Source organism: Chlorocebus sabaeus, chromosome 22 (assembly GCF_047675955.1).
Source record: "Chlorocebus sabaeus isolate Y175 chromosome 22, mChlSab1.0.hap1, whole genome shotgun sequence".
Taxonomy (NCBI): Eukaryota; Metazoa; Chordata; class Mammalia; order Primates; family Cercopithecidae; genus Chlorocebus; species Chlorocebus sabaeus.
Window position 1 is genome coordinate 50,540,528 of NC_132925.1, and position 72,089 is coordinate 50,612,616.

At 41.8% G+C, this 72,089-nt stretch overlaps 1 protein-coding gene across 1 annotated transcript; it reads right to left on the reverse strand.

Annotated features, from left to right (window-relative positions):
* Positions 1-16,534: 16,534 nt before the first annotated feature.
* Positions 16,535-59,813, reverse strand: LOC103228656 (FYVE, RhoGEF and PH domain-containing protein 5-like). Its single transcript, XM_038003505.2, is given in 12 exon segments — positions 16,535-16,668; positions 21,027-21,160; positions 23,222-23,284; positions 56,454-56,595; positions 56,598-56,971; positions 57,270-57,639; positions 57,642-57,689; positions 57,692-57,927; positions 58,069-58,142; positions 58,344-58,585; positions 58,588-58,878; positions 58,881-59,813. Coding segments are annotated over 12 exon segments (2,823 nt in total). The 5' UTR covers positions 59,596-59,813.
* Between the last annotated feature and the right edge of the window lie 12,276 nt (positions 59,814-72,089).

Sequence of the window (72,089 nt, forward strand, 5' to 3'; positions counted from 1 at the left end):
GAAGCAGTGCGGAAAGCCCTGTGGGTTCTCTGGGTCCCTAGGAAAGCCACTTCTGACTTATCTCATAGGGGTCCTTGAGGAGGGCTGCCAGAGGAACTGGGAAAAGGCCACAGGGAGAAAGAAACCTCCAGCTGAACTCTGTAACAATTCCAACTGAATGCAAAGTCTCCTGGCCAGAACACAGGGGAGGGTGTGAAACCCGTGTGCAGACTCGACAGGCAGGGAGGCATGAAAGCCCTGCTTGCTTTCTCAGCTGGGAGGCTGGTAGCCTGGGGCAAGGTCTCGGTTCTGTTCATATATAGCATGGAAACAAACTCACTGCTATTGGAGAGGGCACAGTGGGACTGAGACTAGCCTTTTGGGTTGTGCAGGAACTGGGTGAGGCCTTAACTGCTGGCTTTCCCCAACTTCCCTGATAACCTGCATGACACAGTAGAGGCAACTATATTCCTCCTGGGAACATAACTCCATTGATCTGAGAACCACACCTCCATCCCCTACAGCAACCACAGCAAGCCATGCCCAAGGAGAGTTTGAGCTCAGACATGCCTAACTCCACCACCACCTCATGGTCCTTCCCTACCCAGCCTGGTAGCTGAAGACAAAGGGCATATTATCTTGGGAACTCTAGGGCCCCACCCACCACCTAACCTTCCAGGTACTACCACAGCTGATGCTCTCCTGAAAGTGCCACCTCCTGGCCGGCAGCCAATCAGCACAAAATAGTGCATTAAACAACCAAAACCAAGGACCCTCACAGAGTCCATTCCACTTCCCTGCCACCTCCACCACAGCAGGTGCTGTATCCATGACTGAGAGACCTGAAGATGGTTCACATCTCAGGACACTGTAGACAAACCCCAGTACCAGCCTGGAGCCTGGAAGCCCTGCTGGGTAGCTAAGTTCAGAAAAGAAATAACAATCACTACAGTTAGGCTCTCAGAAAGCCACACCCCTAGGAAAAGGGGGACAGTGCTACATCAAGGGAACTCCCTGTGGGACAAAAGAATCTGAATAGCAGCCTTGAGCCCCAGATCTTCCCTCTGACATAGCCTACCCAAATGAGAAGGAATGAGAAAAAAAAATTCTGGTAATATGACAAAACAAGGTTCTTTAACATCCACCCAAAATCACACTAGCTCACCAGGAATGGATCCAAACCAAGAAGAAATCCCTGATTTACCTGAAAAAGAATTCAGAAGGTGGATTATTAAGGTAATCAAGGAGGCATCAGAGAAAGGTGGAGTCCAATTTAAGGAAGTAAAAAAAGTGACACAAGATATGAGGGAAGAAAACTTCAGTGAAATGGATAGCATAAATAAAAAACAATCACAACTTCAGAAAATACAGGATGCACGTAGAGAAATGCAAAATGTTCTCGAAAGTGTCAGCAATAGCATCAAGCAAGCAGAAGAAAGAACTTCAGAGCTCAAAGACAAGGTTTTCAAATTAACCCAATCCAACAAAGACAAAGGAAAAAATACAAAAAAAAGAACAAAGCCTCCAAGAAGTTTGGAATTATGTTAAATGACCAAACCTAAGAAATTTAATTGGCATTCCTAGGAAGAGAAATCTAGAAGTTTGGAAAACATACTTGGGAGAATAATCAAGGAAAACTTCCCTGGCCTTGCTAGAGACCTAGACATCCAAATACAAGAAACTCAAAGAACACCTGGGCAATTCATCACAAAAAGATAATCGCCTAAGCATGTTGTCGTCAGGTTATCTAAAGTCAAGATGAAGAAAATAATCTTAACAGCTGTGAGGCAAAAACACCAGGTAATCTATAAAGGAAAACCTATCAGGTTAACAGCAGATTTCTCAGCAGAAACCCTAGAATCCAAAGATGGAATTCAGGCTCTATCTTCAGCCTCCTCAAACAAAACAATTCACAGCCAGGACTTTTGTATCCAGTGAAATTAAACGTTATAAGTGAAAGAAAGATACAGGCTTCTTCAGACAAATGAATGCTGAGAGAATTCACCAGTACAAAGCCAGCGCTACAAGAACTGCTGGGAAAAAAAAAAAAAAAAAAAAGAAAGAAAATAAGAAAAAAAGAAAAAAAAAACCTCTCAATCTTGAAACAAGTCCTGGAAACACATCAAAACAGAATCTCTTCAAAGCATAAATCTCACAGGATCTATAAAACAAAAATACAACTTAAAAAACCAAGTTATACAGGCAATGAAGAGCATGATGAATGGAACAGTAGCTCACATCTCAATACTAACATTGAATGTAAATGGCCTAAATGCTCCACTTAAAAGATACAGAATTGCAGAATGGATAAAAATTCACCAACTATCTGTTGCCTTCAAGAGACTCACCTAACACATAAGGACTCACATAAACTTAAGGTAAAGGGGTGGGAAAAGACATTCCATGCAAATGAACAGCAAGCAGGAGTAGCTATCAGAAAACAAGCTTAAAGCAAAAGCAATTAAAGACAAAAAGGGACATTATATAATAAGAGGCCTTGTCCAACAGGAAAATATCACAATTCTAAATATATATGCACCTAATACTGAGCTCCCAAATTTATAAAGCAATTACTAACAGACTTAAGAAATGAGATAGAAAGTAACACAATAATGCTAGGGACTTCAATATTCCACTGACAGCACTAGACAGGTCATCAAGACAGAAAGTCAACAAAGAAACAATGGATTTAAACTATACTTTAGAACAAATGGACTTAACAGATATTTACAGATCATTCTACCCCAAAACTGCAGAATATACACTCTATTCATCAGTGCATGGAACTTTCCCCGAGATAGGCCATATGATAGGCCACAAAACAAAACAAGTCTTAATAGATTTAAGAAAATTGAAATTATATCAAGTACTGTCTCAGACCACAGAATATAATTGGAAATCAATTCCAAAAGGAACCTTCAAAACCATACAAATACATGGAAATTCAATAACCTGCTCTTGAATGATCATTGGGCCAACAATGAAATCAAGATGGAAATTTAAAAATTCTTTGAACTGAATAGTGAGCAGCGAGATTTCTTTCTGTGATGATGAAATGTTCTAGAAATACATGGTGAGTGATGGTAGCCTGTGAATATACTAAATACTACTGAAATGTATACTTTAAGAGGTGAATCTTATGGAATGTGAATTATATCTCAAATTTTAAAAAGTTGCTAGGGAGACATGACTGTTATCCTTAGTAAGTCAAATGAAGGAGTCTGGCTACTAAAGTTAGCACAAGAAACAGAGACAATGACTCATGAAATACAATACAACACAGGAGCTGCACTAGCAATTGAGATTTGTCCTAGAGGTATTTTTTGAATATATGTGAGGCAGTTGGGGACCCCTTATGCCAAGAGAAGAGGTATTAGGAAGTTTGATATGAAATGTATCTGTTAATTTGATTGCAGTATCAATATGACATGTGAAAAAATAGGTGCAGTAAGCTGAGATCATGTCAATGCACTCCAGCTTGGGTAACAGAGTGAGAATGTCTCTCTCTCTCTCTCTATACACACACACACACACACACACACACACACACACACACACACACACACACACATATATAGTTTCTATGAATGAAATGATTTATGTTCTTGCTATATTTATTCATAAGGTATAAAGTTGAGCTACTGATATTTTATTTAAAGTATGTTTTTTTCTTAGTATACTTTGAGATATTTAAATTTAAGACTTCTGACTTCTGGCATGTAAAGAACTTGGAAGTTGTCACTCTGTTCTCACAAGTAAAAAGGTAAATGAACTGAAAATAAACAACTCTTCTTAGACCCATCAGGGAATTGTGGTCAAAGGGCAAACCACTACCTCAAAAACTGAAAAGACAGAAAGGAGAATATAGAGAATCACATCTGAGGGGCGCAAAAACCCATGAGAAGAAACACGTGTGAGAACCAGTACTGGAGTAGGAATACCTAAGTGATAATTGATAAATTGCTGGCAGCTCAGTGTAAATAAGTCCAAGAGCTAAAAATTCCAGCAGGGCTCAATCTCAGGGGGACCCCTACAATTCTGAGACTTTTACCTCCAGGAGCTCCACCAGGTCTCAGGATGAATATATAGAAAAATGCCCTTGTGGTTCTGGCAGGGGAGGGAAAAAGCAGCCATTGTAAAACATGACTAGCACATTTTATTATCTTAACAAAGGCTGCCCTCAAGAGAAACTATTTTATCAGAGAAACTATTCTAACATGCCAGAGTTGTGAGAGCATAACCAACCTCGGGAAGGGAAATACTCAACTCCAGTCACCTGCAGCCTTTCTGTCCCACCTAAAGGGGGGACAGAGAAGCACATGTGAAGGTCACAGCCCATGGGCTCAGGCTTACCACCATGTTATCAAAGGCCTATTTACTGAAGCTTGTTATATGCATCATGCCTTGCTTTCAAAAACAAAACAATGCAACAACACAAGGCATAAAACACAGTTTGAAGGGACAGAGCAAGCAAGAATCAGACTCAGATATAGTAGGAATATTGGAATTATCAGACAGTGAATTTAAAATAATTATAATATTCTAAGGGTTCTAATAGAAAAAGCAAGAATATATGGGCAATATAAGAAGATAAATGGAAATTCTAAGAAGGAAATGCTAGAGATAAGAAACATTATATCAGAATTGGAGAACATCATGGAGAACACAGATAAAAAAGCAAATATTATCACAGCTAAAGAGAAAGACAGACCCCAATACAAAATAATAGCAGTTCAAGACTTCAACACCCCACTTTCAGCATTGGACAGATCATCCAGACAATAAAGAAACACTGGACTTAATCTACATATAGACCAAATGGACTTAATAGATATTTACAGAACATTTCATCCAATGGCTACAGAATACCGCTTCTTTTCCTCAGTACATGGCTCATTCTGAGAGACAATATGTTAGCTCACAAACAAGTCTTAAAACATTGCAAAAAATTGAAATCATATCAAGCATCTTCTGTGGCCACAATGGAATAAAACTAGAAATCATTAACAAGAGGAATTTTGGAAACTATACAAAGACATGGAAATTAAACAATATCCTTCTGAATGACCAGTGGGTCAATGAAGAAGTTAAGAAGGAAATTGCAAAATTTATTAAAACAAATGATAATGAAACAAAGCATACCAAAACCAATTGGAAACAGCAAAAGCAGTACTAAGAGGGAAGTGTATAGCTATAAGAGCCTACACCAAAAAACAAGAAAAAGTTCAAATGAAACACCTGATGATGCATCTTAAAGAATTAGAAAGGTGGCTGGGTGTGGTGGTTCACGCCCGTAATCTCAGCTCTTTGGGAGGCTGAGGTGGGCAGATCACCTGAGGTTGGGAGTTCAAGAGCAGCCTGACCAACATGGAGAAAGCACATCTCTACTAGAAATACAAAATTAGCCGAGCATGGTGGTGCATGCCTGTAATCTCAGCTACTTGGGAGGCTGAGGCAGAAGACTCTCCTGAATCCGGGAGGCAGAGGTTGCAGTGAGTCAAGATCACACCATTGCACTCCAACCTGGGCAACAAGGGTGAAACTCCGAAACGCTGTCTCAAGGAAAAAAAAAAAAAAAAAAAAAAGATAGCTGGCAAGATGATCGAATAGGAACAACTTGAGTCTGCAGCTCCCAGGGAGACCAACGCAGAAGGTGGGTGATTTCTGCATTTCCAGCTGAGGTACCTGGTTCATCCAATTGGGACTGGTTAGACAGTGGGTGCAGCCCATGAAGGATGAGCTAAAGCAGGGCGGTGCATGGCCCCACCCAGGAAGCACAAGGGGTTGGGGAACTCCCTCCCCTACCCAAGGGAAGCTGGGAGGGACTGTGCCATGAGGAACAGTGCACTTCAGGCCAGATACTACGCGTTTCTCATGGTCTTCGCAACTTGCACACAAGGAGATATCCTCCAGTGCCTATGCCACCAGGGCTCTGGGTTTCAAGCACAAAACTGGGTGGCACTTTGGGTAGACACTGAGCTATATGAAGGAGTTTTTTTGGTTTTTTGTTTTTTTCATACCCCAGTGGCACCTGGAATGCCAGCAACAGAACCGTTCACTCCCCTGGAAAGGCAGCTGAAGCCAGGGAGCCAAGTAGTCTAGTCCAGTGGATCCCACCCCCGGGGAGCCCAGCAAGCTAAGATCCACTGACTTGAAAGTCTCACTGCCAGCACAGCAGTCTGAAGTCGACCTGGGATGTTCGAACCTGGTGGAAGGAGGGATATCCACTATTACTGAGACTTGAGTAGGTGGTTTTCCCCTCACAGTGTAAACAAAGCCACCAGGAAGTTTGAACTGGGCAGAGCCCAGTGCAGCTCAGCAAAGCCACTGTAGCCACACTGCCTCTCTAGATACCTCCTCTCTGGGCAGAGCATCACTGAAAGAAAGGCAGTAGCTCCAGTCAGGGGCTTATAGAAAAAACTCCCATCTCCCTGGGAGACAGTACCTGGGGAAAGGGGTGGCTGTGGGCGCAGCTTCAGCAGACTTAAACGTCCCTGCCTGATGGCTCTGAAGAGAATGGCAGCTCTCCCAGCACAGTGTTGGAGCTCTGCTAAGGGTTGGACTGCCTCCTCAACTGCCTCCCTGACCCCTGTGCCACCTGAATGGGAGCCACCTCCCAGGTGGGGCTGACAAACACCTCATACAAGAGAGCTCCAGCTGGCATCTGGCGGGTGCCCCTCTGGGATGAAGCTTCCACAGGAAGGAACAGGCAGCAATCTTTGCTGTTCTGCAGCCTCTGCTGATGATACCCAGGAAAACAGGATCTGGAGTGGACCTCCAGAAAACTCCATCAGACCTGGAGCAGAGGGGCCTGATTGTTAGAAGGAAAACTAACAAACAGAAAGAAATAGCATCAACATCAACAAAAAGGACATCCAGACACAGAAACCCCATCCAAAGGCCACCAACATCAAAAACCAAAGTTAGATAAATACACGAAAATGGGGAGAAACCAGTGCAAAAAGGCTGAAAATTCTGAAAACTGGAATGCCTCTCTTCCTCCAAAGGATCACAACTCCTCACCATCAAGGGAACAAAACTAGGTGGAGAATGAGTTTGACTAATTGACAAAAGTAGGCTTCAAAAGGTGGGCAATAACAAACTCCTCCAAGCTAAAGGAACATGTTCTAACCCAATGCAAGGAAGCTAAGAACCTTGAAAAAAGATTAGTCAAATTGCTAACTAGAATAATCAGTTTAGAGAAGAACATAAATGACCTGATGGAGCTGAAAAACACAGCACAAGAACTTGGTGAAGCACACACAAGTATCAATAGCTGAATCGATCAAGCAGAAGAAAGGATATCAGAGACTGAAGATCAACTTAATGAAATAAAGTGAGAAGACAAGATTAGAGAACAAAGAATGAAAAGGAATGAACAAACCCTCCAAGAAATATGGAACTATGTGAAAAGACCAAATCTACATCTGATTGCTGTACCTGAAAGTGACAAGGAGAATGGAACCAAGTTAGAAAACAATCTTCAGGATATTATAAAGGAGAACTTCCCCAACCTAGCAAGACAGGCCAACATTCAAGTTCAGGAAATACAGAGACCACCACAAAGATACTCCCCCAGAAGAGCAACCCCAAGACACATAATTGTCAGATTCACCAAGATTGAAATGAAGGAAAAAATGTTAAGGGCAGCCAGAGAGAAAGGTTGGGTTACCCACAAAGGGAAACCCATCAGACTAACAGTGGATCTGTCTGCAGAAACCCTACAAGCCAGAAGAGAGTGAGGGCCTATCTTCAACATTCTTAAAGAATTTTCAACCCAGAATTTCATATTCAGCCAAACTAAGCTACATAAGCAAAGGAGAAATAAAATCCATTACAGACAACCAAATGCTAGGAGATTTTGTTACCACCAGGCCTTCCTTACAAGAGCTCCTAAAGGAAGCACTAAACATGGTATCGGGATGATGCTGGCCTCAAAATGAGTTAGGGAGGATTTCCTCTTTTTCTATTGCTTGGAATAGTTTCAGAAGGAATGGTACCAGCTCCTCTTTGTACCTCTGGTAGAATTTGGCTGTGAATCCATCTAGTCCTGGACTTTTTTTGATTGGTAGGCTATTAATTACTGCTTCAATTTCAGAACTTGTTATTGGTGTATTCATGGATTTGACTTCTTCCTGGTTTAGACTTGGTAGGGTATATGTGTCCAGGAATTTATCCATTTCTTCTAGATTTTCCAGTTTACTTGTGTAGAGGTGTTTATAGTATTCTCTGATAGTAGTTTGTATTTCTGTGGGATCAGTGGTGATACCCCTTTATCATTTTTTATTGCATCTATTTGATTCTTCTCTCTTATTAGTCTGGCTAACGGTCTATTTATTGATCTTTTCCAAAAAACCAGCTCCTGGATTCATTGATTATTTTTTAAGGGTTTTTTGTGTCTCTGTCTCCTTCAGTTCTGCTCTGATCTTAGGTATTTCATATCTTCCACTAGCTTTTGATTTGTTTGCTCTTCTCTGGTTCTTTTAATTGTGATGTTAAGGTGTTGATTTTAGATCTTTCCTGCTTTCTCTACATTTAGTGCTATGAATTTCTCCCTACACACTGCTTTAGCTGTGTCCCAGAGATTCTGGTATGTTGTATCTTTGTTCTCATTGGCTTCAAAAGACTTATTTATTTTTACCTTAAGTTTCGTTATTTACCCAGTAGTCATTCAGGAGCAGGTTGTTTCCGTGTAGTTGTGCGGTTTTGAATAAGTTTCTTAATCTTGAGTTCTAATTTGATTGTACTGTGGTCTGAGAGACTGTTCGTTATGATTTCTGTTTTTTGCATTTGCTGAGGAGTGTTTTACTTCCAATTATGTGGTCAATTTTAAAATAAGTGCAGTGTGGTGCTGAGAAGAATGTATGTTCTGTTGATTTGTAGGGGAGAATTCTGTAGCTGTCTATTAGGTCTGCTTGGTCCAGAACTGAGTGGCATGCACCTGTAACCCCAGCTACTTGGGAGACTGAGGCATGAGAATCACTCAAATTCAGGAGGCAGAGGTTGCAGTGAACCAAGATCATACCACTGCATTCCAGCCTGGGTGACAGAGTGAGGCTCTGCCTAAAGAAAAGAAAATAAATAAAATATTATTCATCATAACCAAGTGGGATTTATCCCTGGGAACCAAGGATGGTTCAAGATATGCAAATCAATCAGTGTGATCTATCATATCAACAGAATGAAGGACAAAAACCATATGATCATTTCAATTGATGCTGAAAAAGCACTTGATAAAATTCAACATCCCTTCCTGATAAAAACCCTAAAAAAACTAGATATAGACGGAACATACCTCAACATAATAAAAGTCATATATGACAGACTGATGTATCATAGTGAATGGGGAAAAACCAAAAGCCTTTCCTCTAAGGTCTGGAACACAACAAAGATGCCCACTGTCACCACTGTTATTCAACATATAGTACTGGAAATCCTAGCTAGAACAATCAGACAAGAGAAAGAATTAAAAGGCATACAAAAAGGAAGAAGTCAAATTATCTGTGTTTGCAGATGATATAATCTTATATTTGGAAAAACCTAAACAACTCCATAAAAAAATCTATTAGAACTCAAATTCAGTAAACTTGTAGGATATAAAATCAACCTACAGAAGTCAGTAGTGTTTCTATATGCCAACAGTAAACAATCTGAAAAAGAAATTATAAAGTAACCCCATCTACAATGGCCACAAATACAATTAAATACCTAGGAATTAAAGAAAGTAAAAGTTCTCTATAATGAAAACTATAAAATGCTAATGATAGAAATTGAAGAGGACCCACAAAAATATGAAATGATATTCCATATTCACAGATGGAAGAGTTAATATGGTTAAAATGTCCATACTACCCAAAGCAATCCACAGGTTCAATGCAATTCCCATTGCAATGTCAATTGCATTATTCACAGTAATAGAATAAACAATCCTAAAATTTACTTGGAATCACAAAATACCCAGAATAGCCAAAGCTATCCTGAGCAAAAAGAACAAAACTGCACATCATCTGACTTCAAGTTATACTACAGAGCTATAGTAAACAAAACAGCAAGGTACTGACCTAGAAACAGACACATAGACTATTAGAACAGATTAGAGAACTGTTAAACAAATTCATATGCCTACAGTAAATCCATTTTTGATAAAGGTGCCAAGAACAAACATTGGGGAAAAGAGTCCCTTCTATAAATGGTGCTGGAAAAACTGGATATCCATATGCAGATGAATGAAACTACACCACTATCTCTTACAAAAATCTAATCAAAATGGATTAAAGACTTAAATCTAAGACCTCAAACTAGAAAACTACTGCAAAAAAAAAAAATTGCAGAGACTCTCCAGGACATTGGTCTGGGCAAAAATTTCTTGAGTAGTACCCCACAAGCATAGGCAACCAAAGTAAAAATGGACAAATGAGATCACATCAGGTAAAAAAAGCTTCAGCACAGGAAAGGAAACAATCAACAAAGTAAAGAGACAACTCATGGAATGGGATAAAATACTTGCAAACTATCCATTTGACAAGGAATTAATAATCAGAATATGTAAGAAGCTCAAACAACTCTATATAGAAAAAAATCAAATAATCTGATTTAAAAACAGAGAAGAGATTTGAATAGGCATTTCTCAAAAGAAGAAATACAAATGGCAAACTTGCATACAAAAAAATGCTTGACATCAGTGATCAGCAAAGAAATGCAAATCAAAACTACACTGGTATATCATCTTTTATGGCTTATATGCAAAAGACAGGCAATAACAAATGCTGGCAAGGATGTGAAGAAAAGGGAACCCTTGTATGCGGTTGGTGAGAATGTAAATTAGTGGAACCACTATGGAGAACAGTTTGGAGGTTCCTCAAAAAACTAAAAATAGAGCTACCAAATGATCCAGCAATCCCACTGCTGAGTATACACTCAAAAGAAAGGAAACCAGTATACTGAAGGGATATCTGCACTTCCATGTTTGTTGCAGCACTGTTTACAGTAGACAAAATTTGGAAGCAAGCTAAATGTCCATCAACAGATCAATGGATAAAGTAAACTGTAGTACTTATACACAATCGAGTATTATTCAGCCATAAACAAGAATGATATCCTGTCAGGTCACTATGTTAAGTGAAATAAGCTAGTCATAGAAAGATGAACATCACATGTTCTCACCTATTTATGGGATCTAAAAATCAAAACAATTGAACTCATGGAGAGAGAGTTCTTAGAATGATGGTTACTAGAGGCTGAGAAGGGTAATGGGTGCATGAGAAGATGTGGATGGTTAATTGGTACAAAAAAGTTATTAACAGAAAGAGTGAATAAGGCCCAAAATTTGATTGCATAACAGGGTGACTACTGTTAATAATAATTTAATTGTACATTTAAAAATAAATAAAAGAGGCCAGGCAGGGGGGCTCACATTTGTAATCTCTGCACTTTGGGAGGCCAAGGCAGGCAGATCACTTGAGGTCAAGAGTTCAAGACCAGCCTGGCCAACATGGTGAAACCCTGTCTCTACAAAAATACAAAAATTAGCCAGGTGTGGTGGCAGGCACTTGTAATCCCAACTACTCAGGAGGCTGAGGCAGGAGAATTGCTTGAAGCTGGGAGGCGGAGGCTACAGTAAGCCAAGATCGCACCACTGCACTCTAGCCTGAGCAACAAAGTGAGACTCTATCTCAAAAATAAAGCCAGGTGTGGTGGCTTATGTTGTAATCCCAACACTTTGGGAAGCAGAGGTAGGCGGATCACCTGAGGTCAGGAATTCGAGACCAGCCTGACCAACATGGAGAAACCCTGTTTCCACTAAAAATACAAAATCAGCCGGGTGTGGTGGGCACATGCCTGTAACCCCAGCTATTCGAGAGGCTGAGGCAGGAGAATCATTTGAACTTAAGAGGTGGAGGTTGTAGTGAGCCAAGATAGTGCCACTACAGTCCAGCCTGGGCAACAAGAGCAAAACTCCGTCTCAATCAATGTAAAATAAAATAAAAATAACTAAAAGAGTATGATTGGATTGCTTATAACACAAAGGATAAATGCTTGAGGGGATAGGTACCCCATTTTCCATGATGTGATTATTATGCATGCATATCTGCATCAAAACATCTCATGTACCTATAAATATATACTATGTACCCACAATATTTAAAAATACAAAATTTTTAAAAGAGATGAAGAATATCTTTGATACTCAGTAGAATGGACACGACAAAGGAAAGAATTAGTGAGTCTCAGTTTATGTCAATAGAAACTTCTAAAGTAAAAACCAATGATGGGCCAGGAATGGTGGCTCACACTTGTAATTCCTGCACTTTGGGAGGCCAAAGTGGGAGGATCACTTGAGGCCAAGAGTTCAATACCAGCCTGGGCAATAGAGTGAGACCCCTATCTCTACCAAAAAAGAATTTGGCTGGGCATGGTGGCTCATGCCTGTAATCCCAGCACTTTGGGAAGCCAAGGTGGGCGGGTTACTTGAGGTCAGGAGTTTGAATCCAGCCTGGGCAACATGGCGAAACCTCATCTCTACTAAAAATGCAAAAAATTAGCCAGGCATGGTGGCACATGCCTGTAATCCCAGCTACTTTGGAGGCTGAGGCAGGAGAATTGCTTGAACCTGGGACAGGGAGGTTGTAGTGAGCCAAGATTAGGCCACCGCACTCCAGACTGGGTGACAGAGCATAACTCTATCTCAAAACAAACAAACAAACAAAAAACAGTAACAACAACTAAAGACAAAAAGATTAAAAACCCCCAGAATATCCAAGAATGGTGAAACAACTACAAAAGATGTAACATACACTTAATGAGAAAACCAGAAAGAGAAGAATAACAGAAAGGATCAAAGAAACATTTGAAGCAATAATGACTGAGAATTTCCCAAAATTGATGTCTGAAACCAAACCACAGACCCAAGAATTTTAAAAAACAACATGCAGGGTAAATACCAACAAATCTATACATAGGCATATATAGATTATAATAAAATGTATGTCTTCCCAGGTAAATAAATTTGATTTGGTGAATCATACTGTAAATTACACTATAAACAGAAAGACGTAGTATAAACAAAACCATAAGACCAATGCTAGAGTTGCAAAAAGTTATCTGTAATGTAGGTAGTGAATAAAATATCTAAAATATACAAAGAGCTCCTACAAAGTGAGATGATAATTTAGTGGGCAGATGATATCACCACTGACAATAAACGTTTTTATCTTAGTGTGTTTGTACTTTATAAAAATAACAATGGGCCGGGCATGGTGGCTCACACCTGTAATCCCAGCACTTTGGGAAGCCAAGTGAGGTGGATCAACTGAGGTCAGGAGTTCAAGACCAGCCTGACCAATATGGTGATACCCTGTCTCTACTAAAAAATACAAAAAATTAGCTGCGTGTGGTGGCAGGTGGCTATAATCCCAGCTACTTGGGAGGCTGAGGCAGGAGAATCGCTTGAACCAGGGAGGCGGAGGTTGCAGTGAGCTGAGATCGCACCACTTCACTCCAGCCTGGGCCAAAGAGCAAAACTCTGTCTCTCTCTCTCTCTCTCTCTCTCTCTCTCTCTCTCACACACACACACACACACACACACAAAAGAAAAACAATTTTTAAAAATTCTTTAAAACTGACATATAGGTAACAAACTGAAGCTTCATTTCCAAGCGGCTTTAATTGTCCTGGGCATTATTTTTCTTACTGAGAAGCTAGCTGCCAAAATCAGGTGAACTGTGTAGCTGTGTAGATTCGACTTGGAAGATTTGCCCCAGGTTATGCAGCTGGGCAGTAGCAAGAGTGTGTGCTGTACTTCTGGTTCCCATCCCAGGGTTCTTTTATATCTTCCATGAAAAAAATGGCTCCCCCCAACCTCCTACAAAGTATAAGGATATTTTAGTAAAAATATACATGCCTATACACGAGACCCAGAAGAGCTCACGTGTGTCTCATGAAAACTGAAGCAAACCTGGAAAGCATGAAACACCTGGCAGCCAGTTCCAGGGGAAGCTTAATTTTGCCTACCTTTGTTTTATCATCTTTTTCTTTTTTACAGAGGGTCTCTAAAGCAAACAGTGTTGTGAGTTTAACCTAGCAATCCATGGAGCAGAAGCAGGAAGCAGGCTCAGCGTCCAGCCGGTGGATAAGGGGGACCTGTACAATTGTGCAGTTATGAGAATTTGGAAGGCTCAGCTCCCATATAGCGTATCATTTCTTCCATCCAAGTAACATTTAATGATTTGCGGATAGTGATCTCCTGACCTTGCTCCACTTCTCAGAATGAGAGGGATTCAACTGAGCACAGCATCTGTTAGTCACACTTCATAAATTAATTTGGTGCTTTGGGGTCTGTCTACAACGCTGTGTAGCAGGGAAAAATAATGGCGAGATGATAAGCAGAGCCACTGCATCCCACAGGCAAAACAACTGTGAAGAGACTTTCCATTTTTAAAAAAACAGTTATGGTGTTGTTGTCTAGATAGTCATAATGTCATCTGTATGGTTGAAAATGTAACCAGGCTGGGCGAGGTGGCTTATGCCTGTAATCCCAGCACTTTGGGAGGCTGAGGTGGGCGGATCACCTGAGGTCGGGAGTTTGAGACCAGCCTGACCAACATGGAGAAACCCCATCTCTACTAAAAATACAAAATTAGCCGGGCATGGTGGCACACGCCTGTAATTCCAGCTACTTGGAAAGGCTGAGGCAGGAGAATTGCTTGAACCTGGGAGGCAGAGGTTGCGGTGAGCCGAGGTCGCGCCACTGCACTCTGGCCTGGGCAACAAGAGCGAAACTCCATCTCAAAAAAAAAAAAAAAAAAAAAGGAAAAAAAGAAAATGTAACCAGGACATAAGGACATATCACTGCCAGTCCCTAGAATAAGAAAAAGTTTTCTCTCAGTATGAAAGGAAAAAAGAAGCATAGAGTTCAGGCTAATAACCCTCAGAAAAACTCCACTGAAAAAGAATCACTGATCTGTGCTTTCAGCCTGAAAATTCTGATTGTTGTTCTCATCTGTTCTTATTTTTGGCTGTAGTAATGCCACCAAATGATTACTTTCTAACAAAACCACAAAAAGTTTTGTACATAAAAATTAGTGGGACTTTTAGCTGGCAGTCATCTGACAATGTCTAAGCTGAGAATAATTACAAAGCTCTGGTGTCTCTCATCTTCTGCCTCCAATAAATACCTCCAAGATATTTGTTACTTTTGCCTTTAATTGGAATGGTAGTGTACACACACACACACACACACACACACACACACACACACACACACATTTAATGTAAGCATTTGTTGGGGGAATGGCAGCCCTCATTCAATCTTCACAAAGTTGCTTTCAGGCTTACATCTCTCTAGATACGCTACATTTCTGATAGATGTTTCCAAGATAGTAGATGGCAAATTTAGTTCATATATATCTCAAAAACTATATTATACAAGTAAATGGTAGGTAATGGCAGGGATTCTTATCCCTGGTATCCATCGTTTGGTATCTAAGACTATCCAAGATTGATAGTCTTAGACAGTGGGGAATGTGATTAATCTGTAGCTGCTTATCCAGCAGATTGGCTGGATGGCAGATCTGCCAAATGGGCAGTGTGAGTTCCTACAAAAGAAAAAGAAAATGTAACCAGAAGAATTCTACCATGGAGGATTTAAAAAATGATATTGTTGATTTTAAAATGTAAAATTTTGTTAACTTCTACAGTTCAAATTAATTTAATTAATTAAATTTAGAGGTTCTTTAGAAGATAATTTTAAAAATATTTTCTTTAATATTTTAGCTACACAGATATATTTCAGAATACAGATACATTTCAGAAGGCCACTGGAAAACTTTAACAACTTTTCTAGAAGGTTGGTCTGGGCACCTCTTACATAACCCCATGCCCAGTGATGCTGCCATTCTGATCTGTAGATATGGGGCCAGCTCCCTGCCTACCAGACCTGGCTTTGATGTGCTGCTTATCCGAGCCACAGACCGTCCACCCCCAGCGGACACTATTCCTCTGGCTATATCCAAACACCTGCAGAGGCCTCAATGTATTTTCTGTCTAGGCTAATTTGTAAAGGGTTTTCCAGTGTACCCAGAGTTACCAAATTTTGTTCAATTCAGTGCCCTTGAGGACGTACTAATGTACCACGCAGGGCCTGGGTTTTACTTTGGCTTTTACAGTTTGTTTCCATTTTCCCATTTCATTTCTTAAAAATCTGTAGCTAGGCTCTGTGATGGCATTTGGTTTACATTACTTAGTAGCTATACAACAATTTAAGTATTAGAATATGGTAGGTGTGCCTTGAATCTAACGACAGGGTCAGAGGTGCCAGGACATGAAAGGAGAGTAGGCCTCTGAGGTGGTCCGACAGCTGGACCCAAAGGACTGAGAGAACTGACTTCAGATCAGAACAGTGCTGAAAACACAGGGCCAGATGATTTGCTACAAAACTCTTCAGGGGCCAAAGTAGCAGTGAACAGGTGCAATCCCAGATTGGCTCTGTCTAAAGCCCTGTCTATGACGAGGAACATTTTAAAAGTGTCTCAATACCTGTGTGCCTGCAGCTCTCATGTTAATAGACAAATGACAGTTTGTCCTTCCCAATGTCAATGGCATTAAAATGAACTTTTTTTTCTTTCAGAACAAGTTTGCCCTCTCCCTTGTTTTCCAGATACTCCGGTATCTGGAGCATCCTCAGAAAATAGACTGGAATGGTAAATGAGCAGTTTTATCACATAGCATTAAGCAGATATGTTTAATTCCATATTATTTAGAAAGGAATCTAGGAGTTGCATAAAAGTGATGCACAACATAACCCAGAATGCGGAATAATGCCCAACAATGTTGATGGAAACCTATGAGAATTGTTAACTCGTGAAAAGTCTTTGATTAGGTTTTTTCTGGTAGAATCTGAGCCACTCTTTCTGCCATTTATTATGGTTTTAATGTGTCATTTCAGTGTAAGAAAACAGGAACAGAAAATGTTCTTTTTCTGTTATCACAGCACATTTGTATTGCTCCATATACTTACCCAGAAACTCCCTCAGAAAGAACAGACCCCCACAGTGGATAATATAATTTTACTTACACTTCTATGCATAGAGCAAGTTTCTGTACTTCTAATTTGTAAGTGTGGTATATTAAATATTTGGAATATGTCTCTGCTTAAGTTATCTGTGCAAGTGGATCTGATCTGGGGGAAGTAAGGAAGATGGCAACATTTCCTATTATATAAATCCTTGAATGTCCTTTAAGGTAGCAGTCAACCTTGATTCAGTCAGGCTAGGATTCTGAGTAAAGTTATCTTAACTCTTCCTGGTATGACCTTTGACCACCAAGAATGACGAACATTTTAAAACATGTGAGTCCTGTGGTACAAAATAATCTGCCTGGACACTACCTCTTAACATTTTGTATTTGAGTGTGCAACCTGGGAGCACTCCCAGAACCTGCCCTGTGCTGGGAAGGATAATCACCTTCTACACATTTCATTCTGGGGTTTGAAATCCTGTTAACTGTGGATGTGCCCACTTTGGCATTTTTCTAATGTCTCCTCTGAGTGAGTAATGTAAGCTGAAACTTCCTAAGTGTAATTTCCAAGGAACTAATCCAAAAACATTAATCAAAAAATATTTAAACAAATATTTTTTGAATCCTGCATAGAGAGTAGTTTAGCTAAACTCTGTAGCCTGATCATGTGGAGCACTGGGACAGGAGTGTGTGTGAAAGGTGGATCACTTGCCTGCTGACCTGGCAGGATAACTGAGGTGGCTCCAACCCCTTCCCCTGATAAGACCTCAGTGCAACTCACTGACAGCTCCTCCAGCCACCTCTGCCAAGGCTGGGACTTCTGCCCACCATTGGGTATTGCACTTACCCACCTGCTTTAGCCACAGTGGGTTCTTTACCCAGGGATACTTCCCCTACTGGCCTGAAGCCTGACCATCAAACCAGTAAATACAATAATGGAGGAAAATAAATTAAAAAGTACATGCCAGAGGGGAATGAGATAAACTTTAAGAGACCTCTACCATTCCAACTCCATAGAACACAATGAACTTGCTCACACATGGAGCACACTGCTACTACAACCAGCATATGAGAAAGTCATCATGCAAAGAATCTCTATAACCAAGGCACTCTTACAGAGTCTTCACCCCTGAAAGTACCAATAACCGAATTAGGCTATAATTAGCTATAAGCATTAAAGTCACATCCTTAAGAGGAAAAATTTAAAAAACAGTCAAATCAAACATAAATTCAGGAATAATTGGAAGAAATAGGCTACCCCAATGAAAAGGAACCAGAAAAGTAACTCTGGTAACATGACAAAACAGGGTTCTATAACACCCCCAAAAGATCACACTAGCTTTCCAGCAATGAATCCAAACCAAGATGAAATCTTTGAAATACCAGATAAAGAATTCCAAGGTTGATTTTTTTTTCTTTTTCTTTTTCTTTCTTTCTTTTTTGTTTTTTGTTTTGAGACAGAGTCTCACTCTGTTGCCCAGCCTGGAGTGCAGCGGTGCAATCTCGGCTCACTGCAAGCTCTGCCTCCTAGGTTCACACCATTCTCCTGCCTCAGCCTCCTGAGTAGCTGGGACTACAGGCACCTGCCACCATGCCCAACTAATTTTTTTGTATTTTTAGTAGAGACGGGGTTTCACTATGTTAGTCAGTATGGTCTTGATCTCCTGACCTCGTGATCTGCCTGCCTCGGCCTCCCAAAGTGCTGGGATTACAGGTGTGAGCCACCGTGCCAGGCCAGAAGGTTGATTATTAAGCTATTCAAGGAGGTACCAGAGAAAGGTGGAAACTATCAAAGAAATTTTAAAAGCAGTTCAAGATATGAATGAAAAATTTTCTAGAGAAATAGATATTATAAAGAAAAAGCAATCACAACTTCTAGAGATGAAAGACACATTTAGGGAATTACAAAATGTCATGGGAAGTTTTAACAATAGACTGCAAAAAGTGGACGAAAGAATTTCAGTGTGTGAAGATATACTTTTGAATTAATCCAATCAGATAAAAATAAAGAAAAAAGAATCAAAAGAAATAAACAAAGTCTCCAAGAAATATGGGATTATGTAAAAAAAAAAAAAAAAAAGCCAAACCTAAGAATAATTAGTGTTACTGAGGGAGAGGAGAAAACAAAAAGTCTGGAAAACTTACTTGAGGGAACAATTAAGGAAAACTTCCCTGACTTGGCTAGAGATTTAGATACCCACATCCAAGAAGCTCAAAGAACTCCTCAGAAATTCTCTGCAAAAAGATCTTCACCAAGGAATATAGTAATCAAGCTATTTAAAGCCAAAATGAAGGAAAGAATTGTAAGAGCAGTAAGATAAAAGCATCAGCTACCCTATAAAGGAAAACCCGTCAGACTAAGAACAGACTTGACAGCAGAAACCTTACAAGCCAGAAGGGATTAGGGTCTGATCTTCAGCCTTCTTAAACAGGATAACTGTCAGCCAAGAATTTTGAATCCAGCAAAACTAAGTTTTATAAATGAAAGAGAAAACAAGTCATTTTCAGACAAATGCTGAGGGAATTTGTCACTACCAAACTAGCACTATAAAAAACTCTAAAAAGAGTTCTAAACCTTGAAACAAAAGCTCAAAATGCACCAGAATAGAACTTTCTGAAAGCATAAAACTCACAGAGTCTAAAAACAATAACACAATGAAAAAAAATCTGGATAACAATTAACATGATGAACAGTATCTCACATCTCAATATTAATGTTGAATGTAAATGGCCTAAATGCTCCACTTAAAAGATACAGAATGGATTTTAAAAAATTACAAACCAAATATCTACTGTCTTCCAGAAACTCACCTCACACAGAAGGATTCATATAAACTCAAGGTAAAGGGAGCAAAAAGATATTCCACACAAATAAAAACCAAAAGCAAGCAGGCATAGCTATTCTTATATCAGACAACAGACTTCAAAGCAACAACAGTTAAAAAAAAAAAAAAAAAAGGACAAAGAAAGTCATGATATGATAAAAAGATCACACTAAGAAGAAGATATTACAGTCCTAAATTTATATGCACCTAACACTGGAACTCCCAGATTCGTAAGACAATTACTACTAGACCTAAAAAACGAGATAGACAGCAACACAATAATAGTGGAAGACTTCAATGCACCATCAATAGCACTAGACAAATCAGAGACAGAAAGTCAACAAGGAAACAATGGACTTAAATGATGCACTAGAATAAATGGACTTAGATATTTACAGAACATTCTACCAAAGAACTGTAGAATATACATTCTTCTCATCAGCAGGTGGAACATTCTCCAAGATAGTGTTACATACGGTGAGTTCTGTATATTCAGTTCTTTGTTCTCCATTTTAAAGTTGAACTTCCTCATTCTCGTCTCCTTGACCCTAGTTTCAGTAAACAACATTTTTCACCAGTTCTAATCAGTAGTTCACATCTGTTCCCCTGGTCACCTGCTCGATGCTGAGTCACCCCTGGTTACCTGCTCTAACCTGAGTCACCCCTGGTCACCTGCTGAGTCACCTTTAGTCACCTGTTCCATAACTGTCCTTCCCACTGAAACTGCTCACCCCACCATTCTGGTTCATACCCCTGCTCTCTTTAAAATAGCCAGTCAGAATTAGCTTAAACCATGTGGTCCAACCCTGGCCAATAGGGGAATGACAGACACAGTAGTAGGGGTTACCTGTATCAGACATAAGAACCCTTCCCCCTCCCTTGTTCAGGTGTGCTCTTGCAATTCCTCCATCTGAGAGATGCACCCTTCTATAGAAGTAAAATTGCCTTGCTGAGAAAATTCGTGTTTGAGTGCTATTTCTTTTACGGCACCAAAAATTTATTTCTAGCAAATTTGGGGGCCCATCTGGGATTCCCATTCTCCTCTGAGGAGGGTCTAGACCTCTCCCATGAGGAGACATGGCCCGCTGCCACATTGCAGCGGCCTTGGGGTAAGGAATTGAGACCCACCCGGTGTGATGAATAAACCCGGACTCTCAGCAATGCAGAAAGAAACCGGCTGGCAACCTGGGGGAAAGGATCCTCACATACCATGGCGACCAGGAAATTCTGTGCACAGACCAAGGTAAGAAACATCACAGAGGCGGCAAAGTATTTCCTTGGCGATCAGGATATTCTGGGGGATGAAAGTGTTTGTGAATGCAAAGAGCTTCCAGCAGGTGGGGCTAAAGGATAGGCGAGACAGCTCTAATATGAGAGATTGAGTCTAATAGCCCTAGCAAGCCCCCAGAGAAGGATGGGTAAGACATCTGTAACACCAGAGATTGAGCCTAACCAGGACCCAATGTGGGAAATACCCCAAGTAAGGTAAGAGATAAAAAGGATAAAGTTAACAACAATAATATTCCCCCTAATAGTCCCCTAGGCCTAATGTTAAAATATTAGAAGAAGAAAAAAACCTTAGAGAAATGATAATTGAAAGAATTCGAGAGTCTGTAGCTCACATCCAAAGCATTACAAAAGCTTTCAATATACAACAAGGAAAAGATGAAAGACCTATAAAATTCCTAGGAAGACTCAAAGAGCAAATGAGGAAATATGTAGGTCTAGAATTAGAAGACTCCCCTCAAATAAGGGATGTTAAAGCTTTATTTTGTAACTAATAGTTGGCCAGATATTAACAAGAAATTACAAGAGATAGAGAACTGGAAAGATAGACCTATAGAAGAGCTTCTAAGAGAAGTCCAAAAAGTATATGTAAAAAGCGATGAAGGAAAAACAAAAGCAGAAAGCAAAAATTGTGCTCTCCACCACATAATAAAGTACCCGGGGGCCAGAACCTATAAAGAACCTAAACCTCCACTCTCCAGGCAATATAGAGGGTACGAAATAGTAAAGCCAGAAGACTCAAAGGTAGAAAAAAAAAGGGATAGAACGAATGTTTCGGATGTGGAAAATTAGGTCACTTTAAAAGACGATGTCCTGAAAGAAAAGAAAGAAAAAGTCATCCCACTTAAAGCTTTTGAAGAAGACTATGGAAGTCAGGGGCTCTATCTTTTTTTATCTTAAGTCCCATCAAAAGCCCTTAATAAATTTAGAAGTGGGACCTAAACTTAAGCTTATTACCTTTTTAATCAACTCAGAAGCAGCTCACTCCTCAGTTTGTTATCTTCCATCCAGTGTAACTTGTTCACAATAATTTTTTATCTCAGGAGTAAAAGGAGAAGCGTTTAAAACAAGAATCTTAGAGGAGACAGGAGTAAAATCCAAAAACCGATCAGCTAGTATCAAATATCTGTCAATTCTGGACACAGAGACAAATCTATTAGGAAGAGATTTAATGCTAGAATTAGGCTTAGGCCTCCAAATCAATCATGGAAAATTCCTCCCCTCCCCTCCCTAATCTTGCTCACCACCGCAGATGAAGAACACATTCATCCTGAGATATGGTCAAAAGACCGGAATTGAGGAAAGTTAGATTCCTCTGATTCATGTTAAATTAAAAACCCCTAGGGAAGTAGTAAAGCGAATGCAATACCCTATTCTTTTAGAAGCCAGGGTAAATTTAAAACCTATAAATTGAAGATCTTCTTTGTGATGGGCTTCTTAAACCCTGTATGTCTCCCTATAACACTCCAGTACTGCCTGTGAAGAAGCCAGATGGGTTAGTGCAAGACCTTAGAGCTATTAATCAAATAGTCCAAACTACACAGCCTGTTGTTCCCAATCCTTATACTATTATCAGTAGGATCTCATACAGTCACCAGTGGTTTACACTAATAGATTTAAAAGATGCCTCTGGGCTTGTCCATCAGTAGAGAGCAGCCGGGACCTATTTATCTTTGAGTGAGAAGACCCTCACTCTGGTTGAAAACAGCAGTACCAATGGACAGTCTCACCCCCAAGGGTTTACGGAGTCTCCAAATTTAGTCAAATACTAGAACAAGTCATTTAATTAACAAAGGTAAACAGAAAATTGAGCTTGAATGAATTAAAGGCATCATATCCTTGCCTCTGCCAGAGACTAAACAAAAACTTAGAAAATTTTAGGGTTAGTCAGATACTGTCATCTATGGACAGACTCTTATGCCCTAAAAACAAAACCCTTAGACAAAAAGCTCATGCAAGATGGGCCAAACCCCTCATTTGGCAATTACCAGAAATACAACAGGTGGAAAGGTTAAAACATCTATTAGTAACTGCCCCTGTCCTAGCTTTACCCTCCTTAAGCAGCCATTCCATCTTTTTGTCAGTGTAAACAAGGGTATAACCTTAGAGGTACTTACCAAAGAGTATGGAGGCCACTTGCAACCCGTAGCCTTCCTATCAAAAATCCTAAACCCAGTAACCTGCAAATGGCCCAGATACATTCAATCTGTAGCAGCAACTGCTTTGCTAACAGAAGAAAGTAGAAAAATAACTTTTGGAGGAAACATCACTGTGAGCACACCTCACCAGGTCAGAACTATCCTAAGTCAGAAAGCAAAAAGGTAGCTTACTGACTCAAGAATCTTAAGGTATGAGGCTATTCCATTAGAAAAAGATGATTTAACATTAACCACTGATAATTCGCTTAACCCAGCAGGTTTCCTAACAGGGGATCCAAATCTAGAGAACGATCACACACGTTTAGATTGAATTGATTACCGTACAGCGGTCTGACCAGACCTAGGAGAAACTCCCTTCAGGACAGGACGACACTTATTTATAGATGACTCTTCCTGGCTGATTGAGGGAAAATGACACCATGGGTATTCAGTAATTAATAGAGAAACTCTTATAGAAATAGAGTCAGGAAAATTGCCTAATAATTGGTCTGCTCAAACGTGTGAGCTGTTTGCACTCAGCCAAGCCTTAAAGTACTTACAGAACCAGGAAGGAACCATCTATACTGATTCTAAGTACACCTGTGGAGTGGCTCATACATTTGGAAAAATTTGAACTGAACAAGGTCTTATTAATAGCAAAGGCCAAGACCTGGTCCACAAGGAATTAGTCACCCAAATATTAAATAACCTTCAGTCGCCAAAAGAAATAGTTATTGTCCATGTCCCTGGACACCAGAAAAGCCTTTTGAAAGTTGAGGAAATAACCTAGCAGACCAGATAGCCAAACAGGTGACCATTTCTTAGCTGTACAACTGGCCTGCTTTGCAGGTAGGTAAAACCCAGGACACATGGAGTTAAATGCAGAATAAGCCCGACCTTATCTGCACTTCTGTCTAGTCCTAGGCTCTACACCTAGCACATAATTAAAATCCCAAACTTACAAAGTTTTCAACAAAAGTAAACATGTATTATCCCCACTTCTAATCTTGTGGCCTTAGGCAGTTTAGTCCACAGACATGAAGGAAGTTTGCTTTGGGAAAGAACGATTATCATCTTTGACACTAAAAAAAGGAGAATTTATGTAAAAAGAGTCTTATACGGTAAATTCTTGTCCTAAAGTAAATTAACGGGTTGATTAAAGAAAGGGATGTTTACAACAAGTCAGAAAGTTGAGGCATGTCAAAGATTGTCTGTGAAAGTCATGAAAAATGTATTAAAAGGGAATCTATGCAAGAAATGTTGTATAATTTAAAAGTAATTAGGCCTCCTGAATGTAAAACTATTGAAGAAACAGTTTATGTGCAAGGTGTGTAAGGAAAGTAAAATATACTTTAAATTATTAGGAGGCATAAGAATGTGGATTTTTACCTACATTAAAAGGTTAAAAAAATGTTTTGAAGGTTTATGCAAGTTTTGAAATGTTAATTGTAAAGGAAATTCTGTGTGTGAACATACTGGCTAAAGTGAAAGGGGTATCATCCAGTTTTTCTGTAAATTGAACATTAAAATAAAAGCACAATGTTTTTTTCTTAAAGCACTAACCTGTTCTTTAACAAAAATTATAAAAGGTTAAAAAGAGTGTATAAAAATCTTACCTTACGGTTAGACATTAAAATTGGATAAATATGTCTACAGGTTTTATTAAAATTGAGTTTAACATTAATAGTACACTGATATAAAGGTGAAATTTAGCTTACTTGGTATAAAAATAATACAGGAAGCATTGTCAAATATAAAATGGTGTTTGGCTTTCTTTGGTCTAAAAACTAATAAAAATAGGTGCTAAAGAGAATTCAGAAGGAAAATAGATATTGCCAGACCAGAGAGAAATGTTATCCAAACCCCTTATGAGGAAAATCTTGTCCCAACCACATTGAGGGACCCACTGGGGGCCCCAGGGCATGTGTGATGCAGTTCTCAGAGTTTATGGGTTTATGGGTGCATAGGAATTTATATCCTGGCCAAACATGTACAGACAGTTGTTTAGTATGACAAAAAACAAAAAAAAAAAAAACAAAACAAAAAAACAACAAAAAAAAAACCCCTAATAAACTATAAAAGATTACCTCTTGGGGGAAGGAGTCCAGGCTTAAGGCCATTCCAAAGTATCCAAGTTGATTACACAGAAATGCCTCCAATAGGTCATCTAAAATACTTACTAGTGATAGTAGATCACCTCACTCATTGGGTCAAAGCTATTCCCTTTTCAAATGCAACAGCCAATAATGCAGTCAAAGCCCTAATTGAAAATATAGTGCCCAGGTTTGAACTAATAGAAAATATTGACTCAGGCAATGGAACTCATTTCACCACACACATAATTAAAAAGCTATCCCAAACATTAGACATTAGGTGGGAATACCATACTCCCTGGCATCTACCTTCATCAGGGAGAGTAGAAATAACAAATCAGACTTTAAAGAACCACTTAACAAAATTGGTTCTGGAGACTCAGTTACCATGGACCAAGAGCCTTCCTATTGCCCTGCTAAGAATCTGAACTGCCCTGTGGAAAGATATTGGTCTTTCTCCTGATGAGATGCTCTATGGATTGCCTTATTTACACTCCACTGCTGACAATCCTACCTTTGAAACAAAAGACTAATTTCTTAAAAATTATATACTTGGCCTGTCTTCTACTTTCTTTTCTCTTAAAACTAAAGTTCTCTTAGCATAGGCACCACCCCTGGAGCTCCCAGTGCATCAACATCAACCTGAGGATCACGTCCTCATCAAAAGCTGGAAAGAGGAGAAGCTGGAGCTGGCCTGGGAAGGATCTGGCCTAGTGCTCCTAAGTACTGAAACCGTAGACCGGACAGCAGAGAGAGGATGGACCCATCACACCTGAGTCAAGAAAATGCTGCCGCTTCTGGGCCATAGTCCCAGGGGAAAACCCTACCAAACTAAAGCTAAGAAAAATTTAACTCTCTTTCATCTATCCCATTACTCCTTATTTCCTCGCTCTATTACTGACCACCTAGCTATTAATGTAACCAAGTAAATTTTGCCTCAAACTATTACATTTGATGCTTGCCTTGTTATACCGTGTGGAGACTGGCCAAGTCAAAGATAGCTCTCCACTTCAGAAAAGTACGTCTGTCCTTCCAGGCTCTCCTCAGACTGGACACTAGTGAATTGGGATCATTTAGTCTGGGAAGATTTCAATGAAGACCCCAGTGTCAACTGGGAGTCTTGGCCCCCACACCCAATCCAGAGCTTTTATGCCAAGTTGGTCCAACGTTCTGTGGACCACTAAAGAGCAAGGATGGGCTGCCCCAACCAGTAGTTGTAATTTCCTAAAACCATACATTCATTTTACTAAAGGAACAGCTTCCCCTAACTGTCAGTTAAACCGCTAACTGTAGTGCAATCCAATACAGGTTATTATCCCAAACCCTAAAAATTCTTCCCCTTCTCCAAGCTGGTTGCCTTCTTTAAGTCAGTTTTATGGGGGCTGAGGTTTCAGGAAGAGACCCTACCGGATCCTTTGAAACACGTTTCATTGATCCCCCACCACCTACACCTTCCCCTAAGTCTTCTTCCAAAATCTTTCACAATGAAATAGTTGTTCCACCTCCATCTAATGACAAGACCAAGGTAGCTATTGTAAAAATTAAAGATCTAAAACAAACTTTGGCAATTGAGACAGGATATCAAGATACGAATGCCTGGTTGGAATGGATCAAATATTTCATCTACACTTTAAACAAAAGCAATTGTTATGCTTGTGCGCATAGCAGGCCAGAGGACCAGGTTGTCCCATTTCCGCTAGGATGGTCCTCCAGTCGACCAGGCATGGGCTGTATGGTAGCTCTTTTCCAGGATTCCACAGCCCGGGGTAACAAGTCATGCCAAGCTCTCTCTCTGCTATATCCTGAAGTTCGACACCCTGCGGGTCAGCCCCCGAGGGCCATCCAACCTCCATCTCCCGACATTAAGTTCACTTCATGTCTCTCATGACAAGGGGGAAACTTAGGGTTCCTTGGAGACCTGAAGGGATGAGGTGAGCTTAAGAATTTTCAAGAGCTTACCAATCAATCGGCCCTTTTTCATCCCCGAGCAGATGTAAGGTGGTATTGTGGTGAACCTTTACTGGACACTCTGCCAAGTAACTGGAGTGGCACTTGTGCTGTAGTCCAATTGGCTATTCCTTTCACCTTGGCATTTCATCAACCAGAGAGAAGAAAAATACAACACTGTAAAACAAGAGAAGCTCCTTATGGGTCTTTCGACTCTCATGTTTACTTAAATGCAATTGGAGTCCCACGAGGAGTACCAGATAAAGTTAAATCTCGAGATCAAATAGGATTTGAGTCAATATTTTGGTAGGTGACAATAAAAACATAGATTGGATAAATTACATTTATTACAACCAACAGTGGTTTATTAACTACACTAGAGGTGCTGTTAAAGGAATAGCTGAGCAATTAGTGGCTACTAGCCAGACAGCTTGGGAAAATAGAACAGCCTTAGACATGATATTAGCAGAAAGAGAAGGAGTTTGTGTCATGATTAAAACTCAGTGTTGCACCTTCGTCCCAAACAATACTGCCCCTGATGGAAGTATAACAAAGGCATTGCAAGGTCTAACTGCTCTGTCCAATGAGTTAGCCAAAAACTCAGGAGTAAATGACCCCTTCACATGGTGGCTAGGAAAATGGTTTGGTAAATGGAAAGGAATCATAGCCTCGACTCTTACTTCTCTCACAGCCATAGTAGGTGTACTCATTCTTGTCAGGTATTGTGTCATACCATGCATCCATGGGCTGGTGCAAAGACTCAGAGAGACAGCACTTACTAAAACCTCCCTTGGCCGGGCACGGTGGCTCACACCTGTAATCCCAGCACTTTGGGAGGCTGAGGCAGGTGGATCACCAGGTCAGGAGATTGAGACCATCCTGGCTAACATGGTGAAACCCTGTCTCTACTAAAAATACAAAAAATTAGCTGGATGTGGTGGCGGCTGCCTGTAGTTCCAGCTACTTGGGAGGCTGAGGCAGGAGAATGGTGTGAACCCAGGAGGCGGAGCTTTCAGTGAGTCAAGATCACACCACTGCACTCCAGCCTGGGTGACAGAGCAAGACTCCGTCTAAGAAAAAAATAAAAAACCCTCCCTTAACTCTCCTCCACCTTATTCCGAGAAGCTTCTTCATTAAAGAATCAAGCAGAATTAAGCCAACACATGTTAAGGAAGTTTGAAGAGAAAGAACTGTAAAATTCAAGAGGGGGAGAATTGTTAAATACAGTGAGTTCTAACTTTCTCTTCAAATAATAAGTATGTCAGTATGTTCAGTTCTTTGTTCTCCATTTTAAAGTTGAACTTCCTTGTTCTCCTCATCTCCTTGCCCCTAGTTTCAGTAAACCACCTTTTCCACCAGTTCTAATCAGTAGTTCACATCTGTTCCCCTGGTCATCTGCTCCATCCTGAGTCACCCCTGGTCACGTGCTCTGACCTGAGTCACTTTTAGTCACCTGTTCCATAACTATCTTTCCCACTGAAACTGCTCACCCTGCCGCTCTGGTTTATACCCCTGCTCTCTTTAAAATAGCTAATTGGAATTAGCTTAGACTATGCGGGAGACGGAGGCTGGATGGCCCTCGGAGGCTGGATGGCCCTCGGAGGCTGACCCGCAGGGTGTCGAACTTCAGGATATAGCAGAGAGAGAGCTTGGCATGACTTGTTACCCCGGGCTGTGGAATCCTGGAAAAGAGCTACCATACAGCCTATGCCTGGTCGACTGAAGGACCATCCTAGCGGAAATGGGACAACCTGGTCCTCTGGCCTGCTGTGTGCACAAGCATAACAATTGCTTTTGTTTAAAGTGTGGATGGAATATTTGATCCATTCCAACCAGGCATTCGTATCTTGATATCCTGTCTCAATTGCCAAAGTTTGTTTTAGGTCTTTAACTTCTACAATAGCTACCTTGGTCTTGTCATTAGATGGAGGCGGAACAACCGTTTCGTTGTGAGAGATTTTGGAAGAAGACTTAGGGGAAGGTGTAGGTGGTGGGGGATCAATGAAACGTGTTGCAAAGGATCCAATAGAGTCTCTTCCTGACACCTCAGCCCCCTTAAAACTAATAAGCTCAATTAGAAATGAAACTTGAGGCCGGGCGCGGTGGCTCACGCCTGTAATCCCAGCACTTTGGGAGGCCGAGGCGGGCGGATCACAAGGTTAGGAGATCGAGACCATGGTGAAACCCCGTCTCTACTAAAAATAGAAAAAATTAGCCGGGCGCAGTGGCGGGCACCTGTAGTCCCAGCTCCTCGGGAGGCTGAGGCAGGAGAATGGCGTGAACCCGGGAGGCGGAGCTTGCTTGCAGTGAGCCGAGATTGCGCCACTGCACTCCAGCCTGGGGGACAGAGCGAGACTCCGTCTCAAAAAAAAAAAAAAAAAAAAGAAATGAAACTTGAGATACTCAACTGATATACCACAGAAATACGAAAGATCATCTGAGACTGCTATGAACACCTTTATGCACACAAACTAGAAAACCTAGAGGAAATTCTTGGAAACATAAGACCCTCCTAGATTAAATCAGGAAGAAACAGAAACTCTGAACAGACCAATAACAAAAAGTGAGACTGAATTAGTAATTTAAAAATTGCCAACAACTAAAGCCCAGGACATGATGGATTCAAAGCTGAATTCTACCAGACACTCAAAGAATTGGTACCAATCCTACTGAAACTATTCAAAAAAAATGAGAAAGAAGGGAAAGAAGGAATCTGCCCTAAACCATTCTAAGAAGCCAGTATCACCCTGACAGCAAAACCAGGAAAGAACATGACAAAAAAAGAAAACTACAGACCAATGTCTCTGATGAACATAGATGCAATAATCCTCAACAAAATACTAGCTAACTGAATCAAACAGCACATTAAAAAGATAATACATCATGATCAAGTGATTTTCATCCCAGGGATGCAGGGATGGTTCAACATATACATGTCAATAAATGTGATATCACATAAACAGAATTAAAAACAAAAACCATATGATCATCTCAAGAGATTCAGAAAAAGCATTCAACAAAATCCAGCATCCCTTTATGATAAAAACCCTCAACAAACTAAGCATAGAAGAGACTTACCTCAAAATAATAAATGCCATCTATGACAGACCCATAGCCAACATCACACTGAATGGGGAAAAGTTGAAAGCATCCCTAAGAACAGGAACAAGACAAGAACTCCCACTTTCACCACTCCTATCCAACATAGTTCTGGAAGTCCTGGCCAGAACAGTCAGACAAGAGAAAGAAATAAAGGGCATCCAAATTGGAAAACAGAAAGTCAAAATATCTGTGTTTGCAGATGATATAACTGTATACCTAGAAAATCCTAAAGACTCCTCCAAAAGACTCTTAGATTTGATGAAGGAATTCAGTGAAGTCTCAGGTTACAAAATCAATGTACACAAATTAGTAACACTGCTATACACCAACAACCACCAAACTGAGAATCAAATCAAGAACTCAATCCCTTTTTACAACAGCTGCAAAAAAATTATAATATTTAGGAATACACTTAACCAAGGAAGTGAAAGATCTCTACAGATTACAAAACACTGCTGAAAGACATCATAGATGACACAAACAAATGGAAACACATCCCATGTTCATGGACTGCGAGAATCAATATTGTGAAAATGATACCTCCCCAAAGCAATCTACAGATTCAATACAATTCTCATCAAAACATCAACATCATTTTTCACAGAATTAAAAAAAAAAAATCCTAAAATTTAAGGAACCAAAAAAAATCCCAAATACCCAAAGCAATCCTAAGCAAAAAGAACAAATCTGGAGGCATCACATTACTGAACTTCAAATTATACTACAAGACTATAGTTACCAAAACAGCATGGTACTCGTATTAAAGTATGCACATAGGCTGGGTGTGGTGGCTCATGCTTGTAATTCCAGCACTTTGGGAGGCTGAGGTGGGTGGATCACCTGAGGTCAGGTGTTCGAGACCAGCCTGACCAACACGGAGAAACCCCGTCTGTACTAAAAATACAAAATTAGCCAGGCACAGTGGCACATGCCTGTAATCCCAGCTACTCTGGAGGCTGAGGCAGGAGAATCACTTGAACCTGGGAGACAGAGGTTGTGGTGAGCCAAGATCATGCCATTGCACTCCAGCCTGGACAACAAGAGCGAAATTCCACCTCAAAAAACAAAACAAAACAAAACAAACAAAAAAAGAAAGTAGGCACATAGACCAATGGAACAGAATAGAGAACCCAAAAATAAACCCAAACATGTACAGTCAACTGATCTTTGACAAAGCATATAAAAACATTTTAAATTGGGAAATGACACCCTGTTTAATAAATGGGGCTGGGAAAACTGGATAGTCACATATAGAAGAATGAAAATGGATCCCTATCTCTTACCTTATGCAAAAATGAACTCCAGATGGATGAAAGATGTAAATATAAGATCTGAAATCATAAAGATTCTAGAAGACAGCATTGCCAAACTCTTCTAGACATCGACCTAGGCAAAGAAAGAATTCATGACTAAGACCCCAAAAGCAAATGCAACAAAAACAAAAAAGGGACCTAATTAAACTAAAAATCTTCTGCTCAACAAAAGAAATAGAGTAAAAAGACAACCCACAGAATGTGTAAAAATATTTGCAAACTACGCATCTGACAAAGAACTAGTATCCAGAATCTACAAGGAACTCAAACAAGAAAAAAATCTCATCGAAAAGTGGGCAAAGGACATGAATACACATTTCTAAAAAGAAGATATACAATGGCCAACACACATTTGAAAAAAATGCTCAACATTACTAATCATCAGGGAAATGCAAATTAAAACCACAATGAGATACCACCTTACTCCTGTTAGAATGGCCATTATTAAAAAGTTTCAAAACAATAGATGTTGGCATGGGTATGGTGAAAAGGGAATGCTTATACACTGCTGATGGAAATGTAAATTAGTACAACCTCTATGGAAAATAGTATGAATATTCCTTAAAGAACTAAAAGTAAGTCTACCATTCAATCCTGCAATCCCACTACTGGGTATCTAACCTAAAGGAAAAAAGATCATTATATGAAAAAGACACTTGCCACACATATATGTTTACAGCAGCACAATTCACAATTGCAAAGATGTGAAACCAACCTAAGTGCCCATCAACTAATGAGTGAATAATGAAAATGTGATAAATATACACCATGGGGTACTACTCAGCCATAAAAAGGAATAAAATAATGTCTTTTGCAGCAACCTGGATGGAGGTGGAGGCAATTATTCTAAGTGATGTTACTCAGGAATGGAAAACCAAAAACCATGTGTTCTCACTTATAAGCTATGAGTGCATAAAGGCACACAGAATGATATAACGGACCTCAGAGACTCAGAAGACAGGGAAGGAGGGAGGGAGGAAGGGTGGGGAGAGAGGCTAGGAATAAAAAAATTACACATTAGATACAATGTACACTAGCCGAGTGTCCCGTACACTGAAATCTCAGAATTCACCACTATATAATTCACCAATGTAACAACAACAACAAAAAAAACCACTTGTACCTCAAAAGCTATTGATATGAACAATTTTTTAAAAAGTACAGACCAAGGCAACACATCCTTCACATATAGCCAAGCAGCCTGTGCACTGCACACCCCAGGTGGCACCATACGTAGACCAAAAGGTGAAGGAGTTGCTCTTGTGATTGTACAATGCACAGCCTGCACATCCAGACCTGGTATCCCCTCACATAATTCACTACAAATTCCTGATCCAGAAGTCAAGAAGTCTGGGTTTGGACACTGGACTTGGTAACTTACCAAGAGACCTTATGCAAGCGCCATTTCCTCTCTGTGCCAGTTTCCTCTTCTGTAACAGGCCTTGTGTCTGAAGTTTCCTCCAGCTATAAAATTCTGTGACTCTACAGAAGCAGATTTCAATTTTTGAAGGGCTGTCATACAAAAGATGAAATCAGCTTCCTCACCTGGCTTGAGAGAGAAGAACCATGAGTTGGGGAGGGATTTAGAGAGGAACAGTATATGCCTCAGTCAGAAAGAAACTCTTCTTCATGATCAGAATACCCAGCACCTGATGAGGCAGCACTGGGAGTGATGGGTTCCCTGTGGCTGGAGGATTTCAAGCACCTGTTAGAGGTGGGCGGTCTCTTCGAGCACGGAGAGTTTATTGTTGCAAAGCTTGGTTCTGCTTTCCTCAGTGCTAGGAGGCACTCAGCTGGGGCCAGGTCTGGTCCACCCCTGCGGATAGTTATTAATGCAATAACCTTGTCGGTTCTGCCTCTCTACCCTTCTTGCAGCTCACACAAGTCCTCATTCTCCAAATTAAACTCGGTCCCTCGGGCCGTGCGGGTGTTTACCTTTGCTCTGACAAACAAATCTTTTCATCCTAGAAAGAACTAATAAATTAATAGCCTTACCCAGACTCGGGGTAGGGAGAAGATGGAGCTAGGATGGGAAACCCTGCAAAATACTCGAGAGAATTATCCATACAAACACTTCTAGCAGCTCTACTCCAACAACAGCTAATGCTAATTGCAAATCATCCTTATCTAGGCAAGACTGCGGGTCCCCTAGGAATTCCTAGCAACAACAGCTGTGTAGGACTGGTTTAAGTTTCTGCACATGAGGGAAAAGAATCACAGGGTTTCTTTTAAAATCACAACCATTTGTTTTTTCGTTAATTCAGATCCGGTGACCCCAAACAGTGTAGATGGTTGAGGGTGAATTGCATTGCCTTTAAGTTGCGACCACAATTCCATGAGGAATGGCAAGATTTGGCAATTATCCGCTAGGGATGATCAATGAGGTGCATTCAGTCAGTCTTGGGAAGGTGGGGTCAGAACACCCCCACTGTTGTTCAAACCACTTCAGTGTTTTGCTCTCACTTCCAACATGAATCAATTTTTTTAAAAACCAGCTTGGATGTAGCTCTTAAAGACTTCCAATCAGAAATTTAGCTCAGGGCACTGTCAGAGGCACTCAAATCAGAGCGACTCCATTTCGAGTGAGGGCTAGGAAAATGAGGCTGATACTTGCTGCGCTGCATTCCCAAAAAGTCAGACATTCCTAGCCTCTAGATGTTTACAGTTAAGGGAACAAATTAATAATGTTTACTAAACAGACCCAGACTTGGGAGTTTCCAGATATTCTGATATCTGGAGAACAAAGGCATTCCTAATTTTGCTTTAAAAATTATTTTGCTTTAAAAATAGTATTAATTCTTCACACCTGTAATCCCAGCACTTTGGGAGGCTGAGGCAGGGGGATCACAAGGTCAGGACATCAAGACCATCCTGGCTAACACGGTGAAACCCCATCTCTATTAAAAATACAAAAAATTAGCTGGGCATGGTGGCGGGCGCTTGTAGTCCCAGCTACTTGGGGGGCTGAGGCAGGAGAATGGCATGAACCCAGGAGGCGGAGCTTGCAGTGAGCCGAGTTGGCACAACTGCACTCCAGCCTGGGTGACAGTGCAAGACTGTCTCAAAAAAGAAATAATAATATTAATTCTTGCAAAATATAGTAATTAAGAAAATTAATGCTTTATGACAAACCCTTGCAGCAGAGCACATCTCCTGAAAATCATTTTTTTATCATATATATATATATATATATATATAAGCATTGTACCTAGGGTGGTCGCGTTTCTCCTCTTATGTTCAGGAACGCTCTACTCTATCCATGAAGTAGCTGTACTTTCATTACTTTCTTAATAAACTTACTTTTACTTTAAACTGCAGACTTGCCTTGGATTCTTTCTTGCATGAAATCCAAGAACCCTCTCGTGGGATCTGGATCGAGATCCCTTTCCTGTAACATATTTCTCGTGACCACAGAAGGGCACAAAAAGCATTAAACACTCTGTCTCTAAAATTGCTGATTGAGATTTGGTATTTAATAGCTATGAGCAATAAGATTAGATAGATGTTTTTTGTTTTGTTTTGTTTTGTTTTTTTGAGATGAAGTCTTGCTTTGTTGCCCAGGCTGGAGTGCAGTGGCATGGCTCACTGCAACCTCCAACTCCCGGGTTCAAGCAATTCTCCTACCTCAGCCTCCCAAGTAGCTGGGATTACAGGTACCCACTACCACACCTAGCTAAGTTTTGTATTTTAGTAGAGATAGGGTTTTGCCATGTTGGCCAGGCTGGTCTCAAATACCTGGCCTTGAGTGATCCACCCAACTTGGCCTCCCAAAGTGCTGGGATTACACATGTGAGCAACCATGCCTGGCAAATGTGTTTATGTTTTGCTGCTGCTATGACAACTAAGTGTGATTGAGAAGCACTAGGATGGAAATCAGGGGACTTTTCTCCTTGCTGTTTTGTTTCATTTTGCACACTAAAAAAAACAAAACAAAACAAAACACTTCTTTCCATTCTTGGATTTGGGCAAACTGGCTTTGCTCATCTGCTATTGCCCAGAATCTGCTTGCTCTGGTTATTTCCATTTAAATCCTCTTCATTTCCTTGCCTTATTCAATATTTTTTTTGTGTTGGAGTCCATGTTGTGGTTTATCTAAGATTCACAGCTCGGTTATACATTTATTTGTTATTTGGATAATGTGCATCATGTTTGATGAGAGGAAAGGAAGAAAAAGAATTAGACATACTAGATGATCCTTTGATGCAAGCCCCCCTGATTCAGTGGGCATTTCTGGGTGGAGCAGCACCTCCTTCTGTCAGCTCTGAAGGTTCAGATGCGTCGGTCATTTCTCCTTCTAGTCCACCTGAAAGCTGTATTGAGAACACTTCACCCCCTCCTTCTTACCCGTCTAGTCCCACTCTGTACCCACCACTCCCTGAGGAACTTAGCCCAGCAAGTACTACTCATAGTGGAGCCTCCTATCAACCTCCAACAGGAAACCTTTGTCCACTTAACGAGGTGGCGAATGGGGAAGAAGACACTGTGAGAGTACATATCCCCTTTTCTGCCTGATGTGGCTCTATATAAAGAGAAGTTTGGTCTTTTCTCTGAAGATCCAGGAAAATTCATAGATGAGTTTGAGAAATTAACTCCAACCTATAGTTTAACTTGGCAGCATTTTCACGTTTTGTTGTTCCTGTGTTGTACAGTGGAAGAGAAACAACGTGTTTTGGGGACAGCTAGGGCCCAGGCAGATAAGGAATTGGCTCACAACCTGAACCATAATATATATGGCAGGAGGTATAGCGGTTCCAGATCAAGATCCAGAGTGGAAGTATCAAAGGGCCAGTGAAGACTTGGGGAGGAGAGCTCATATGGTCACTTGTTTATTGGAAGGGATGAAGAAATATATGAAAAAGCCTGTTAACTATGCAAAGGTTGAGGAAGTTTCTCAGGATAAAGATGAGAATCTAGCTTTGTTTCAAAAGCATTTAGTTGAGGCAATCAGGAAATATACTAACACTGATTCTGCTCCAAAGGAAGGACAAACCCTTTTGGGAGAACATTTTATAACCCAGTCTGCCCCTGATATCTGTAGGAAACTACAAAAAGCAGCTATGGGTCCCCAAACTCCTATGGAACAGCTTTTGGATTTGGCATTCTTAGTTTTTAATAACAGGGACAAACCAGAGGAAGCAGAAAGAACAAAATGGACCTCCCCCAAGGTGCAGCTCTTGGCTGCAGCCTTAGGCTGCAGATTAGGGATTCCTGGGCTGGAGCTGATGGGGTTGCCCTCCTGACTCTTGTCCTGAACAAGGGAAGCTGAAAGGTGGGAAGCCCAAAGTTGGACGTCTGAGTCACTGTGCCTTGTGCATAAATCAGTGTGCATCCTGTAAGAAAAGCGGTCATTGGAAGAGGGATTGCCCAGCACTCCAGAGGGAGCCATTGGCACCTGAATCAATAATGGCCAAAATAGCCAGACAAACCCAAGAGTGATGGGGGTCCAAGGCCTTCTGCCACAGTTCCTGTCAGACAACTAGCCACATCTCTGGAGAAGCCTCGGTAACCTTTGACGTGGCAGGTAAGAATATTAACTTCCTTCTGGGCTGCTTACTCTGTTTTGGCCCATTATGATGGGCCTCTGTCACCCAAAAACTGTATGGTCACAGGGTAGATGGACAAGTCCATAGACACCACTTGGCCTATCCTTTAAGCTGTTCTTCAGAGACTTTGGTTTTCTCACATGCCTTTCTTATCATGCCTGAGTGCCCCACCCCTTCGTTGGGAGGGGATTTGATGACTCAGCTGCAGACAGTGGTATCTTTTGGAAATCACAAGGCAGATGCGGAACTACTCCTCCTCCTTTCCTGTGATAAGGGAGGAAAGTCAAAAGGGGACGTATCTACTTTACCTATTGGAGTAATCTCCCAAGTAGATCCTATAGTATGGGACACTATCATATGTTTCCCCAGTTTACATCCAACTTAAGCCTAGTGTCCCATACCCCTGGAAGAGACAATACCCCTTAAAGCCAGAGGCACAAAGAGAGGTCCAACCATTAATAGCTAAGTTTTTGCAGTTTGGGTTGCTAAGGCCCTGTGAGTCTCCTTGTAATACGCCAGTCTTACCAGTTACAAAGTCAAAGCCAAATAGAGACTATAAATTTGTTCAAGATCTTTAAATTGTCAATGAGGCTGTCATTCCCATACATCCTATAGTGCCCAGTCCCTACCTGCCATTAGCCAAGGTCCTTGGGAATGCCAAGATCTTAAGGATGCCTTTTTTCCCCCGATTCCAGTACACCTGATTCACAATTCATTAAGTGGACTGATCCTGATAGTCATTTAGTTTTTCAATTAATTTGAACAGTTCTTCCTTAGGGTTCTAGGGACAACCCTCATCCATTTGGAAATGCACTGGCTAGAGAATTAAAGATGTTACAGTTAAATAAGGGCAGTATTATTCAATATGTAGATAATCTCCTGATTGTTAGCCCAACCAAAAGAAACTCAAATGAAACTACCACCATGTTGCTAAATTTTCTGGGAGCTAATGGGTATAAGGTTTAAACGCATAAAGCCCAGATTTCAACTCAAGAGGTTAAACACTTACAATATATCCTAACCCCTGGCACCTGGGCAATAGTGTCAGAATGAAGGGAAGCTACCTTGGACATTCCAGAACCCCGAACTAAAAAGCAGCTGTGGGATTTCCTAGGGATGGCAGAATTCTGCCATTTATGGGTGGCTGGATGTGGGCATACAGCCAAGCCTTTATATGAGGCTCTAAAAGGAGCAGATGTAAATCCTTTTGAACAGGATAATAACTGTAAACAGGCTTTTAATGCTCTCAAGGAGAAACTGGGATCAGCTCCAGCCCAGGAATCCCTAATCTTGCTAAGCCATTTTTCCTTTATGTGGGTAAAAAACAAGGAAGCACCCTAGGTGTCCTTGTACAGAAGTTAGGAGATATTCCCTGACCAGTGGCATATTTTTCTAAGCAATTAAACCATGTCCCTTTGGGATGGCCTGGATGCCTCAGGGAAGTGGTAGCAACTGCTCTTTTAGCAGATGAAGCCAATAAACTGGTTTTAGGACAACATCTGGATGTTTTAACCCCACACTAAGTACAAGGAGTCCTACAAGCTAAAGGACACCAGAGGATGACGGGGGATGTTTATTAAAATATCAGGCTTCGCTGCTAGGCACTCCTAATATAACACTTAAAGTATGCCAAACTTTGAATCCACCTACCTATTTGAATCCACCTACCCTAGATCATTCTTGTATACAAGTTATGGAGCGAGTTTACTCCACCATCTGGATTTAAAGGATGAGCCTCTAGATAATCCTGAGGTAGAATGGTTTACAGATAGAAGTAGCTTTGTGCACTAGGGAAACAGGAAAGCTGGGTATGCTGTTGTCAGTCAACATGAGGTAATTGAATCCCGGGCCTTACCAGCTTCTACCTCAGCTCAAAATGCAGAATTAATAGCTATTACTAGAGCCCTGCAATTGGGAAAGGACTTAAGAATTAACACACTGATTCTAAGTATGCCTTTCTGGTACTTCATGTTCATGCTGCTACCTGGAAGGAACAGGAACTCCTAACTGATAAGGGTTCCCCTATAAAACATCATTTAAAAATTCTGAATCTATTGAATGCTATTTTGCTGCCCAAGAAAGTAGCTGTAATCCATTGCAGAGGACATCAAAAAGGAGACTCTAGTGTGGCTAAGGGAAACTCCCTTGCAGATGCAGCTGCTAAGGCAGTAGTGTTAAAGGAGCCAGTTGAACTTGTCAGCATGTTAGTGCCCTCAGCCACGGTAATGACAGAACTCATACACCAAAGAGGAATGACAATGGGCTAAAGGTCAGGGTTTAATTTTCAAGATCCTTTTGTCTGGCTTATCAATAACAACAAACTGTTAATATCAGGTGCTAATCAGTGGAAAACAGTTAAGCATTTGCATGACTTTACTCATTTGGGAAGAGATTCCCTGTGTCAATTCATGTCTCAGCTTTTTATAGCAAAAGGCTTACTTAAAATAGTAAAGCAGGTAACTCAGGGCTGTGAACTCTGTGGCCAAAATAACCCAAATAACCAATCTTTACCTCCTCCTCTAGTAAGTCCTGCTCAGCATAGGGCAACATACCCTGGTAAAGACTGGCAAATAAATTATACTCAAAAGCCCCCATGTAAAGGGTTTAAATATTTATTAGTATTTGTTGACACTTTTACCGGTGGGATTGAGGCTTTTCCTACCCAGTCTGAAAAGTCAATTGAGGTTTCTAAACTCCTACTAAAGGAAATAATTCCTAGACTTGGGCTGCCTAAGAGCTTACAGAGTGATAATGGTCCATCTTTCACAGCAACAATTACCCAAAACATATTTTCAGCCTTAGAAATTCATTACCGCCTCCACTTGGAGTGGAGGCCACAGTCTTCAGGGAAAGTAGAAAGAGCTAATCAAACTCTAAAAAGAACTCTTGAGGACTAAATTGCAGCTCTGGACAGAGCAGCATGCAGGCTTGCGTTGTGAATTTTAGCTCCAGATCCACTGCAAGAACAAACCAGCAATCCTGAGAGCACTCACAGTCCCTCTGAAGGAAGCACTGCTCCCGCAGGACCTGGGAGACACCCCAAATACTGTGAGTGCCCCAAATGCAGAAGTGGGAAAGGGAGACCCCCCTCTCCCGAACACACCCCCCTACTGGAGAAGCTGAAGTTCTGTTTGTGGGAGAAGTTTCCGACTTTACCTGGAGCTGAGTCAAGTTAGAGAGCCGAGCAAAATACAGGGGTAGAGGAAGCAGCAGAAAGGTCCTAGGAGCTCACTGGTCCCCAAACAGCCCATTCCTGCCTGACACCACAGGGATCCATCGGAAGGGTGGCCAGAGGAGCAGGGGCTAAAACTCCGCAGGGAGAAGGAATTCTCTAGCTGAGCTTTGTAACAATTTGAACAGGGCAAGAAGCCTCCTCGCAAGAACTTGGGGGAGGGCGCGAACCTGGCAGACTTCACAGGCAGGGGGAAGAACTAAAGCCCCTTTCTCTCTCGGCTGGGAGGCAGAAAGCTTCTGGCCAGTTTTCAAACCCATTTTGCCCTCTGCCTGGAAACAGACTCGGGGCCACTGGGGGACACACGGTGGGAGTGAGACTGGCCCTTCTGTTTGCTTCGGAGCTGTGCGAGTCTTGTCATTGCTGCCTTTCCCCCACTTCCCTGACAACCTGCATGACTAAGCAGAGGCAGCCATAATCCTCCTAGGTACACAACTCCAGTGACCTGGGAATCTCACTTCCATCCCCCACAGCAGCCACAGCAAGACCTGCCCAAGGAGAATGTGAGCTCAGATACCTCTAGCCCCACCCCTACCTGATGGTCCTTTCCTATCCACCCCGGTAGCAGAAGACAAAGGGCATTTAAGGAAAGCAGCACCTCCTGGCAGGAGGCCAACCAGCATAAAAATAGAGCATTAAAACACCAAAGCTGAGGACCCTCATGGAGTCCATTGTATCCTCGGCAACCTCCACCAGAACATGCACTGGTATCCATGGCTGAGAGCCCCATAGATGGTTCACATAACAGGATTCTTTGTAGACAACCCCCAATACCAGCCCAGAGCTAGGTAGACTTGCTGGGTGGCTAGACCCAGAAGAGAGATAACAATCACTGCAGTTCAGCTCACAGGAAGCCACATCCACAGAAAAAGGGGGAGACTCCTACATCAAGGGAACACCCCATGGGACAAAAAACAACTGAACAACACTCTTCAGCCCTAGACCTTCCCTCTGACAGAGCCTACTCAAATAAGAAGGAACCAGAAAACCAACCCTGGTAATATGACAAAATAAGGCTCTGCAACACCCCCCAAAAATCACACTAGTTCACTATCAATGGACCCAAACCAAGAGGAAATCCCTGATTTACCTGAAAAAGAATTCAGGAGGTTAGTTATTAATCTAATCAGGGAGACACCACAGAAAGGTGAAGCACAACGTGAGGAAATTCTAAAAATGATACAAGAAGTGAAGGGAAAAATATTCAAGGAAATAGATAGCTTGAAGAAAAAACAATCAAAAAGTAAGGAAATTTTGGACAACTTTTACAAATGTGAAATGCTCTGGAAAGTCTCAGCCATAGAATTGAACAAGTAGAAGAAATAAATTCAGAGCTTGAAGACAAGGTCTTCAAATTAACCCAATCTAACAAAGACAAAGAAAAAAGAGTAAGAAAATATGAACAAAGCCTCCAAGAAGTCTTGGATTATGTTAAATGACCAAACCTAAGAATAATTGGTGTTCCAGAAGAAGAAGACAATTCTAAAAGCTTGGAAAACATATTTGGGAGAATAATCGAGGAAAACTTCCCCGGCCTTGCTAGAGACCTAGACATGCAAATACCAGAAGCACAAAGAAAACCCAGGAAATTCATAGCAAAAAGATCTTCACCTAGGCACACTGTCATCAGGTTACCTAAAGTTAAGACGAAGGAGAGAACCTTAAGAGATGTGAGATAGAAGCACCCAGGTAGCCCATAAAGGAAAACCTATCAGGTTAACAGAAGATTTCTCAGCAGAAAGCCTACAAGCTAGAAGGGATTGGGGCCCTATCTTCAGTCACCTCAAACAAAACAACTGCCAGCTAAGAATTTTGTATCTAGCAAAACTAAGCATCATATAGGAAGGAAAGATACAGTCACTTTCAGACAAACAAATGCTGAGAGAATTTGCCATTACCAAACCTCCACTATAAGAGCTGCTAAAAGGAACTCTAAATCTTGAAACAAATCCTGAAAACACATAAAAAGAGAACCTTTTTAAAGCATAAATCACACAGGACCTATAAAACAAAAATATAAGTTAAAAAAACAAACACAAAATAAAACAACAAAAACAAAAACAAATTACACAGGCAACAAAGAGCAAGATGAATGCAATGGTACATCACATTTCAATACTAACACATTCAATACTAACTTAAAAGATACAGAACCACAGAATGGATAAGAACTCACCAACCATCTACTGCCTTCAGGAGACTCACCTAACACACAGGACTCACATAAACTTAAAGTACAGGCATGGAAAAAGGCATTTAATGCAAATGGACACCAAAAGCGAGCAGGATAGCTATTCTTATATCAGACAAAACAAACTTTAAAGCAACAGCAGTTAAAAGAGACAAAGACCTGGAAAATTGGGTAACTCCCACCCTAATACTGCACTTTACCAAGGGTCTTAGCAAACGGCACACCAGGAGATTATATCCCACACCTGGCCCAGAGAGTCCCATGCCCACAGAGCCTCCCTCATTGCTAGCACAGCAGTCTGAGATCTAATTGCAAGGCGGCAGCGAGGCTGGGGGAGGGGCACCCGCCATTGCTGAGGCTTAAGTAGGTAAACAAAGCTGCGGGGAAGCTCAACTTGGGTGGAGCCCACCACAGCTCAAGGAAGCCAGCCTGCCTCTGTAGACTCCTCCTCTGTGGACAGGGCATAGCTAAACAAAAAGCAGCAGAAACCTCGGCAGAGGTAAATGTCCCTGTCTCACAGCTTTGAAGACAGCAGTGGATCTCCCAGCACGGACGTTGAGATCTGAGAATGGACAGACTGCCTGCTCAAGTGGGTCCCTGACATCCCCCACTAGGTGCAGACTGACACCTCACACCTCACACAATGGGGTACACCCCTGAGACGAAGCTTCCAGAGCAAGAATCAGACAGCAACACTCGCTGTTCAGCAATATTCTATCTTCTGCAGCCTCTGCTGCTGATACCCAGGTGAACAGGGTCTGGAGTGGACCTCAAGCAAACTCCAACAGACCTACAGCTGAGGGTCTTGACTGTTAGAAGGAAAACTAACAAACAGAAAGGACACCCACACCAAAACCCCATCAGTACGTCACCATCATCAAAGACCAAAGGCAGAAAAACCACAAAGATGGGGAAAAAGCAGTGCAGAAAAGCTGGAAATTCTAAAAATCAGAGTGCATCTCTCCCTCCAAAGGAACGCAGCTCATCGCCAGCAACGTAACAAAGCTGGATGGAGAATGACTTTGATGAGTTGAGAGAAGAAGGCTTCAGTCAATCAAACCTCTCAGAGCTAAAGGAAGAACTATGTAACCAGTACAAAGAAACTAAAAATCTTGAAAAAGGAATGGATGAATTGACAACTAGAATAATCAATGCAGAGAAGACCTTAAAAGAACTGATAGAGATGAAAACCATAACACAAGAACTATGTGACAAATGCACAAGCTTCAGTAACCAACTCAATCAACTGGAAGAAAGAGTATCAGTGATTGAAGATCAAATGAATGAAATGAAGTGAGAAGAGAAGTGTAGAGAAAAAAGAGTAAAAAGAAATGAACAAAGCCTCCAAGAAATATGGGATTATGTGAAAAGACCAAATCTACCTCTGATTGGTGTGCCTGAAAGTGACGGGGAAAATGGAACCAAGTTGGAAAACACTCTGCAAGATATCATCCAGGAGAACTTCCCCAACATAGTAAGGCAGGCCAACATTCAAATTCAGGAAATATAGAGAATGCCACAAAGATACTCCTCGAGAAGAGTAACTCCAAGACACATAATTGTCAGATTCACCAAAGTTGAAATGAAGGAAAAAATGTTAAGGGCAGCCAGAGAGAAAGGTCAGGTTACCCACAAAGGGAAGCCCATTGGACTAACAGCAGATCTCTCGGCAGAAACTCTCCAAGCCAGAAGAGAGTGGGGGCCAATATTCAACATTCTTAAAGAAAAGAATTTTCAACCCAGAATTTCATATCCAGCCAAACTAAGTTTCATACGTGAAGGAGAAATAAAATCCTTTACAGACAAGCAAATGCTTAGAGATTTTGTCACCACCAGGCTTGCCCTACAAGAGATCCTGAAGGAAGCACTAAACATGGAAAGGAACAAGTGGTACCAGCCACTGCAGAAACATGCCAAAATGTAAAGGCCATCGATGCTGGGAAGAAACTGCATCAACTAACGAGCAAAATAACCAGCTAATATCACAATGACAGGATCAAGTTCACACATAACAATATTAACCTTAAATGTAAATGGACTAAATGGTCCAATTAAAAGACACAGACTGGCAAATTGGATAGAACCAAGACCCATCAGTTTGCTGTATTCAGGAGACCCATCTCACATGCAGAGACACACGTAGGCTCAAAATAAAGGGATAAAGGAAGATCTACCAGGCAAATGGAAAACAAACAAACAAAAAAAAGCAGGGGTTGCAATCCTAGTCTCTGACAAAACAGACTTTAAACCATCAAAGATCAAGAGACAAAGAAGGCCATTACATAATGGTAAAGGGATCAATTCATCAGGAAGAGCTAACTATCCATATATATGCACCCAATACAGAAGCACCCAGATTCATAAAGCAAGTCCTTAGAGACTTATAAAGAGACTTAGACTCCCATACAATAATAATGGGAGACTTTAACACCCACTGTCAACATTAGACAGATCAACGAGACAGAAAGTTAACAAGGATATCCAGGAATTGAACTCATCACTGCAGCAAGTGGACCTAATAGACATCTACAGAACTCTCCACCCCAAATCAACAGAATATACATTCTTCTAAGCCCCATATTGCACTTATTCCAAAATCGACCACATAATTGGAAGTAAAGCACTCCTCAGCAAATGTAAGAAAACAGAAATTACAACAAACTGTCTCTCGGACCACAGTGCAATCAAACTAGAACTCAGGACTAAGAAACTCAATCAAAACCGCTCAACTACATGGAAACTGAACAACTTGCTCCTGTATGACTACTGGGTACATATCAAAATGAAGGCAGAAGTAGAGATGTTCTTTGAAACCAATGAGAACAAAGATACAACATACCAGAATCTCTGGGACACATTTAAAGCAGTGTGTAGAGGGAAATTTATAGCACTAAATGCCCACAAGAGAAAGCAGGAAAGATCTAAAATTGACACCCTAACATCACAATTAAAAGAACTAGAGAAGCAAGAGCAAATACATTCAAAAGCTAGTGGAAGGCAAGAAATAACTAAGATCAGAGCAGAATTGAAGGAGATAGAGACACAAAAAATCCTCCAAAAAAATCAATGAATCCAGGAGCTGGTTTTTTGAAAAGATCAACAAAATTGATAGACCACTAGCAAGACTAATAAAGAAGAAAAGAGAGAAGAATCAAATAGATGCAATAAAAACTGATAAAGGGGATATCACCACCGACCCCACAGAAATGCAAACTACCATCAGAGAATACTATAAACACCTCTATGCAAATAAACTAGAAAACCTAGAAGAAATGGATAATTTCCTGGACACTTACACTCTCCCAAGACTAAACCAGGAAGAAGTTGAATCCCTGACTAGACCAATAGCAGGCTCTGAAATTGAGGCAATAATTAATAGCCTACCAACCAAAAAAAGTCCAGGACCAGACGGATTTACAGCCGATTTCTACCAGAGGTACAAGGAGGAGTTGGTACCATTCCTTCTGAAACTATTCCAATCAATAGAAAAAGAGGGAATCCTCCCTAACTCACCCTTTTATGAGGCCAACATCATCTTGATACCACGGCCTGACAGAGATACAACAAAAAAAGAGAATTTTAGACCAATATCCCTGATGAACATCGATGCAAAAATCCTCAATAAAATACTGGCAAACTGAATCCAGCAGCACATCAAAAAGCTTATCCATCATGAACAAGTGAGCTTCATCCCAGGGATGCAAGGCTGGTTCAACATTACAAATCAATAAACGTAATCCAGCATATAAACAGAACCAAAGAAAAAAACCACATGATTATCTCAATAGATGCAGAAAAGGCCTTTGACAAAATTCAACAGCCTTTCATACTAAAAACTCTCAATAAATTTGGTATTGATGGAATGTATCTCAAAATAATGAGAGCTATTTGTGACAAAGCCACAGCCAATATCATACTGAATGGGCAAAAACTGGAAGCATTCCCTTTGAAAACTGGCATAAGACAGGGATGCCCTCTCTCACCACTCCTATTCAACATAGTGTTGGAAGTTCTGGCTAGGGCAATCAGGCAAGAGAAAGAAATAAAGCATATTCAGTTAGGAAAAGAAGAAGTCAAATTGTCCCTGTATGCAGATGACATGATTGTATATTTAGAAAACCCCATCATCTCAGCCCAAAATCTCCTTAAGCTGATAAGCAACTTCAGCAAAGTCTCAGGATACAAAATCAATGTGCAAAAGTCACAAGCATTCTTATACACCAGTAACAGACAAACAGAGAGCCAAATCATGAATGAACTGCCATTCACAATAGCTTCAAAGAGAATAAAATACCTAGGAATCCAACTTACAAGAGATGTAAAGGACCTTTTCAAGGAGAACTACAAACCACTGCTCAGTGAAATAAAAGAGGACACAAACAAATGGAAGAACATACCATGCTCATGGATAGGAAGAATCAATATTGTGAAAATGGCCATACTGCCCAAGGTAATTTATAGATTCAATGCCATCCCCATTAAGCTACCAATGACTTTCTTCACAGAATTGGAAAAAGCTGCTTTAAAGTTCATATGTAACCAAAAAAGACCTCACATTGCCAAGACAATCCTAAGCCAAAATAACAAAGCTGGAGGCATCACGCTACCTGACTTCAAACTATACTACAAGGCTACAATAACCAAAACAGCATGGTACTGGTACCAAAACGGAGATATAGATCAATGGAACAGAACAGAGCCCTCAGAAATAATACCACACATCTACAGCCATCTGATCTTTGACAAACCTGACAAAAACAAGAAATGGGGAAAGGATTCCCTATTTAATAAATGGTGTTGGGAAAATTGGCTAGCCATAAGTAGAAAGCTGAAACTGGATCCTTTCCTTACTCCTTATACGAAAATTAATTCAAGATGAATTAGAGACTTAAATGTTAGACCTAAAACCATAAAAACTCTAGAAGAAAACCTAGGTAATACCATTCAGGACATAGGCATGGGCAAGGACTTCATGTCTAAAACACCAAAATCAATGGCAACAAAAGCCAGAATTGACAAATGGGATCTAATTAAACTAAAGAGCTTCTGCACAGCAAAAGAAATGACCATCAGAGTGAACAGGCAACCTACAGAATGGAGAAAATTTTTGCAATCTACTCATCTGATGAAGGGCTAATACCCAGAACCTACAAAGAACTCAATCAAATTTGCAAGAAAAAAACAAACAACCCCATCAAAAAGTGGGCAAAGGATATGAACAGACACTTCTCAAAAGAAGACATTCATACAGCCAACAGACACATGAAAAAATGCTCATCATTACTTGCCATCAGAGAAATGCAAATCAAAACCACAATGAGATACTATCTCACACCAGTTAGTATGTCAATCATTAAAAAATCAGGAAACAACAGGTGCTGGAGAGGATGTGGAGAAATAGGAACACTTTTACACTGTTGGTGGGACTGTAGACTAGTTCAACCATTGTGAAAAACAGTGTGGCGATTCCTCAAGGATCTAGAACTAGAAATGCCATTTGACCCAGCCATCCCATTGCTGGGGATATACCCAAAGGATTATAAGTCATGCTGCTATAAAGACACATGCACACGTATGTTTATTGTGGCACTATTCACAACAGCAAAGACTTGGAATCAACCCGAATGTCCATCAGTGACAGACTGGATTAAGAAAATGTGGCACATATACACCATGGAATACTACGCAGCCATAAAAAAGGATGAGTTCGTGTCCTTTGTAGGGACATGGATGCAGCTGGACACCATCATTCTCAGCAAACTATCGCAGGAACAGAAAACCAAATACCACCTGTTCTCACTCATAGGTGGGAATTGAACAATGACATCACTTGGACACAGTAAGGGGAACATCACACACCGGGTCCTATTGTTGGGGGGGAGGAAGGAATAGCATTAGGAGATATACCTAATGTAAATGACGAGTTAATGGGTGCAGCACACCAACATGGCACATGTATACATATGTAACAAACCTGCACATTGTGCACATGTACCCTAGAACTTAAAGTATAATAATAAAAAAAAAGAGAGACAAAGAGGGACATTATATAGTGGTAAAAAGCCTTGTCCAACAGGAAAATATCACAATCATAAACATATATGCACCTAACACTGGAGCTCCCAAATTTATAAAACAATTACTAATAGACCTAAGAAATGAGATAGACAGCAACACAATAATAGTGGGGGACTTTAATACTCCACTGACAGCACTAAACAGGTCATCTAACAAAGAAACAATGGATTTAAACTATGCCTTAGAACAAATGGACTTAACAAACATACAGAACATTTCATCCAACAACAGCATAATACACATTCTATTCAACAGCGCATGAAACTTTCTCCAAGATAGACCACGTTATAGGCCATAAAATGAGCCTAAATAAAATTAAGAAAATTGAAATTATATCAAGCACTCTCTCAGACTACAGTGGAATAAACCTGGAAATCAACTCCAAAAGGAACCTTAAAAACCATGCAAATATATGGATATTAAATAACCTGCTCCTGAATGAGCACTGGGCCAAAAATGAAATCAAGATGGAAATTAAAAAATTCTTCGAACTGAATGACAATAATGACACAACCTATCAAAACCTCTGGGATACAGCTAAGGTGGTACTAAGAGGAGAATTCATAGCCCTAAATGCCTACATGAAAAAGTCTAAAAGAGCACAGACAACCTAAAGTCACACCTCAAGTAAATAGAGAAACTAGAACAAACCAAACCCAAACCCAACAAAAGAAAGGAAATAACCAAGATCAGAGCAGAACTAAATGAAATTGGAACAAAAAAGTGCAAAAAAAGTACAAAAGATAAATGAAACAGAAAGCTGGTTCTTTGAAAAGATAAATAAAATTGATAGACCATTAGTAAGATTAAGGAAAGAAGAGAGAAAATCCAAATAACCTCACCAAGAAATGAAACAGGAGATATTAGAGCTGACACCACTGAAATACAACAGATCATTCAAGGCTACTATGAACATCTTAATGCACATAAACTAGAAAACCTAGAAGAGATGGATGACTTTCTGGAAAAATACAACACTCCTAACTTAAATCAGGAAGAATTAGATACCCTGAACAGACCAATAACAAGCAGCGAGATTGAAATGGTAATTTTAAAATTACCAACAAAAAAAAAGGTCCAGGACCAGAAGGATTCACAGCAGAATTCTACCAGACATTCAAAGAATTGGTACCAATCTTTTTGACACTATTCCACAAGATAGAGAAAGAAGGAGCCCTCCCTAATTCATTCTATGAAGCCAGCATCACCCTAATACCAAAACCAGGAAAGGACACAACCAAAAAGGAAACTACAGACCAATATCCTTGATGAACATTGATGCTAAAATCCTTAACAAAATACTAGCTAACTGAATCCAACAACATATCAAAAAAATAATTTACCATGATCAAGTGGGTTTCATACCAGGGATGCAGGGATGGTTTAACATATGCAAGTCAATAAATGTAATACACCACATGAACAGAAGTAAAAACAAAAATCACATGATCATCTCAATCGATGCAGAAAAAGCATTCAACAAAATCTAGTATCCCTTTATGATTAAAACTCTCAGCAAAATCAGCATACAAGGGATATACCTTAATGTAATAAAAGCCATCTATGACAAACCCACAGCCAACATAATACTAAAAACAGAAAAGTTGAAAGCATTCCCCCTGAGAATGGGAAAAGAGAAGGATGCCCACTCTCACCACTCTTCTTTACAGTACTGGAAGTCCTAGCCAGACCAATCAGACAAGAGAAAGAAATAAAGGGCATTCAAATAGGCAAAAAGGAAGTCAAATTGTCACTGTTTGTGGATCATATGATTGTTTACCTTAAAAACCCTAAGGATTCCTCCAGAAAGCTCCTAGAACTGATAAAAGAATCCAGCAAAGTTTCCAGATACAAGATTAATGTACACAAATCAGTAGCTCTTCTATACACCAACAACGACCAAGTGGAGAATCAAATCAAGAACTCAACCCCTTTTACAGTAGCTGCAAAAATGAATAAATAAATAAAATATTTCGGAATATACCTAACAAAGGAATTGAAAGACCTCTATAAGGAAAACTACAAAACACTGCTGAAAGAAATCATAGACGACACAAACAAATAGAAACACATCTCATGCTCATGGATGGGTAGAATCAATATTGTCAAAATGACCGTACTGCCAAAAGCAATCTACAAATTCAACGCCATCCCCATCAAAATACCACCATCATTCTTCACAGGGTTACAAAAAAAAAATTCTAAATTACATATGGAACCAAAAAAGAGCCTGCATAGCCAAAGCAAGACTAAGTAAAAAGAAAAAATCTGGGGGCATCACATTACCTGATTTCAAGCTATATTACAAAGTCATAGTCACCAAAACGGCACAGTACTGGTACAAAAACAGGCACGTAGATCAATGGAACAGAATAGAGAACCCAGAAATAAACCCAAAAGTTACAGCCAACTGATCTTCAACAAAGCAAACAAAATCATAAAGTGGGGAAAGAGCACCCTTTTCCACAAATGGTGCTGGGATAATTGGCTAGCCACATGTAGGAGACCAAAACCGGATCCTCATCTCTCACCTTATACAAAAAATTAACTCAAGATAAATTAAGGACTTAAACCTAAGACTTGAAACTATAAAAATTATAGAAGATAACATTGGAAAAACCTTTCTAGACATTGGCTTAGGTAAGGATTTCATGACCAAGAACCCAAAAGCAAATGCAATAAAAACAAAGACAAATAGCTGGGACCTAATTAAACTAAAGAGCTTTTGCATGGCAAAAGGAACAGTCAGCAGAGTAAACAGACAACCCACAGCGTGGGAGAAAATCTTCACAAACTATACATCCAACAAAGAACTAATATCCAGAATCTACAAGGAACTCAAACAAATCAGTAAGAAAAACCAAACAATCCCATCAAAAAGTGGGCTAAGGATATGAATAGACAGTTCTCAAAAGAAGATAAACAAGTGGCCAACAAACATATGAAGAAATATTCAACATCACTAATGATCAGGGAAATGCAAATCAAAACCACAATGTGATACCACCTTACTCCTGCAAGAATGGCCATAACACCCCACCCCCGCCCCCAAAAAATTAGATGTTGGTGTGGACGCAGTGAAAAGGGAGCGCTTCTACATTGCTGGTGGGAATGTAAACTAGTACAGTAATTATGGAAAACAGTGTGGAGATTCCTTAAGTAGAACTACCATTTGATCCAACAATCCCACTACTAGGTATCTACCCAGAGGAAAAGAAGTCATCATTCAAAAAAGATACTTGCACACGCATGTTTATAGCAGCACAATTTACCATTGCAAAATTGTGGAACCAACCCAAATGCCCATCAATCAATGAGTGGATAAAGAAACTGTGAGATATATATATACACATATATTTGGTGTGTATATGTATGTGTGTGTATATATACACATATATACACCAAATATATACCAAATAATACCATAATACCAAACTGTGATATATATATCACAGTTTATTATATATAATATACATACCAAATAACACCATATTACCAAACTGTGATATATACATGACAGTTTATTATACATATCACAGTTTATATAAAATATATATACCAAATAATACCATATTAACAAACTGTGATATATATGTATATCACTGTTTATTTTATATATATATATATATCACAGTTTATTTTTTATATACATATGATGGAATACTACGCAGCCATAAAAAGAAATGATTTGACAGCATTTGCAATGACCTGGATGAGACTGGAGACTATTATTCTAAGTGAAGTAACTCAGGAATGGAAAACCAAACATCATACATTCTCACTGATATGTGAGAGCTAAGCTATGAGGATGCAAAGGCATAAGAATGATACAATGGACTTTGGAGACTTGGGGGGAAGAGTGGGAGGGGGCGGGGGATAAAAGACTATAAATATGGTGCAGTGTATACTGCTCGGGTGATGGGTGCACCAAAATATCACAAATCATCACCGAAGAACTTAGGTAATCAAATACCACCTGTGCCCCAATAACTTATGGAAAGATAAAAATATAAAGAACTCTTGCTAAACTATGACAAGAAACATCAGAAACCTGACTGTATTTATTACCTGTAGCCTTATTAAGAGTTCAAGTGACCCCAAAGGGAAATCTGCAGCTCAGCCCTTTTAAAATAATGTAGGAAAGGCCTTTCTTAACTATAGACCTCCTAATAAACATAAATACTTTCAGGCTACAAAATTATGTAATCAACTTAGGATAAGTGCAAAAAGCACTCCTTAATATGGAAATCAAAGACTCCCGTCCCCTACTAAGGAAGAGAATTTTGATTAGGTCCTATTCAAAACATGAAAGAAAGGATCCCCAGGAGATCAACTTTCCCCAAAATGTAAGGGACCTTATCAAGTTCTCCTAAGTACCCCAACTGCAGTTAAACTTCTGAAAATAAACAGCTGGGGCCACCTATCTCAAATTAAACCTGTCTCTCATAAAAAGTCCCGCAGGCCGACGGAACACGGAAGACTAATCACGTTTATTCCTGTAAGCCAATCAGTGACCTCCAACTCCTGTTCAAAAAAAATACAAGAGATGGGTAACATAAAGATATGGATTGGTATTCTACTTTTGGGTGTAAGTTGGAATCACGCAGAGAGTAAGTATTTTATTTACAGAGTATTTTATTTACTGAGTGGGCACAGACTTCAGCCTCTCTACAAAATCAAACTGTTGGGTATGTGGGAAATTGCTCCTTTCCTCCATTTCCAGGTGGCCCTGGCATATTCAACTGGCCAACTTAAGTTTATGGGGATTTTATTATGATTGGACATTAAAAACATAGCCCCTCTTTTCCCACGTATCATAGCCACATGGGCCTTAGCCCCTTCCCCTCCTATGAAGAAACAAAACAGCATCCTTCTAATCTAATTAAAAAACAGCTAAATTCCACCCCAACTTTAGGTTATGCTATACATAATGAACTTGGGCAAATGACAGCTATTCAAGTGCAGGCATCAGGCAAAGCACCTCTATGTTTTAAAAGGCACAGCAGTCACCACCAAACTGGAACCCATAATATGGGATGGCTGTCACCTGTAATCAGATCTTTCTTCTAACAGATCAAATGTGGATGGGATGGCAAGACAATTTCCCAAAAATAAGTGCCTACCCTTCTCCTTGGGATGGTTATGGGCTTGCAGAACTCATGGCTGGCCATACTTACGTTATAATTGGACTAAAAGGTATACATGGGGTCATCCTTATCTCCAGAGATCTATCCTCACCAAATTGAACTCTCTCCCATCTAACTGGGAAATTGTGAAAGCTCACCATAGGCAACAAAACGGTTCTATTCAAAGGCTGTATTTTCCCCACAGGTAGCTACAATCAGTATCGAGTTACAAGGTGAAGCCTTAGTGAAGCACACGGCTGCAGTTTTCAATAATACACCCTAGGCCCTTACCCTCCTGAGGAAACTTCTCTGATTAGGCAGGTAGTCTTACAAAACCATATGGCTCTGGACATTTTAACAGCAGCCCAAGGGGGGAACTGTGCTTTAATTAAAACCGAATGTTGTGTGTATGTTCCAGACTATTCACATAATATTACCCAGACTATAGAAGCTTTAGACACTCATATCTGTGCCATTGATGTGCTATCAGTCAACCCTTTATCAGCTTGGTTCCAACAACTGCCCAGTTCTTGGGGCAGGACCCAGGCTGAATAGGGGCGATGATATTCCTGCCCCTGTTTAGTTTACTTGGAATAATTTTACTTATTTTGCTTTGCTGTTGTGGTTGTACTCTTTGTGTAGAAATGCAAGACAAGCTCACTCAATGCTTTCTTAAATTAAACATTTACTAATCTGCCAGACATCACCTTTTGTCGGAACTTGGGAGTTATAAACAACCTTAACCATACCAATGCTGTATAGCTGAGCTTCTCTCTACCCTGAATGCAAGAGACCCGAATTTAGGCAGGAATATCATCGCCCCTATTCAGCCTGAAAAAGTTACAGAAGACAGATCTTTGTCCCTCTGCAACCCCCAGGATTAAGGGTCCTTTTGTAAAGGGAAGGGGGAGATATGTCAGAGGCATTCAAACCACAGCAACTCCATTTTGAGTGAGGGCTAGGAAAATGAGGCTTAGACTTGCTGGACTGCGTTCCCAAAAGATTAGACATTCCTAGCCTCTAGATGTTTACAGTTAAGGGAACAAATTAATAATGTTTACTAAACAAACCCAGACTTGGGAGTGTCCAGATATTCTGATATCTGGAGAACAAAGGCATTCCTAATTTTGCTTTAAAAATAATAATATTAATTATTGCAAAATAGACTAATTAAGAAAATTAATCCTTTATCACAAACCCTTGTAGCAGAGCACATCTCCCGAGAATCTTTTTTATCATATATACACACATATATATACATATATACACATATATATGTATATATACACATATATACACACATATATACATGGTACAAGCATTGTGCCTATGGTGGACGCATTCCTCCTCTTTTAGTAATGCCCTACTCTTTCTATGGAGTAGCTGTGCTTTCACTGCTTTACTTTCTTAATAAAATTGCCTTTACTTGGCAGTGTAGACTCACCCTAAATTCTTTCTTGCACAAGATCCAAGAACTGTCTCTTGGGGTCTGGATTGGGACCCCTTTCCTGTAACAGCACCATTAGCTCTTTTTTTTTCTTTGTTTTTTTTGAAACTGAGTCTCGCTCTGTCACCCAGGCTGGAGTGCAGTGATGCAGTGTTGGCTCACTGCAACCTCCGCCTCCCCGGTTCAAGCGATTCTCATGCCTCAGCCTCCTGAGTAGCTGGTATTACAGGTGCCTGCCACCACGCCTGGCTAATTTTTGTATTTTTAGTAGAGACAAGGTTTCACCATGTTGGCCAGGCTAGTCTCAAACTCCTGAACTCAAATGATCCACCTGCCTCGGCCTCCCAAAGTGATGGGATTTCAGGGGTGAGCCACACCATTAGCTCCTTAAGCAATTCAAATAAAATTTCTTTTCTAGTTCCGTATTGAGTACAGCATATATTTACTCAATAAAAAGTATCAATATCAATTTAGGCTATTTTCCTGATGGCGAAAGATATTTAGTTTGGCAAGTTTCCAAAACTTTCTCTCTTGGTGACACTCTGAGAGCGGAGTCACAAAGCCATCTACCTAGGAGATATGAGAACTGTTCCCCAAATAATGTAAATAAAAATGCTCTCTTTGGGAGGCGGGTGGATCACCTGAGGTCAGGAGTTCGAGATCAGCCTGGCCAACATGGTGAAACCCCTTCTCTACTAAAAATATAAAAATTAGCTGGGCATGGTGATGAGTACATGTAATCCAAGCTACTCGGGAGGCTGAGGCAGGAGAATTGCTTGAACCCAGGAGACGGAGTTTGCAGTGAGCCGACACGGTGTCACTGCACTCCAGAATGAGACTCTGTCTCAAAAAAAAAAAGTGCTCTTACGTGTACCATATTTGGCATTTTATACACTGCTTTCACATAGAATATCTACTCTGATATTCTTAAATATCTACTGTGAGGTAGCATGAATCCTATTTCATGGATGAAGTAACTAGGGCTCAGAGACGTAAAGCCACTCACTCACCCCAGGTCAGTGCAGCTAGTGGGAAACAGAGCCTGAGGCTGGAAAGCAAGTCCATCTGTCCCCCACACCCATGCTGCCTTTTGAATAGTTACAGCTACCAAACAAGAAAGGAAATAGAATGTCAGGTACCTTTCTGCGTACTGGTCCGTGCTCTGCTGTTTGCTCTTGAAGGCACTGAAGCTGCTCATGTCCACGCAGCCATCGTTTTCATTTGCTGTGGACAGGGCTCTGCTCTGATCTTCAAACAGCTTCCTAAACATGCCAGCCCTGCAGGCCTCCGGGGCAGAATCTGGATATTCTCATAGTCCGAGTTCATGGCTGGCATGTTCTCATAGTCTGAAGTGTCAGCGCTGGGGAAGGAGATAGATGGTGGCTTGACCAGTGGCAAGGGCAGGAAGGGCGGCCAGGAGCGGTCTTTGAAGGACTCCACTCTGGACACCGTCCTGCTGAAGGGGACACCTTTCCTCTTGCCATCTCTATAAAAGATGAGGGAGGAGGGGGATTCAGAAGCCTGGAGCTTCCCAGTTCGAGACTTAAGCTGAGCGGAGTTACTGGGGTTTCTCTGGTCAACTTCCAGAATCCTGGAAGGCCCGTGGCAGCTGGATTCTGAAGAGGACCTGGAGGAAGGCACCTTCACATGCAATTTACTCCCTTTTGTTTTGTTTTTTTTTTTTTTGAGACGGTTGCCCAGGCTAGAGTGCAATGGCACAATCTCGGCTCACTGCAACCTCCGCCTCCCGGGTTCAAGTGATTCTCCTGCTTCGGCCTCCTGTGTAGCTGGAATTACAGGTGCGCGCCACCATGCCTGGCTAATTTTTGTATTTTTAGTAGAGACGGGGTTTCACTATGTTGGCCAGACTGCTCTCGAATTCCTGACATTAGGTGATCTTCTCGCCTCAGCTTCTGAAAGTGCTGGGATGACAGGCGTGAGCCACCACGCCTGGCCTCTACATCTTCTTCTTAAACATCAGTGCCAGGAACCGCTTAAAGGATGACTTCTTGCACTTGTCCGAGAAGTCGCTCTCGATCAGGAGCAAGGGAGAGCTCTTTGTGATGGGCTTAATGGTGATGCAGGTCAGGTCAAAAGGAGGTGGGATGTCGACCATGGAAGAAGGCGTGGAGGTGCCGCTGGACAGAAGGTGGTTTCTCTGGGAGAAACTCCCAGACAGGACAGAGAGATGTTCCTCTTTCCTCTTTATCCTGTGGTCATCTAACCCTGATCCTCCTGGCTCCCAGTTCAAAGAGATGGGAACAGGAATCTCTTGGCCTTCCATGGAGAACAACTGAGGGTATAAAGTGAAGTCCCTGGGTTTGCTGGCAAGGCCCTGCTGGCTTCCAGGGGCTTCCCTTCCAGTGACAAAAGCTATTTCCTGCCTCTGCTGCAGCACCTCTGATGCCAGGAGCTGAGGAACCTACCTCAGATCTGGTTTCTTTGGGGGCAGTTTCTGGGATGGTTTCTGGCCCCCTTCCCCATTCCCTTATGCCAATGTTCTTCCTGTCCACGGAAAACAGGCTACCTTCTGCTTCACAGTCCATTTCTTCTTTAGAGCCATAACCACCCGGGGTGTCCAATGCAGCCTGCCCTCCTCCAGGGGCTGCCAGACTGGCAGGCCCCCTCCCATCACATAGGGGTTGGCCAGTGTGTCATCAATGACCTCCTCCTCCTCTTCCCACTCCTCCTCCTGGGAGGCTTACTCCCATCACATAGAGGCTGGTCAGCGCGTCATCCATGGCCTCCTCCTACTCCTTCTCCTCCCCTCCTCCTCCTGGCAGGCCCACTCCCATCACATACAGGCTGGCCAGTGTGTCATCCATGGCCTCCTCCTCCTCCTCCCCTCCTCCTCCTGGCAGGCCCACTCCCATCACATACAGGCTGGCCAGTGTGTCATCCATGGCCTCCTCCTCCTCCTCCCCTCCTCCTCCTGGCAGGCTCACTCCCATCACATAGGGGTTGGCCAGCATGTCATCCACGAAGACCTCCTCCTTCTCCTCCTCCCCCTCCCCCTACTCCTCCCCCACCTTCTCCTTCGGCAGGACCACCACATCAGGGGCTGTAGGACCCTCTGCCGCTCCATCTTGCAGGGAGCCATGCTGGCCACACAAAGCCCCGACCACGGGGTCCTCCTCCACACACAGCCCCAACTTTGGTGCCTGCTCTGATTCTAAGCCTTTCATTGACTCAGAAGGAGGAGAACAGCTCTCACTACAAAAAGAGGTGCTCTCTGTTGGGAAGAACTTGTAGGGGCTTCCCGTGATGGAAAAAAGTTGTCCATGCAGTTGTTCTGGAAAAGGATGATCTGGCAGCTCTCCTCGGCAGGCTCATCCTGTGCGCGGTCCTCCAAGGTGGCGGCTGCCACTTTTTGGTTGGTTTCCTCCTCGTGGTCAGGTGGTTCACTGAAGACAACCTGCTCCCCAACTGTGACACCTGTGGCTTCTTCCCATCCCTCCTCAGGAACCTCAGGGCTGTCTGTGGCCATCTCTGCCTCCTGGACCCCCATGGCCAGCTTCTCAGGAGGCTCCTTGCTGGCTTCCTCAGCATCCTGTCCCATGTCTTGGTGGGCCTGTCAGGACCCAAACCCTCATCTGCCCCTGCTGGGTCCGTGCTGGCACAGCCTTCCTCATCATCCTCCTCTGCCTCCCCAGGGGTGTCGGGGGGCTCGTGCTCCTCTCCATGGATGTGAGGCAGGAAGAGGTCACTCTGGAAGACTGCCTCTCCAGCCCAAGGCCCACCATCCTCCAGACTGCATTTCCTGCGTGGCTGCACCAGTTTCTCTTCCTCCTCACTTCTGGACACCTGCTCCAGTGTCCCTAGCTTATGGCCACAGCCCTCTCCTTGGTCCTCAGGAGCGAGGTCTGTGCCTTCCTCACCCTCCCTGCTCAGTGATACTGCAGCTAGGGCAGCAGTCACTGCCAAGTCCTCCCCAGCTCCCATCCCCTCCAGGCCACATGCCTCACCTCCCTCTTCACACTCCTTTTCCTCTTCCCCAGAGGCCTCAGGAGACACCAGGGCTGCATTCCCTGCACTGCCCCCATCCTTGGGTTCATCCTCCCTCAGCGGAGCCCTGGAGACTACGATGTAATCCTCATCAGTCTCTGACTCAGAGCACTTCGGGATGGACCGGGGCCCTTCATCAAGCCCCCTGTCTACACAGAGCAGCCGCCCATTGCTGCATTTGTTCAAGCTGTCATTCAGGTACACACTGGCTCTCCACTCGTTTGGGGCAGTCAGTCTGGGCTTGGGGGCAATGGGGGGCTTCGGACCCCTGAACATGGAGTTTGGACTGTGAAGACTATCGGGCCTGGGTGAGGAAGGGAATTTGGGCACAGTCACTGGCGTCAGTGGACTGGTAGTCTTTGGCTTGGGAGCAACAGGTGGTTTTGGCGAATCTAGAGGACAAAAATAGAGAAAAGGAGAAAAAGTACAATTAACTTTATTTCCATTCAGAGTCTCCTACACACCACTTGCAGGGGACGCTGCAGATGGTTCCATCGGCCCATGTGAAGCCCACCTCCCGTGCTTCGTGTTAGACTTATGCCCTCCACCAGAATCTTTAAAATCCTTGGATTTTCCACTAAAGATTCATTCTGCAAACAAGGTGAACACACCTTTCTTCTATACACAGCCCAACTAACGAAAATCAACCAAATGAAATCCTGTGCTCCTAAAATGAAGTGTCCGGGTCAGTGCATTCATTTATCCAACAGTTACTGATAAACACTTTCTATGAGCCAGCGACCATGAGAAAAGGCTGAACTTGCCCTCACCCTCCCTGCTGCCCTCATGGAGCTTACATGCCCCCATTCTACAGCTACTCCATTGGGTACCCACTAGCTACACACATAGCACTGCAGACGGCAGGGTCTCCTAGGGTCAAGAGAAGACAGACTCTGCTGAGAACTTACTGTTAAGTTAGAATAACTGGAGGGTAGAGCCAGGGACCCTTGGAAATTATGACTGAATAGCTGCCATCTCATCCCTTCACGAATGACACTCCAAAGGTTTGAAACAGTGATGTGTGCTTCTGCTGGGGGTCACGTCTGGAATCTGCATGCCTCAGAACTGTGTCCAGCCAAGCCTCAGTCAGGTGGGGCCCCTGAGAAGGGAGCAAGGCCTGTCTGTGACGTCTGGGAGTGGACGGCAAGGGTTTGGGGACCCGACCAAGTCGCTTTGAGAAAGGGACATCTTTCTCCCTTGTGGGGGGACCCTCACTCTGCGGACAGCCGTGAGAGTGGGATACGAGCTCACACGGCCGGGACGCGGCCTCGCCAAGGCTGAGGGGGTCCCTGAGGCGGGGCAATTTGGCAGGGGTGGACCCCGATTCTTGGCGAGGGGGCCCCGGAGCCATGCATGCTTTGGCCGAGGCTGAGCAGCACCGGAAGGTCGGGGAATCCTGGGAAGCTCGTCCCGGGCGCCCCGGGAGCTCCAACTTGGAGCGCCCGGCCCGGACCCCTGGCGCGCGTGCCTCGGCGCCGCCGGAGGTCGCGGGCGGGGGTGGCGGGTGGCGGCCGGGGCAGCGCGTGGCTTCGCGTCCCTTCCGGGTCCAGGGCTCCTCACTGGCACCCTGCACTCTGGCCGTTGCGCCTTCGCCTGCGCCTCTGCCTGCGCCGCAGCCGCACCTCTGTTCCCTCCTAGACGTTTCCTCCGCTCCCCAAAAGGAAGGATTTTGTTTTTGTTTTTGTTTTCCTGCTGAGTCACGGATCCAAAGAACCGAGGGTCGGGGAGTCCCTGCCCACATTTAAAGGGGCGGTGGCTGTGGGCACCGCAGGAGGCTCGTGAGGTTCCAGGGACCAGAACTCACCGAGTTGGACTTCTGGGATGTTCCTGGCTCCTTCGCCCAACGGACCATCTATCCCTTTATTTTTAAGTCTGGACATTCGTTCAGTGCCGCGCCAGCCTCTGCGCTGAGCACGGAACAAGACAGCCCCAAATTCTTGCCCTCATGGAGCTTAGACCGGAGGAAGTCGCTGGAGACACCATTTCAAAGCGAGGGAGGGAAACCAGGGCAATGGGGCTGAGTGATGGCTCTCAGGGCGCCACGCATTCTTCGGGCCCTCCCCAGCCTCACTGAATCAGAAACCCCGTGTTTCATCAAACCCTCCAGGTTTGAGAACCACTGGAGTAGAGAATGGATGGTCAAGGAAAACCTCCCTGAGAAGGTGACATTGGTAAGGGAGACCCTTTTAATGAGCCTTTCCTTATTCACTCAGTACACACCGCGCAGCCCCTCACTGGTACATGCCTGGTGCTCGGCGACATAGATGACTCAGACTAAGCCTCCACCTCCCAGGAGTTCCCAGTCTGCTTGTCCACACAGACGCAGGCAGATAGTTCTGCTACCCCGAAGCTCGTGCTGGGATGGGAACGCACAGGTGCCTGTGGGAGCTCAGAGGAGGACCCCGGTGCGGAGGGTTCCACCAGAGAAGAGGCCTTCCCAGTAGGAGGAATTGCTGGGGCAAAGACTTCGGGGAGGTGGGACAAGGCCTGGCCTGCTGGAGGAGTGTCCATAGGTGGTGCTGGAGGCAGATCTGATTTCTCCAGCTGTAAAATTAGGAACTGAATTTGATCCTTTCAAAGCCCTTTCCATTTCTAAGCCACCACAGATTCCTTAATTCTCCAGCCTTTTGTGGAGAAATACTTGTGACTCGAATAGAAAAGCTGGTGTTACTTAGACAGGCTCTTGATACATTTTATGGGTCCATGCATGGAGGTGTGGCAGGGATGGAGATGGAGGTGATAGTGGAGGTGGCAGAGGTGGTGAAGGTGATAGTAGCAGAAACAGAGATGGTGGAGGTGATGTTGGAGGTGAAGGAGGCAGAGGTGGTAGTAGATACTAGTGGTGGTGGAGAGGAGGTCGAGGTGGTGGTGGTGGTGATGGTCGAAAGGGTAATTGATGTAGTTGTGGAAATTGTGGTGCAGCTGGAGGACATAATATATTTGGTGGAAGAATTGGAAGTGGTGGAATTGACAGATGACGTGGACATGGTGGAACTGGAAGAGGTGAAGGAGATGGTGAACATGGAACAGGTGATGGAGTGGATTGAGTTGATGGAGGTGGTATAGATGACAGAGCCAAGGGAGGTGATGGAGGTGGTGGAGATGGTGGAGTTGAGGGAGGTGATGGAGTTGAGGGAGGTGGTGCAGGTGACAGAGGCAGTCGAGTGGAGGTGGGACAAGTGATGGAGTGGATTAAGATGATAGAGGTAGTATAGGTGATGGAGTCAAGGGAGGTGGTGGAAAGGATTGAGTTGATGGAGGTGGTGTAGGTAATGGAGTCAAGGGAGGTGACGGAGGTCGTGGAGCAGGTATATCTGTGTTTAAATGTGGGTACAAATGAATGAGTGGATAAATTGCTTCAATGTTTGATGGAAAAAGAAAGTATGTTTTTAAAACTTGAGCTTGTTTCTGAGATTAGCAATAAAAGCAAAATACCCTAGAATCCCCAGGGTGGGAGCCTCAGATAATTAAATTCACCACCAGTGTTACTCTTCGCTGTCGGCCCGTGCAAAGGAGAAGGGAGGACAAGAGGGACAAGGCTTTGCTAAGTCCTTTCCACTACTGTTGAATTTGGGCTTGAGGCTAAGCAAAGTCTACTTAAAAAGATCATAGCACCAAGGCCAGCTGGGAAAATCACAGGTCTGAGCTTGTGTAGCTGAAGCCATACAATAGTGTGGAGTGATGGGCTGTGAAGTTGAAATGCTTATTCCTTTGTTTGCTGTTCCTAATAAGAGAAAATGGATGGGAGACACTGTTGGCTTTACAAACACCCACTGCCAATACTGGTGGTTGTATTTATGGGACTGAGCCACAGCCACTCACTGAATTCAGGGGGAGTAACTGTAAATACCCACAAAAGACATGATGTGTGGGGGTGATGACCATCATCGCTACTTTCTTGAGCCTTTAACATATGTATTCATCCCAAGAATTCTATAAAGGAGTTATTATATCCCCATTTCACAGATGGAAGAAAAACTGAGGCCCAGAGAGGGGAAGTGACTTGCCCTTACAGCCCAGTCAGGACTCGCATCCCATTCACCCATTTACTACTCCGTGAATGCTTGCAGTCTGCGGCTTTGCCTTTTGGCGGCAAGAGCCTCTCTGCCCTTTTCTGGAGGAGCCTGGAAGGTGAAGGACAGGAACCTCTAAGGCAGATGCCAGCAGTGTTGACATCTGAGCAGGCTTTCCCTCTCTTCCCCTTTCTTTTTGCTGTTTCCATCCTGCCTTCTATCTACTTTGGATGATCAGAAGGCCAGCAGCTGCCAGTAACTTTGCAGTGACAACCCAGCAGGAGTGTTGGAAGTGGGGGTCAAGGGGACCATCACCATCCAAGGATCAGTCAGGTGTCCACCTCAGAGCCTGCTGGGTGACAGAGCTGTGCCCATGCACAGCTTTGGTCCCAGAAGTTGGGATAAAAGGAACCTGGACATCCAGTGCATCAGCCAGGTGAGGAGGCAGGTAGTGGCGCTAATAACAGGCAGTCATAGCAATGACAGTAATAAATGCTGACAGCGGACACCTGCGGAGCACCTGCTCTGTTCTCCACCCTTTCCATACATCTCATGACATATGGAGGCTGGGCAGGGCCAGCTCAGAGTTTTTATCACTGGGTGGGATTCCAAGGTCTGTGGAGGAAGTGGACATCCTCTTCTTCCAGGCAGTCAGTTTTTTCCTTGCCTTGGCCTGTTTGGCTTTTTCCCAAAGCTGCATTTCAAAACAGCCCCTCCTGGCTGGTGGGATGTGGGCACAGCTCTGTCACATACCCAGCAGTAGGGGCAGCTGGCCCTAGGCTTCCGGCCCCTCTCTGGGCATGTGGATTGGAGGAAAGCAGCCCTTAAGCTTTCTTCAAAATAGGGAACTGCTATTCCTGTTTCCTGAAGAGCAAGAACTGTCCCCATGGCAACCATGGGATGAAGAGGCCACATTAACCCTTCTGAGGGCAGGCCTGGCTGACAGCCTCTTAACTAACCCCTCCTGGGCGTGGCACTGTACAGGCGACAAGGAGAGTCACATCTCCCAAAGGACATCCCCTAGTCTCACCACCATTCCAAGGGAAAGTCAAGGTTGAGATGTTATACGCATTGGACGAAGGGCAACTTTGAGGTGAACTCAGAGGGGTGGACAGCACAAGGATTTTGGATTTTATTCTCATAACAACGTGGAGCTGTAGAGGAGGTAAAGAAGATGAGGGACAGATTCTTTTTTTAAAAAATTATTTATTTATTTATTTATTTTTAAATTATACTTTAAGTTCTGCGGTACACGTGCAGAACATGCAGGTTTGTTACATAGGTACACATGTGCCATGGTGGTTTGCTGCACCCATCAACCCGTCACCTACATTAGGTATTTCTCCTACTGCTATCCCTCCCCTAGCCTCCCAGCTCCCGACAGGCTCTGGTGTGTGATGTTCCTCTCCGTGTCCATGTGTTCTCATTGTTCAACTCCCACTTCAGTGAGAACATGCAGTGTTTGGTTTTCTGTTCTTGTGTTAGTTTGCTGAGAATGATGGTTTCCAGTTTTATCCATGTCCCTGCAAAGGACATGAACTCATCCTTTTTAATGACTGCATAGTATTCCATGGTGTGTATGTGCCACATTTTCTTTATCCATTCTATCATTGATGAGCATTTGGGTTGGTTCCAAGTCTTTGCTATTGTGAATAGCGCCGCAATAAACATACGTGTGTGTTGTCTTTATAGTAGAAGGATTTATAATCCTTTGGGTATGTACCCAGTAATGGGACTGCTGGGTCAAATGGTATTTCTGGTTCTAGATCCTTGAGGAATCATCACACTGTCTTCCACAATGGTTAAACTGCCATTAACAGTGTAAAAGCATTCCTATTTCTCCACATCCTCCCCAGCATCTGTTGTTTTCTGACTTTTTATTGATATTCTAACTCACATTTTGAAAGTTTTCCATCTGGCCGTGGGCGCTGGTGAGATTTAGTGCAGAGTGACAGGAACTTGGTACTCTGAAAGGTGTTTTTTTCTGGGGGACTTTGCCCTGCAAACCCTGGAGAGATCTGAGTCATGGGGAGAGGTAGTCATTTGTTGTTGCGGAGGGCAGAGGAGGGTAGAGACTCTGTGAAGTGTTGGTGTTAATTCTTCATTAAACATTTGATACAATTTATCAGTGATGAATCCTTCTGGTTTGGGGTTTCCTTGTGGGAATTTTTTTGATTACCAAATGTATCTCTTTATTTGTTGTATTTCTGTTCCGACTTTCTATTTTATTAACAGCTTTGTTGGTTTATAAGTGACAAAATAAAGTATACATACTTAAAGCACACACGTTGATAAATATCAGCATGTGGACCACATGTGAGGCAGAAACCACAGCCACCCCACAGCTCCCCTGTGCCCTTTCATTATCCCAGCTTCCTGCATCTTCATGGCTCCAAGGTGCACCTTCAGACACTCGCTCATCTCTGTTTTGTCATTTGAAGTTTGAAATTCAAAGCTCCAGTTTTATGTGTCTGATTTGAATTAGATCCTTGTGTTATCTCAGTAGTTATAGGGTTAAATTGTCTCTTGTATACTTCTTAGTAACATGTTTCAAAGTAAATAGGCTTAACAGAAAAAGCATAACCCCATATGATTACATGAACCTAGAAAGCATATCCCCTATGATGGGATTAATCATTTAAAAAATAATATGCTCATTATGAGACATTATGCATTACTGAATAATTAGGGATTTATTGTCCTTCTCCCACATGGATGTTCAGACTTTGATCATTCATTTTTCAGTACTGACTAGCAGCACTGAAGGACTGATGGTGGCATAGCCATTGTCCACCAGCATCTGGACTCAATGACGGACTGGATCACTGTTCCACACCAGTCCTGAGGAGGAGGTGACAATGCAGTCCAAAATGTACACTTTTATGCTCTGCTTCCCTCTTAAATATAAGTTCCAATTCCAAACCATATATTTGTGAATACATAAAAGTGAATGCTTTTAACAGCACCAAGTCACCTCTTGAACGCTTTACTGCTTTGAAAATTCTTCCACCAGATGTCCTAAATAATCTCTCTCACATTCAAACCTCCACAGATCTCCAGGACAGGGGCAAAATGCTGCCAGTCTCTTTGCTAAAATGTAGCAAGAGTCACCTTTTCTCCAGTTCCCAACAAGTTCCTCATCTCCATCTGAGACCACTTCAGCCTGGACTTCATTGTCTATGTCACTATCAATATTTTGATCAAAGCCATTCAGTAAGTCTCTAGGAAGTTCCAAACTTTCCCACATCTTCCTGTCTTCTTCTGAGCCCTCCAAACTGTTCCAGCCTCTGCCTGTTATCCATTTCCAAAGTTGCTTCCACATTTTTGTGTATCTTTACAGCAGCACCCCACTACCTGGTACCAATTTACTGTGTTAGTTCATTCTCACCCTGCTGTAAAGAACTGCCCAAGACTGGGTAATTTAAAAGGAAAGAGGTTTAATTGACTCACAGTTCCACAGGGCTGGGGAAGCCTCAGGAAACTTACAATCATGGCAGAAGAGGAAGTAAACACGTCCTTCACATAGTGGCAGCAAAGTGCTGAGCAAAAGGGCTAAAAGCCCCTTATAAAACCATCAGATCTCATTACGACTCGCTCACTATCTTGAGAGCAGCATTAGGTAACTGCCCCCATGATTAAATTATCTCCCACCAGGTCACTCCCATGACACATGGGGATTATGGCAACTAAAATTCAAGGTGAGATTTGGGTGGGGACACAGAGCTAAACCATATCATGGTATGCACGCAAAAAAATTAAGTAAACGTATCAAATATAGATAATTCCTGACAAATAATAATCTCCACTGAAATTGCAACTACTATTTTTATTATACAATTCCTCATACATGCAATTGAGAGAATGCAGTTATTTAAAAAATTTTTCAAATTTGTTCATGCCTAAAAGACCAAGGAGCAATGAATGCTAAAATAGTAGACTTTCAACAATCTCTGTTCTTAGCACATTGATGGAATTTAAAGCTTTTTCTCTGAATCCCTGAAGATATGTATATAGTTGAAACTCATGCCAGAAAAACCTAGTGTAAGTGAGTAGAGTCATCAATTATTAGCAGGACCACATTCCAAAACTTCTTCTCTCTTCATTCTTAGGCACATGAAAATAGTGGTAAATATATTCATTATTTATAAGATTAGAATAATTTTTCTACAGATATAATTAGAAGATATCTCTCCACTTCTACCATAAAAGGTGGTTCTCCATAGGAGTTCAATCTTTCATGTCTTCTTTAAGTCAGCAAGGATATTTCCCAGTCATGGGGTCCAAGTGTTAAAATTCTACTAAGAAATTTGTTAAGAGCTAGTTGTGGAATATTTCACATGATTAATACAGCTATTTACTTATTTATAAATGTGAGGTACATAACATTGCATAATTGGTTCAGTCACATATTTTCAGATTTGTCATCAGAAAATCAATAGCGTCAGTCTAAATTAGGGCACGCGGTTCTTTTTTTTTTTTTTTTTTTTTTTTTAAATGTGAGAGAGAGTCTTGCTCTGTCACCCAGGCTGGAGTGCAGTGGTGCGATCTCTGCTCACTGCAACTTCTGCCTCCCAGGTTCAGGCAATTCCCCTGCCTCGGCCTCCCAAGTAGCCGGGATTACAAGTGGGTGCCACCATGCCCAGCTAATTTTTGTATTTTTAGTACAGACAGGGTTTCACCACGTTGGCCAGGCTGGTCTCGAACTCCTGACCTTAAATGATCCACCTGCTTCAGCCTCCCAAAGTGCTGGGATTACAGGTGTGAGCCACCATGCCTGGGTATATCTTTTTATAGTTGAGTTTAAGAGGTTCTTTTTACAATGTAGATACAAGTCTAAAGCAGGTAAATCCTTTCTGAATATTTTCTCTCAGCATATGCCTCTTATTAATACTTTTGTGACTTTTGATGAATGAATGTGGTTTTTATGAAACCTAATTTATCTTTTTTTTTTTTTTTTTTTCTCTGTTATGGCTATTGCTTTTATGTCTTAAGACAGGGGTTCTCAATCCCCGGGACATGGTTTGTGGCCCGTTAGGAACCAGGTCACACAGCCAGAGGTGAGTGGCAGGCAAGTCAGCAAAACTGAGCTCTGCCTCCTGTCAGATCAGCGGTGGCATTAGATTCTCATAGGGACACGAACCCTATTGTGAATTGCACATGAAAGGAATGTAGCTTGTGTGCTTCTATGAGAATCTAATGCCTGATGATCTGTCATTGTCTCCCATCACCCCTAGATGGGACCACTGCAGGAAAACAAGCTCAGGGTTTCCAGTGATTCTACATTATGGTGAGCATGTGTATCAGTCAGAGTTCTCTAAAAGGACAGAACTAATAGGATAGATGAATATATGAAGGGGAGTTTATTAGGAGAATTGACTGACATGATCACAAGATGAAGTCCCACAATAGGCTATCTGCAGGCTGAGGAGCCAGGAAGCCAGTCCGAGTCCCAAAACCTCAAAAGTAGGGAAGCCGATAATGCAGCCTTCAGTCTGTGGCTGAAGGCCTGAGAGCCTGTGGCAAACCACTGGTGTAAGCCCAAGAGTCCAAAAGCTGAAGAACTTAGAGTCTGATGTTTGAGGGCAGAAATCATCCAGTACAGGAGAAAGATGAAGGCCAGAAGACTTAACCAGTCTAGCCCCTCGACGATCCTCTGCCTGCTTTTATCCTAGCCACATTGGCAGCTGATTAATGGTGTTCACCCAGATTGAGGGTGGGTCTGCTTCTCCCAGTCCACTGACTTAAATGTTAATCTCCTTTGGCAACACCCTCACGGACACACCCAGGAACAATAGTTTGCATCCTTCAATCCAATCAAGTTGACACTCAATATTAACCATCATAGTAAGTAATAGTAATGGAAATAAAGTGCACAATAAATGTAATGTGCTTGAATTATCCCAAAACCATCCCTGCATCCCCCATACCACTGTCCTTGGAAAAACTGTTCTACACAACTGGCCCCGGTACCAAAAATGTTGGGACCACTGTCTTAAGAAATCTCTGCCTATGCAAATTGTAAAGATATCCTCCTATATTGTGTGCTAAAATCTTTATATTCTTAGCTTCTGCCATTAAATTTATTAACTGTCTTGAGTTAAACTTTGTGTATACTGTGAGGTGCTAGTCAAGGTTCATTTTCTCATATGGATCCTGTTATTTCAACAGCATTTGTTGAAAAACTTTCCTTTTCATGGGATTGGTTTGTACCTTTGTCAGAAGTCAACTGACTGTACACACAGGGGTATATTTCTTTGGTATCTATTTGATTCCATTAATATATGTGTCTGTCCTGACAATACCACACTGTTGCAATTAGAGCCACTGTGTAACAAGACTGGAAGTAAGGTGGTTTAAGTCCTCCAGCTTGATTCTTCTTCAAGATTGTTTGTATAATGAAATCCTTTGCATTTCCAATACATGTTATATTAAGCTTATCAAATTCTGTAGAAAATGCTGCTGAGATTATGATTGGGTTTGCAATGAATGTTTAAACTGATATGGGAGAAATGAAATTCCAGAAATGTGATGCCTTTCTATATATGAACATGGGATACTTCACTATTTATTTAGGTCTTTAAAAAGATCACTCAGAAGAACTGGAACCAATTTTACTAAAACTATTCCAAAAAATCACAGAGAAGGGACCTGTTAACTCATTCTACAAAGCCAGCATCATCCTGACACCAAAATCTAGCAGAGACAGAAATAAAAAAGAAAACTTCAGGCCAATATCCCTGATGCACACAGATGCAAAAATCTTCAACAAAATATTAGCCAACTGAATCCAAGAGCACATCACAAAGTTGATTCACCATGATGAAATAGGCTTTTATTCGTGGGATGCAAGGTCAGTTCAACATATGCAAATCAATAAATGTGATTCACCACATATACAAAATTATAAACAAAAATCATATGATCATCTCAATAGACAGAGAAAACGCTTTTGGTAAAATCCAACATCCCTTCATGAAAAAAACCATCAACAAACTAAGCATCAATGGAAAAATACCTCAAAATAATAAGAGCCATCTATGACAAACCCACAGCCAATATACAGAATGGGCAGAAGCTGGAAACTTTTTCCTTGAGACCTGGAATAAAACAAGGATACCCACTCTCTCCACTTCTATTTAACCATAGCTCTGGAAGTACTATGTCAGAGCAATCAGGCAAGAGAAATAAATAAAAGGCATCCAAGCAGGAACAGAAGTCATCAAACTATCTCTCTTTGCTGATGATATGATTCTATACCCAGAAAACCCCAAAGACTCCACCAAAAGGCCTCTAGAACCAATAAACTATTTCAGTAAAGTTTCAGGATATAAAATCAGTGTACAAAAATCAGTAGCATTTCCATATACCAGTAACATTCTAGCTGCGAGCCAAATCAAGAACACAATCCTATTTTCAATAGCCACAAAAAAATACCTAGGAGCACAGCTAACCAAGGAGGTGAAAGGTCTCTACAAGGAGAACTATAAAATACTGCTGAGAGAAATCAGAAATGACATAAATAGATGGAAAAATATTCTATGTGCATGGATTGGAAGAATCCACATCATTAAAATGGCCATACTGTCCAAAGCAATCTACAGACTCAACAGTATTTCTATCAAACTACCAATGTCATTCTTGACAGAACTAGAAAAAACTATTTCAAAATTCATATGGAACCAAAATATAGCCTGAATAGCCAAAGAAATCTTAAGCAAAAAGAACAAAGTTGGAGGCATCACATTACCCGACTTCAAACTATACTATAAGGCTACAGTAACCAAAAGAGCATCAGACTAGTATGAAAACAGATACACAGACCAGTCGGGCGCGGTGGCTCATACCTGTAAACCCAGCACTCTGGGAGGCCGAGGCGGGTGGATCATGAGGTCAGGAGATCGAGATCATCCTGGCTAACATGGTGAAATCCCATCTCTACTAAAAAATACAAAAAATTAGCCAGGCATGGTGGTGGGTGACTGCAGTCCCAGCTACTTGGGAGGCTGAGGCAGGAGAATGGCATGAACCAGGGAGGTGGAGCTTGCAGGGAGCCGAGATTGCACCACTGCACTCCAGCCTGGGCAACAGAGCAAGACTCCATCTCAAAAAAATAATAATAATAAAACAGAAAACAGATACATAGACCAATGGAACAGAATACAGAACCCAGAAATAAAGCTGCACACCTACAACCATCTGATCTTTGACAAATTCGACAAAAATAAGCAATGGCAAAAGGACTCCTTATTCAATAAATGGTGCTGAAATAACTGGCTATTCATATGTAGAAGAATGAAACTGGACCCCTACCTATTATATAGAAAAATCAACTCAAGATGGATTAAAGACTTAAATGTATGACCTCGAACGATAAAAATCCTGGAAGAAAATCTAGGAAGTACCCTAAATACCCTTGTTGATATCAGCTTTAGCAAACAATGTATAGCTAAATCCTCAAAAACAATTGCAACAAAAACAAAAATTGACAAATGGAACCTAATTAAAATAAAGAGCTTCTGCAGAAAAATGAAAGATCCATCAATAGAATAAACAGACAACATACTGAATGGGAGAAAATATTCATAAACTGTGCATCTGGAAAAAAACCTAATATACAGAATCTATAAGGAACTTTAACAAATCAACACTCAAAAAAGCAAATAACCCCATTAAAAACTGGGCAAAGGACATGAACAGACACTTTTCAAAAGAAGACATAGAAATGGCCCCCAAACGTATGAAAAATGCTCATAATCG